The following is a 72,089-nucleotide window of genomic DNA, read 5'->3' on the forward strand; positions in this document are numbered from 1 at the left end:
AGCACCACTTTGAAAGGATACCACACGGTTTCGACCGGTAAACAACATATACGCACGAACTTCAGTCGTGTGTATAAGGAGTGAAATGGTCAAAACCGAGCTCGAGTGGTATACCCAACTTATAGGGGTTGTTTATCGCTATATTATATCAGTATATTGAAACTTGTGATGAAAATACAAACAATGTGAAAGAAACCCACTTTGGAGATAGGAATGGCAAACTTTACAGTATATCGTAAATACATGCACAGTCACGTGACCGTCTGGGCAAATCAGAGCTCACTATTAATAGTGTTACTTTTAATACCACACGGGAACACGAGAGAATCTTTTATCGCTGAAAACCAATCACCATTAATCCACAATATAGCTTCTCCATAATAAGATAATATGGATCGACAACACTTTACCTTCCTTACCAGAAAACAAGAGATCATAACCAATTTTTCGAAATTATTTTACAACGCAATACACTATATACTCCAATGAGGATTACATTTTCGACTGGGTACTAAAATTCAATAGCAAAGTAATTCTGGAACTAAAACCCGAAAAGCCAAATGTCACAGAACGCATTCAAATTACGCAACTAAATAGTAAACAGAAGGCGAACAAACACTCTCTACACCAAGCAATAAGAAGGCGAGACAAACATCAGAAATTGACTAAAAAGGCTTATATTCCCATTGACACCTCAATGTTTAAAATGCCTTGTGAGTGAATCTATCATTAGTTTCTTATCATGGATGACATTTAACCCAAAGTTAGACCATGACGTCTTTGAAGCAAAGACCCTACAAACGGACGTTTTAGGGTCAATGCTTGAAGATACCACTCCCACCAGCATGATCAAATCAGAGAGACTAGATTGATCTAACTTTCGAGCTAGATCAGCCACCAGCAGCTGAGAAAAAATAAGTCAACATAATCATCAGAGTCAAGCGAGCTAGACAACGGCTTCACACATTATACACCACAGAGAGGACATTCTTACACAATTCACAAAAAGCGTTCAAAAGCTTCGTTAAAGGCATTGTTCGCGATCCCAGGGACGGGCATGGCTGGTTGCGTGGCAAATGCAAAATGTTAGGCATGCTGAATCAAGGTGTAATCAAGTAATAGCTTATTTATAGATTGGGAAAATCCTAATCCTGATAGTAATGATGGAATATAAACCTTGTGAAAAGTTGAGAAAATTTGCCACTTCTTTGATTTGTATGTTTTACATTCCACGTTGTACTAGCCTGTACTGTACATGAACAGTCAATACATCCGGCAAGTATTCCGTGCTGTTCTTTTATAGTTAGGTCCCCGCAATCCGAGATAAGTCTTTCTATAGTGTGAACCATTCTCTTCGATTACTGTATCTACTCCAATAAATTCCCATTGAACTCATTTGTATGATTACAGGGAAGCCTAAGCCTATCTCTTACAATATAAGATTTGAGATATTTGACAGCAATATGTATGCCATTTTCATATTTTTCATAGGCCTAAATAACACAAAGAAGAAAGTCATACTCAATGTTTTATCCAATTAAAAGTCAAATTTTCACCGAAACAAGTAGAGGTGGCAGTCTGTAAGCCAAACGAGAATTAATATTAGCAAAGATGGACATTAATTAAGCCTTTCCAATTTCCGATCCCAGTTACTCATACAACGGGGTATAAGCGAAAGCCAAGAGTATCGAATGTGTTGAAACCTAAGTGGCCCCTATTTAGTACCACGTAGCCCACAGGTACACCTTAAAGAATACTTACCAGGCCAAATACCGAGTGTTGAATTCCTTCAAAAGTGGCAACACCTGGAAAGACACTGCGGCAACCAATATATCACCCTGATCTCTAAATATTTACCTCTATACCCAATAAAGCACCGGGACTCAAGACAGTTGTACATCACAAACTTAAGAGAGCAATCAAGACACTCGCTACACAGAACGCAGGATGGAAGGCTGCAAAGACGATTCTTCAAATAGGCAAAAAAGAGGCTAAAAACAACACAAACATTCACAGCAACGACGACAGGTCGGGTTTTCTTCCTATACTACGGTACAAAAACAAACCAAAGGGTCTTTCAAAGGCCACCGCACTTCCCTTAAAGCCCGGCTCGAAATGGACTGGGATCATGATTAGTGCCAAGTTTGGTTGGGCGTTTTGGGGCATGGCTCTGCATAATGAGTCTGTTGGTAACGGTTGCGATCGTTCGCATTATCTGCGGATCTGTTTGCTCTCAGATCACGCTCAGGCTCGGACTAATATAGATACGTACAGCCTTCGTTTCAAGGTTCGTTTCAGTCATGCCATGGTAAATACTCGAAATAAAAAAGAAAGGAAAACTATCAACTTAATCAAACAAGAGTTTGCTTGAATGAATTTACCGAAGTTTCAGGCCATATCAACGTTCGTTATGTGAATGATTCAGCTGCTGACCGCTATGTACATACGGAATATTGGCGCCATCTAAAGTCGAATAATTATCAAAAAAGTAAAAAGCTTATATCTGGGCTTTCTAAGAATGTATTGTTTATGGTACTTTTTTGTTTTTGTTTCCGACTAGCGGTAAATATGTTACCCCTAACCCATTCCTATTTTACTACCGAGGGCGTGACAGCCCTTCACAAACAAGTCGTTACACTCTCACACACCATCAGTTAAATGGGAAATAAGCAGATTATGACAGCTGAGAATACTAGCTAACAGAAAATCATAGTGGGTAAAATGCCTAAGAGGGGACGATTTCGATACCTGGCCAACGGACTAACTGTTTTGTGCATATTGTTCAAAAAATCACTTAAAATTGACACAACTGAAAGGCTTAAGCTTTGTAACTTTCAAATATGGACTTTTCCCAATAAAACTATACATGTTTGGAAAGGCCCATTTCAGAGCTTTCAAACAGTATAACATTTATATGGTTTCATAATTCATGGTTCAAGGCAGAACGGGAAACATTACCCCTACCCCTTGTATTAAAATTTTGTTGAAAAAAATCACTTAAAATTGACACAAACTGAAATGTTTAAGCTTTGTTACTTTCAAATATGGACTTTTCCAATAAACTATACATGTTTTGAAAGGCCCATTTCAGAGCTTTCAAACAGTATAACATTTATATGGTTTCACAATTCATGGTTCGAGGCAGAACGGGAAACATACCCCTACCACATATGTTGTAATTTCGTCCTTTCAAAAATCACTTAAAATTTACACAAACTGAAAGGCATAAGCTTTGTAACTTTAAAATATGGACTTTTCCCAATAAAACTATACATGTTTGGAAAGGCCCATTTCAGAGCTTTCAAACAGTATAACATTTATATGGTTTCGTAATTCATGGTTTGAGGCAGAAAGGGAAACATTACCCCTACCCCATATGTTGTAATTTCGTTCTTAAAAAATCACTTAAAATCGACACAAACCGAAAGGTTTAAGCTTTGTAACTTTTGAATATGCAACTTTTCCCCATAAATCTATATATTTTTAGAAAGGTCTGATGCAGCACTTTCAAAAAAATGTAACATTTTTATGGTTTCATCATTCATGATTCGAAACAGAAAGGGAAACATTACCCCTACCCCTTATGTTACACACGGATATGTGGCATACCGCGTAATAAGAAAACAAGCTCATGCACCCACTAAATCTCAAGACACATACTTTTAATCTTGTTTTTCTTGTTTATTGCACTGAGTTCTTTCAAAAAATATATAAATACCTTATGAAAAATTGTTTGGAGGAACGGGAACTTAATTATTGGGTGTGAAATTTAGCAAATTTTACGATTTACGGCCAATTGCCGATATAAAGTCTCATCGACGTTCGAATATTAATTAATCCCTATTAAGTTATATATCAATGAAAAGGCCATGATCTTGGCTTTCTAAAAATGTAACGTTTATAGTATTTTATTGTTTCTGTTTCCGTCGAGCGGTAGATACGTGACCCCTACCCCATCGTTGAAATCCAAGATGGTGGCCAAGATGGCGGTAAAGATGGCGCCAAATGAACCCCATGGGACACGATTTGATTTTGGGAACATCAAAATTCATTAAATATAGACCTTAAGGATTACAAAAATGTAGGTTAAAAAAATACATCCATGGGGTGCATGGAACCCTACCTTCCGACCCGACTATTTAGACTTCTAAACTTTACCTTTTTGAGAATCGTTTATGTAAATTTCTTTTCACAGATGTATCCATACGCAGTGTTACAGTTCTGATCATACCACTGGCCATTGCTGTACCTATGTAGTACTGCGCAGTCGTTAGTATTGCTACTGCTCGTGGACGGTCGTCCTTGCGCCCAATTGAAAAATGTCACCTGAAAAGGAATAGCTGGTCGGTTAAGTTTAACTGAAGATCGAACTTGTTTAAATTCGGCTAAATTTCATATTCTTGATTTGCCTAACAGACAAGGAATGAGTGATATCAATTTATCTTTTACCTTCAAATGCATATCGATTGCAAACTAATGTCTGTCTGAAAATAAGGTCATGAACACTAATATCCTGCATGTATATCAGTATAAGAACATACTGACAGAGTGTTTACCGAATCTTGAAGCTGACTAACTAAGCAATCGAAATCCAATATTTATTTTTGAAATATTCAAATTTATGCTACCCTGGGTTTACCAATGGAAGCAAAGTGATGTAAGAAATGTTGTACGTTCCAAGCGAGTCAATATGTTTTTTTTTCCTTTAGGTATATCAAACAACAGTTTTCATTGCACTGCTAATGTAAACTGGTCATACAAGGCGAAACAAAATGTTTAAAAAACAGTAAACGAGAATGCCGTTTAAACTGTTACATACCTGTGAGCCATCGTCCCATCTCCAGTATCCCTCAGTTGTGATGTCATTGAAACCGATCCACATGTATCCTTCAAGTCTGGCAATCTCTGAAAAAAGGACATGTTTATTTCAATTATTACTCAAAATTTAACTCTTAACAGTAATACTGTCCGAAGAAGGCCAAGGTCCAAATTTAGAGAGATAAAATTATGTCGTTTTTATTATCGCTTGGAGATGTATGAAGATGTCTTGGCGAGATTAAACAGAAAGCACATTATTGTACTTGGGCCTCAGCCCAAGTACATTTGTTTTCATTCCGTGGAAAAAACTCTGTAAGGTATAACCATTTCTGACTGAGCCCAGGGAGGGCAAAATGTCTTGGCTTCATCTTTCTTGGCATAATAATTGGCGTAATGATGTTAACTGAATGGAAGTGCTGCTCTCAGCCAGTCTTGAATAAGTGAGATGTGAATATTAATGCTTCTCTTTCTGAGTTTTTGCCACAAAATCTTCTGAATATAATCAAAATGTGCATCGAAATGCAACAATTAATGCACCCTCCGTTTCCTAGGCGATGGCACGACCCTTGCTACACCCACTGGACGAGCCAAAGTGGGAGGGGTAATTTTAGTTTGGTCGAACAAGAGGGCTCGAGACCAGAATTTAACATTTAAACTTGAAACATGTTTAATCGCTGACAAGATGTGGACTAGTGTTAATCAAAGTAAAAGTGTGAGAAGGAAAGGTTTTATATCCCGGACACAATGAAAAACATTACGACTGGAAACTGTACCCCCAGTTGAGAATAGTAATGCCCATAGCGATGGAGAACACTTATCCTTGAGCTGAGAAAACAAGACCTTCATTTCGAAATAGAGCTGCAGATTCGAGAAGCTCGTTCAAAATAGCTAGGTACACCCCATAAAGGGGTGGTTTCGAGTTTTGAGGGCAAATTTCGCCTCCTTCATATAGAAATCGTACGTTTGTTTTTCCAGGAGAACACACCATTTGACACAAAATTTGCATGTAAAGGGGTCGCCAGTAAGCACATGGTCAAATCTGACATAGAAACAATATGAAATGTTGGGTAAAGCCAGTCCAAAATAAACTGATTTGAACTTTTGTGTTTTGTACTTTATACCACTGCAGTAACATTACCTTTTTTGACAACACCACACAATGTAATACGTTTTGAGACTGAATACTCCGACGTATTCTGTGTCTCCTTTGCTAAAAAATACGGTATGCCAATTACCATGTAAGGAGATGATGACGTCAAGACAGATTTGTAGTGCGTTTGGTCCTGGATGGTACACGAAGTTTTGTCAATGTAGCTTGTGTATTTATTTCCTAAATGGGAGAGATTAGGGTCGATCTAAACAAAGGCCGAAGAATGTTATGATGCTCTAAGCGAGCTGAACTCTAACGCGAATGGTTGGATAATTTGGAGGATGTCTAGAATGATTTCGTCTCATTAAGATTATTTGGCGGTCAGTATTGAATTTCAACTGCGTCACAAGTTTGCGAAATGAGTATTCTGTCGAACGGTCAACGAACGATATTTTAGAAATCTGGAGACATGGCCCATCGCATTTTTAGCTCACGTGTGTAAACACGTGGGCTATTGTCATAGCAATGTCTGTCCGTCTGTCCGTGTGTGTGTGTGTGTGTGTGTGTGTGTGTGTGTGTGTGTGTGTGTGTCTGTCTGTCTGTCTGTCTGTCTGCTGTTTACACGATAACTCAAAACGCCTGAACAGATTCAAGTCAGATTTGGTACACAGGTACAATGTGCTACTTGCAAGAACTGATTAGATTGTGTTTAGTGTGGCTTGCATATTAATGAAGTTATGCAATATCGTTTTTTTCCATACAATGGTTTCCCTATGGAGACGGTAATGACAGTGTAGACATATATCAAGAAGTACTGCTCAAAATTCAATTCTTGTAAATAACCGTCGATGTCGGCAACTCTCTCGCTAGCCCTGCGTACGATGCTGTGTGTTAGCTGTAGCACATAGCATCGTACGCAGGGCTAGGGGTCAACATGGGTCACAGCCGTGTTGCCTCAAAACTTATTTTTCTGTCTGCACTCAAAACTCAAAAATGTCGGATATGAACCTGAAGAATCGATGCAATTTTGTCAAACTTCGGCGAATTTCAGCCTATAGACAAAATTTCATCCAGGTAAGGTAAATTTACTGAAATTTGATCGACAAATAATCCTGAGCTTGAACGTGACAGCTCGCCTTCTCCGGGAAGTCAAGCATCCAGCTGCCCAATACACAGTTGCCCATATTGCCAGGTTTATGAGATTGTTTTCAAGCGACGGCGGCAGACCGTACGGGGCTCTGGATATGAACCTACCGCCGGTGTAGCTGTAATAACTGTTGCGTTGTTTTTAGTGCCCACGGACGAAGTCCTGGGGGAGTTATCAGTCTGTCCGTCCGTCCGTTCACTCAGATATCTCAGACATGCCCTGGTCAATTTCTTTCAAACTTTGCACAAGAATAGTACCCAACCCCATACAGATGCACGTCGATTTGTTTCACAATGCGATCGAATTTGGCCGTGTTAGAGGACTTTTTAGTTTACACCTCCATAGACTCCCATGTATAAGGCAGTTCTCCATAGACTCCCATGTATAAGGCCAAGAAAAATAAAAATTTAGTTTCTCATCGTATTCATATTGCCTAAAGGATGCAGTGACACAGTTTTTTGTCCCCACGGATAAAGTCCAGGGGGCTTATAGATCGGGTCATATCCGTCCGTGAGTCCATCAGTGAGTCCATCGGTTCACGCAGATATCTCAGACATTTTGACAAAATATCATGTGACCTTGGTGACCTTTGACCTCAAATATACATTATTGTCCATAACTCAGTAACCACAAGTGCTAAACCTTTCATATTTGGTATGATGGGACACCTTATGACGCCACATATTGTACTGCATTAATTATGCGCATATACTGATTTTGAGTGAGCCAATAGAGCTAGAGGTCTGATTTTTGGTATATAGGGATAAGTTAACAATATATTTTTTTTGACAAAACGTCACGTGACCTCAATGACCTTTGACCTCAAATATACATATTTGTCCACAACTCAGTAACCACAAGTGCTACACCCTTCATATTTGGTATGATAGGACACCTTATGACACCACATATTGTACCTCATTAATTATGCGCATATCTAATTTTGAGCGAGCCAATAGAGCTATAGGTCTGATTTTTGGTATATAGGAATAACTTAGCAATACAATTATTTTGACAAAATGTCACGTGACCTCAATGACCTTTGACCTCAAATATATATATTTGTCCGCAACTCAGTAACCACAAGTGCTACACCCTTCATATTTGGTATGATGGGACACCTTATGACACCACATATTGTACCTCATTAATTATGCGCATATCTAATTTTGAGCAAGCCAATAGAGCTGGATGTCCGATTTTTGGTATATAGGGATAACTATAGGGTAGAAATCTAAATATGCTCATCTAAATATTAGACATCTACCATCGAGAACAAAAGAAATTTGCTGTAATTTGAATATTTAAGGAGTTTAAGCAATTTCCACTATAAATAAAGAACCCCTGCCTCAAACTCAACAAAAGTTGCCAGACATATTTTGCCGTTGTCATGCCATTGCTTCGTTTAATAACCAGTTAATCAAATACCTAATTGACAGGAGGAAATTCAAGACCATATTTGAATAGTAGTATATATTGTCCTCAAAATTACTCTATCACGGCCCAAGTACTCATTGCCTTCAGCAATACTGCCTTGTTTCGATTAATTTCATTTTCGATTGCAATAAAGGTTTGCATAGTGTGAGTTAGGTACATATTGACCATGAGAGTACCATATCAAATAATATGCCCCTTTCAATCGTAAACAAAACCACGGAATGTCTCACTATTTCCAAGCCGTCTTATTTTACAAATTCCGTGTCAAATAGTTTCGTAAAAAGACAAAATATTCATCGAGTATACTACACTTATATACCTGTATGATTTTGCGAAGTGTTTATTTTCCTCGGTCCACTAAATCTCACAGGTTCGCATAATTTTTACATACATAGACGTTTGCTAACGTAATGCTGGTAATAGAGGTATGCCTGAGAATCACCAATTTGGTAGTATTGCATCTCTGCTTTGTCCTTGCGCAACTCTAGGTGACCTCTCACCTCTAATGAAAGCATCCTCAAATTGTCGTTGATAGTAACCCGTTTGGCGCCTTTCAAAGCACACTTCTGTTTGGCCGATGACCAGGAGTAGTGTTGACCCGAGTACACAAAGTAACAACTTTTACCGGGAACACATCGCCAACCGTGTGCTGTTCAGCGAAGGAAAACCAATGAATATGAAACACAATGTACAAAAAATTAAACAGCTTACGGCACACTAGTCCGAGAACTAATGCTGAAGTTAACATCGTGTCCATTTTTTGATATTATCCCTCGCACAATAGAATTTTCGGGAAGCCTCCCTTTCGCAACAAAATTGTCATGAGTTGTTAGTGTTTGTGATAATGGCCAACATACAGTTAACAAAATAGGTAGACAGAAATCTTTTTAGTTGTTGATATAACTTGATGATTACTTGTTGCAGGGAAATAACTCATAAGACGTTAGTAAGAACCAGTGCAGAAGATCGACTGTACAAACAAACTGAGAAGAGATATTATAACTTACGATTGTACGCTGACAAACTAACGCTGACTGTTAATCTATCCGATTTCGCTGCTTCAACATTGGCTGTGGCAGCATCAAGACATACTAGGAACAGCAAGAAGACAACACAGGTAGATTGTATTTCCACATCATGTCTTCGAGTTAGATGTGCTCGCAACACTAGTTCAGGCTTTAATCACTTGCCTTCTATGACTTTCAACCACGTAGACAAGGGGAACCAAGGAAAAAAGTATTTGTACGCTTGGCTGCTTCAGAAAAATCGCAAGTTTACATAACTGTGAGAAAAATATTTGAAAATGAAAATAAAAAATATATGGCGCTACCTTGTTGAATTAACAGCAGGTATTTTGAGCTTTCCATGCTCTGTTGTTTAAATTATAATGTATTTTTAACTTTAAACCGACCTATCCCACTGATTTCGACGAAGGACACAAGCAAGCAATTCACAGTTGTTAACTTTCCTCTTGGATACCGTACTCAAAATTTAATATGTCTAGTGTTGCGTGTTACCCCCACGTCGTTAAGACAACATCAGCGGTTCTCTAAACGCGTTCTACCTGATGTAAATCCCATTTTTTACAAAGAAACGTGCGTGTACCAATCGAGCGTCAAAAATGAATCGTTTGGCTCCTATTGCGAACATGGATGTGGGCTGGAGATAAACAGTCAGACCCACAGACAGACAGACGAACAGACATACAGGGACAGACGAATAGACAAATAGGGACAGACAAAGTTAGATCATTTTGATAGACATGTATGAGACAGCCGTTTTGCCCTCCTAAAGTCCTGTCGATTTCGCCACTACTAGATGTACATCATTGTATAACATTCTACTTTTTAGTATTTTTTGGCGACTTTTTTTTTAAATTTCTTCCTCGACTGAACAGACTGAGACAGACAAAAGTAGATGGGTCAATATACGAGACACTAATGAGACAGGTAGTTCACTCCGTCAAGTCCTGTTCATTTCTAGATGCATACTATTGTATGAAATGCCATTTGAAGAGCTCAGCGACTTTATTTTTCTTCGATTGCAGTATGAACGTACAGAAAACCCAACCATTTCACAGGTCATGATATTTTCTCAAAATTCATATTTCACTGATCGAGATGAATAAAGGAGAGATGGCGGATAGTGGTTATTTAGTACCCGTAGCTAATTAGGCACACAAAGCGGAAACCGTAAAGTGTTGTAAAGTCACACTAGTGTCAAGAAGAGGATCAATTTTCGCTACCATTAAGGAAGTAAGTCAATGTCTAGACGATAGACAATTCTTAACGTTTGAGACACTGGTTCATAAGTAATCGGACCATTAACCTTGTAAATTTAATCCAAGCCAAACGCTTAAGACGCCATTATTATGCTAAACGTGACCAGTAAGTTCTGATTGGCCTGATGAATTATATTACTCTGTTGAAGGTTCTCAGCCTGTGACGATGCAGACTTATTAATACCTTGATTCGGCTTCTTTCCGATCATCCGTTTTGTCCCTAAACAACGAATGTCTGGCATTGTGACGTTATATTTTGTACATCTGGCATAGACCGGTCCAAACTTACAGATGGTTTACAGTGTATTTCTCTATTGTAGCAAATCTATCTTATGTCTGCAGGCTTAACCTTTGTCACAGTGGTGTTTTCAACAAGTCAAAACGTAAACCGACAGTAAAACCGATAAAAGCGACACTAGTTAATATCAAAATTATTTTCTCAGTAAACTTCATAGTGCAATTTCATTTGCAATCGATAGTGAAGACGATTGTAAATTCCTTCAAATACCCTAGACATTGTCAGTTCCCATACTAGCAAGTATACTTGCTGACTTTGAATTTGAGTTGTTAAACAGCAACTTATTGCAGCTCTAATCTTCACCAATTAATCCATCGAGACACAAGGCTTCTATGTTGTTAAGAATGCTAAATAACACATATGCGACGACATTTTGGTGAGAAAATTTCCCAGTGTACAAAATTAATTCAAAATATATAGCCCATGTGTTGTTTGAAAAAGATTTGCATAATGAAATATCTTTCCATATATCGACAACAGTAAATTCGGAGCTTTATAGGAGAAAAGACTGAAAATGTCCATAGAGTAGCCTATTTAAGGTGTATGATTTTGAATGTTCGTTTAATTACAAATGATATATCATATTGTGTTTTGGCAAGACAAGCTTAGTAACTTCAGTATGCTGTTGATTTTTTTAAAAATAGCCGAACAGTTCAATCATGGCAGTCAATCAAATTTCCAACATAGTTTTGTGGGAGTGAGCGATATTGCATCACCCTCATCACAGCATGGTTTTCCGCTAGAAATCATAAAAGGCGCAGAAACGACACGAGGGAAGCAGTAGCATATCTACGTACCGACCTGCTGCTAACATGTTCCGTCAAGTTTCATCAAGCAAGATGACTTTATTGATATTAGTTGTATTTTGTGTCGGCATTCACTCTGCCGTGTTTCAAGAGACCGATGAAATCCAAGATGGCGGCCTTGCTGCCAGAGCTGACGTCACCGTTGACGATGCCGGAGATTCTGAAACAGCAGAATCGGATGATGTGAGCGCCTTGAAGTGTGAGTATCTGTTCATATTATACCACGATGTCACCGAAATCTGAACTAACAAGTTGAAATGGTAAAGAGGGAAACGTGCTACATTTGAAAACCTAATTCCTTGTTATGTACAATAATATCGCAAGGATCGGTAAATGCATAAAATTTGTAAATATTCAACAATTTCCGAGTTCTATTTGACATTTTATTTCAGATTAGAATAATACATATAAAATCCTGAGAGTCAGGTATATATTATAAAGGGCATACAATTAAGTAATATTTTCAATTTCCTTTCTAGTTGGTCGAGGCTGGAGATGTTTCCCCGGTAAGAGTTGCTATTTTATACATCCCGAGCAACGTTTCAGTTGGGCTTCAGCAAAGACTGAGTGCTCATCAAGAGGCGGGAAGCTTGCAACAATTGATGATGCATTTGAGGACGCATATCTGAGAGGTAGGATGATAAACTGTTTGATATTATTATTTCACTTTATTTCGGACTGAATCAGTCCATATAATTCTTATTTCACATGTAAGAAAAAGTTTCTTAGAGCATTACAAAAAATATGTTTCTTTTGTATAATATTGTGTTGATAGAGAAAGACAAAATCAAAGGTACAGGGAATCGATCCACAATTTACAAATATCGGAAATGAAATAAAGACGATCATGTACAAGCCTGACGATCATATTTTCACTTCTCGATAAGCGTGTAATAAAACCGTACATTTGTTTTCTACGAAGTGCATCGAAGTTGTACAAATTATTGGTAACAAACATTTCACTAGCACTACTCCGTTTGTCAAATCCTAGAAATATCCGAGCCGCATTGTTGTAGGCGACCCTAAGCTTTCTCAGGGCACTGGCAGTATGGTTGATATGTATAAACTCTATCTTTTGTTTGCGATTTGGCACATGCATGGAGTTTAATTCTTCCTTCGTTAGTAAATAGAATTTCTCTTAAAAAGACACATCATGGTGTTTGGTTGACAAGATAACAAATGTCACACAAATTTGTTTGAAAAGGTTTCTACGAAAGGGAAACGAGCATTTATGCCAAAATTTATCGCAGCTGAGTTATATATTCGCCCGCATTTAAGAAATATTATAGAATAACCATATCGGTAACGTGATATGACTTTACTGATACACAATCTGGATGTTAGTGGTGGTTAGTACATAATAGCATTTGGATCGATGAAATACACAGACAATTTACATAAACGTTCTTTTGCCGAACTTCACAGAATTTGCTCGCCTTGAGGGAGACCTTTGGATTGGCTTCAATGACCAGCTTACACTAAATTTCTGGAGGTGGGATAATGGATCAAGCGTGAGTCTTTCACAATATCATTACTTGGCACCTGAAGTAACCGTTCTTAGCTAAAGTGCAAAGAATGAGAAACAGCCACGTTAATTCTCGTGCACAAAACGAGTCATATCTGAAAAGTGTTCTGTGTGTGTCTATTTAAGCATTTGCGTGTACGCATAAGATTATTAAATATGTGCGAAAATGTATGTCCAGCTACAACGTGATACATCTGTTACAGTAGTTACAGTATGCTATCATGAAAAAATGCAATGAAAATGAATATATCATGCACAGGTGAATTACTTTAACTGGTATCCCGGACGTCCATCAACCAGCTCTTCGACAAGATGCGCCTATATGCGACGGGTATACAACGGTCAGTGGTATGACTCAAGTTGCACAAACCTACGCGGATATATCTGCGAGAAGAGATATTAACATTCTCCTACGTACGGGCTAAACGGTAGGATGTTTATACATGTATGTCTATATATATGTGTACGTATGTACGCGTGCGTGCATGATGAATACACATTACGTACATTTTTAGCGTCATGCCTTGCTTTGTTCACTTACACTGTCCACTGATCCAATTGTACTTGCTTATTGATACATAATATTTCTAAAGCCCTCCTGTGTATTCGGTGAAATGCTTGAAGAAAATAGACTGCCTTTACCTAACGTCGAGACTGCTAGTTATATGACCAAACTAAAACAGTTTTACGGTATTTAATTTCAGCCTGCGTTTTCAACAATCAAGAACACCTGCTGACATGTTCACAATTTTCAGTTTCATCGTAGCAAGATATTGCGTTAATAATGATTTCTCAAAGAAATAAACGTGCTTTATTCAATTCAACTCTCATGTCGTGTCGTTTCATTTCTTATGGCATAAAAGATTGTATTTTATCTTCTTATTCAGTGTGGGTTTAGCCTAGCTGAGTGTAGCAATACAGTCTCTCTCTCTCTCTCTCTCTCTCTCTCTCTCTCTCTCTCTCTCTCATATTTTATCCATCTTATTTTTATCTATCTATTTTTATCTTATCTTACATCTATCTTATCTATCAATCTATCAATCTATCTATCTATCTATCTATCTATCTATCTATCTATCTCCATCCATCTATCTATTTATCTATCTATTCTATCTTATCCATCTCATCTATCTATCTATCTATCTATCTATCTATCTATCTAACTATCTATCTATCTATCTATCTATCTTATCCATCTTATCTTATCTATTTTATCTATCTATCTATCATTCTATCTATCTATCTATCAAATTATCTGTCTGTCTGTCTGTCTGTCTGTCTATCTATCTACCTATTCGTCCATCCATCAATCCATCTCATTTATATCCATCGGTTTTTTTCACTTGCGATAACTTTCTCAAGTAATCGGGCTTGAAAGTTTTGGAAAGGGAAATAGTCTCTTGGTGCGCGATGAAGCTGTGAAATTAGAAACTATAGAACACTTTTGAAAATAATCCATCCATGATGCCAGTGACACAGAATTCATATCATATTCAAAAAATCCGACGAGGGTGAGATTCCGACGATTGTTCTTGTACTTGACAACCAAACGACACATCCTCGCTTTGGCAGAACTTGGTAAATATGTGATCGACGATAATGAGGACAGGAGCCACGAAGTAGAGGGTCGTAACACAGTGGGCTGCCCTAATATCCGTCCCTAGGGTGTGGATAGAGGTATTTTGTTGTAGTGCTAATAAAATCTGAAGAGTTTACTAACATGTCCGTTTCCCGGCGTGCTGATGCGTTTGTTCGCCTAATGCGCCAAAGCAAGCAAGGGTAAATTACTAATCTGTGGACACTGTCACCAGATTATCACCGGATTAACTTTGACAAAGTCAACAACGAACGCACCAGCAAGGTAAAAAGAAGATCTTCTGTTATACCTTGCTGGCGCGTTCGTTGTTGACTTTGTCAAAGTTAATCCAGTTATAATGTGGTGATAGCGTCTACAGATTAATAATTTAACCTTGCTTGCTTTGGCGCAATAGGCAATTAAACTCTTCAGATAATAGACGCAGCATGGTGATAAAACGTTTACGCAAGATTGTCAAGGGAAGTGCTAAGATAAGACCAAAACACCAAAGGTTGTTAGAATAAATCTTTTTCAGCAATACAACAAAACCCCACTACCAAACCTCGGGGACGGACATGAAGGCAGCCCCTATGGTCCTAATTAGTTGGACCGTCACGAAGGAGATCATTTACAGTGGTCGTAGCGCTATTACATATTGGTTTACACAAACACTTACCCGAAATACACAATATTACTCGGAGACATTAGGATTTGTACTACAGTTTAGGGGAGAACCATTTGATGTCTGGTCTTGGGGGTATGGAGGATTTTGAGAAAAAAAAAATTGTCACCAGGTGAGATAGAAGGAAAAAAATGATCCTGTCATGGCCTGAGAGAAAAAAAATTGTCATAATAGACAGAAGTGAAAAAAATTGTCACAATGCACCAGAAATTAGCAAAATTTGGAAACCTTATTCTCATGTATTCTTTACTGGCGCGCCGTCATAGGCGGCGCAAATGTTTTTACCACAAGCAATTCTTGTGGTTTTTTCCCCCAGCACTTATGATATAAGCATGCACTACATAGGTCTACTTTACACCTCAGTACACTCAATGTTTTCCTTCCCTTTTCTGAGCCAAGAAATCATATTTCAGGATTTCCGTTGCAATATCTCAATTGCATAGGCACTATCTAAAGGGGCTTCTGTAAATTGTGAAAATTTAAAACACAAGACAGGAGTCAATAAACTAGTGTTAAAACCAATACATTATTCTCTCAATAAATATGTTAGAAAGATGTAAAAGTTGACAATGAAAAATTGAGGAACAACAAATATAATGAAATACAATGTGTGAGCCTTGTTTCTCTGACCACAAAAGATAACATCTTCCATGGGAAACTTATATCGATGCTTGGTCACGTTAAATACAAAATGATACCACATACCGGATCGCTCACTATATAGTCCGTCAATAGTGGCGAACTCTCTCAATAACTAGTCTGGCTTCTCCTCTTTGAGGACGAAGATGACTTGATAATCACACAACCAAGCGGAGGGGATACAAAATAAGAGAGCGACTGATGAAGGAACCCCATTTTTGGTTCCTAAACACCGTTAAGACGAATCACTCAATCAACAAACCGGTTTACCGGGGACTGACATCACATGATCAGGGTCAAAGCACTATCGATTCACCGGTGTCTCGCCATGTATTCGGAGGAATGTGAAGAGGGGGTCACTAAAAAAATTGAAAACTTCAGGGGGCGTTACTCAAAATGTGGAGAGGAAGAGGGGACGGGGTTACTCAATTTTTTTGTGCGAAATAAATTGAAACATCTCAGATTGCACCATTGCACACATCCATTTCTCAAAATTTTAAATGCGAGAGAGGGGCATCCCCCCTCTCGTGCTTCCCCCGGGTCTTCTTAAAGTTTTACTGGTAAAAGAATAATTGAAAATACCTCTCGGATTGCACTACACTACACCGTGCGCACATCAATTTCTCAAAATTTTCACAGGATCTAGGACAAAACTGAACTGTTGTGAATTCATCCTTTATTATCACAGAAACGTGTCTTAATTTACCTCAGTTCAATGACCATTTTGACAGTTCAACATATCATGTTTAGGCTTTTCATTAGAAGCTGGCAGCTGGATAAATGACACAAGAAGGTCACAGATTTTCCGTTCCTGTATATTAATTTGTCTTCAGTCTCTGGCAAACAGAACGGTTTTTCATAAATTTATTGTTCTTGTTTGGTTGTTGAATATTGGGACTCAAACACTGATCATGCAAAAAATGTAAAAAATATAAGTGTTCAATGTCATTTTCAAACAGTTTTACCGAGTGCAATATAAACTAAAGCTCCTCTCAGATTGCGACATTAAACACATCAATTTCTCAAAATTTCCAATACCAGAGGGGAACCCCTCTCGTGCTCCCCCCTTGGGGTATTCTAACAGTTTCACTCAAAAAAAAAATCAAAAACACCTCTCAGAATGCACCAGACTGCACCATTGCACACATCAATATCTTAAAAATTTCCATGCAAGATAGGGGAAAGCCCCTGTGACACTTTCCCCCAAAGCCTCTCACGTGTTTTCCCCCTGTACTTTCAAATTCTGCCCGGTCAGATATCCTAGTGAAAACCCTATCATAATAACCAATCCAGATTAAACAATATACTATATGGTTAGATACTTCGTGAGCTTTTATATCTTTATTTTACTGTGATTCTGAATTTCATTCTGATGGGTTCACCTGTTTTGAACCATCATGAGATAACTGATGATAGTCTAGCAGGGTACATCAGGATTTGAAAGGTCTTTACTGTTTCTGTATTTTGTAAATTTTACAATTACATGTATTGGTATTTAACTTTTCTAGGTGGGGGATCAGTCAAAATTTAAGAGGTAGAGAGGGAGGTTACTCAATTTCATCAATGTTGGCGGGGGGGGGGGGTGTCACTCGAAATTTCGGAGTTTAAGGCCGTAAATAATGACGATTCCCATATATACAACGCATTACAAACTTGATGAACAATAAAAAAAATTGCACTGATCCTCCATTTGAAAAAAAAATATGATGCAAGTCTGACAGTAGAAAATAAATTGCTGTCACTCTGACAGGAAAAAAAATTGCTCCCATACCCACTTCCTCCATACCCCCCCAGAAATCAAATGGTTCTCCCCTTACTCTCGAAGGTCCCATTACACTCCAAAAGTATCACATGAGTGAACACTCAATGTTGAAATAAGAAGTCGCCTATCTCGACTTGTATCCAGGGAATTTTTCAAACGATAGCAACATGGTACTACTCTATTCGTTTTCTCGCCGCTGGTTTCCGCCATCTGGTATTCGTCTGTTTCTCCAGGTCAGACGAGTGATGTGTTCTCCGCTCTCTAGGCGAAGATCGGCTATTTTGAAATATACAGAACAGAATCATTCTCGGCATTCCGACCATCGTTTTCGTGTCGATATCGGTATGTCCAAACGCATCCCAAGTATTAAAGCCATTCAAGGAAGCTCTAACATGTATAAAGGCATCAGTGTGATTGCTTAACTGTTGGCGTCAGTTTCGTTTGTTTAGAATGTTTCTATTTATACAATAAGCTAGACACATTCATGATGAATGGAGCACCCACTGAGCTATAAAACAATAGATGAATGCACCTACATACATGTACATCCTTTTGCAGCATATGGAAGATGAGGACATGCTCTTGAAATGTGAAGCGGTTTCTCATTTCGTCTTAAGCCAGAAATGCATTAATTTATAGAAGCAATCTTACTTTGCGATTGCAATGCATATTTATCATTTGCGTTTTACTACAATACACCGAGTTTATGAAGCCGTGCTAGTAAGTAATTTTACGATTAGAAACTAAATATTGTCTTGATACTATGTGGCTTTAAGATGTGAAGATTTTAATGGCGATGACATTTAAGTTGTCGTCCCATTGTCTTGAGTCAATGAGAACAATTTTCAATGCCTCATCTATTGAACCATGGACCTCGACCCTGCGAAAGTATTGTCGATTTGTTTCTATTTGGTTTGAAAGTCTTAAATTAATGAAATTGTTAGAATCCCAGAAAATGTGCAACACAATTGCATGGTGTGGTAAATGAAGGGTAGTGCTGTGACATAAGCGAGCATTTGAAGGAAGACACGATTGAAAAAATGGACGAGATTAAAAATTGCGGGATAGGGCGAGAAAAATGTGAAGATATCTTGAGTACAAATCTGTGTGATTGTATTAAAATTACATGTAAGATAAGCCTTGATCGAAAAGTGGTCAGTTTATGTTGTCGCAAAGTAAAGTGATAACTATAATTCGGGATTTATTACCGATTATTTTTTGCTGTATGTGCACATCTGTGAGACAGGTTTGCACGTTAGATCGAATTGACATCTAATTACTAAAACACTATAAAATCTATTTAAGAAAAAAAAGAAGAAAGTCATCATCACAATCACAGAACTCTTTGAATGTTCAAGAATGTCAGCCTGTAAGTGCTGATGGGTAATCATTACTTTCCGAATTTTTCCATATGCCTATAATATTAAGTAATGTACAGAATTTTGCTAACAACAACTTTTAATGTCTCCTTTGGTAGAAACTTTTAATGTCTCCTTTGGTATTTGCTGCAGAACTTGATGGATGAGTGTTATACACTGACGGTGTGTACTCTCGTGACAAACAAGTTGCATAATCACTTATTGCAGAATTAAATTTGCAAGGACATCTCATGATTTTCGATATGGCAAGGGTGACATTAACACTGCATGCGAAGACAACTTGTTTTTATCAATTTACCAAAAGAAAAATATAATTTCACAAACTCGGAAAATTCTAATCATAAGGAAAGAAAAACGTTGGTTATTTCGCCTCGAAATTTATAATTTCGATCTTAATTTAAAGTGATATTTGGATCGATGATATGTCAGACCAAAAAAGTCATTACAATATTCATATTTTACTTCATTTATTGGGTCAGTTTCTCAGTAAATGCTTCTACGCGTGCCTGGTGGCTTAAACATGCTAAATCGTAATTATTGCAACCTAAAATGAACTTTGACGCTTCAGCGTTGCCCAAATGTACGGGTCGATCGACTGCAGCGAATGTTAACAAGTAAGAGAGAGGAAACTAGAGGAAATAAATTGGATGTAATATTGAGGATTATACAAATTGAAAAGTCTTTTTCGCCGTGATTAAAATGCAGAGAATGGACTTCCTATATCTGTGGCTTTCAAATATCTCTCCGCCTATAGGTTCACGGCACAGCATGCGCTATTCTTATACACACAATTGTTTACAAAACAATATATCTGCCTTGATTTACACTTAACGTCCATGGATATTAATTGATTGTTTAAATAAGTAGTATTTTATGGATGAGGTTTCACGTTTGCACCTGTAAGAATGTAAACATGATTAAAAATCCAAGACGGATACCTAAATATATACTAGATTTTTATCCGTAAGACACGTTAAGATCCCGGTGCATTTGAGAACCTTAAAGCCTGCTACAGTGCAATGTGGCTAACTGCAGCCAGAATTAAGCTTGATATCTATCGGTTTCCTAAAGCTGCACACTAACAGCACATTGCAGTCTTAAGCAGACATTTCAGAAGTCAATGGATGAGAGAGACAAAAACACAGACACGTAATAGTTATCTCATGCTATTGCAACGATGGATGGTATATTTCAACATGTTTTAAAAAGTCAAACAACACTGAGTACTTTTCAAGTCAAAGCAAAACGATGAAAAAAATGCTAAAAGAGAGCTATTTTGTCCCTTTAACATTTCAATCACAACGTCAAAATGCTTTCAGCTTGTCAACTCAGTTTAAGTATGAATATTCAGGAGTACTCAACTTGTAGCTGGATTGAAATGCAATTGCTAGCAATATAAGTGTACAAAACGTACACGAAGGCTGTATGTAAAGCGGAATACTGAAGTTGTCAACATTTAGCCATATAATAGTTGAGTACTTGAACATGTTTGAGGGGTGGGATTTCAAAATTATTGAGGGTATGGGGAGGGGACAGCCTAACTATTGGCACGTCGATTTCAAACGTAAGCAAGGTTAAATAGAACTGGAATAAGGTACCTCAAACCCAATTGAGAAGACATCACGTACGGTTGCATGCGGACGACAGTGGAGATATCCGGTTCGGGTGATTTCTCAACTAGCACTACAACGTAAAGGCATGCTATGACCAACGCGAACAGAATGTAAATTACATTTTAATTCGCAATTTTCGCTTGTTTTCGGCCATGAGGTACATTAGTTCTGATGGACTATTTTCGTAGTCTTCACAGAAAATAATGCAATGTTATCGTTGTAATAATGATTGTTTACTGGTTTCATCGGAATTTAATGGCAGTCAATTGTGACTTTTTGCTTCGTTTTGCCGGTGAAATAAAAGGCATACACTTGTCTAATTGTAACTTGGATCTAACAAGAACTGATCGATTACGGTATGTTGTGCATCGAATATGACAGTTGAGGCTTTGATCAATTGCCCTCTTGTGATTTTAAATCACGTAGACAAGGCGGAACTAAAAGAAATATATTTGAAACATTGCGGATCTAAAAATATCACGAGTTGACTAATGTGTGGGCAATTTAATTTGAAAATGACAAGTATAATATACAACACAATTCTAACGACGACTTAATAGCGGACTCTCAGAGCCGACCAAACAGTTTTATTTTTTATATTACACATTATGTCAACTCAAAGTGTGTTAGTCCTGCTGATTTGCGGTAATTTCGAGTAAATACATTGATGTTTACGCTTTCCAAGTGTGCGACACTATTAATTCACGATGTTTACTATTTCGAGTTTTCCTATATCGCGTATGCAACATTTTGTTGAGGCCATGTTTGCTTTACGTCAATTCCACTTTCAATAATGGATAACCTAGGTCTTTACTGTTGTAACTTGGCGAAGCTGGTCTCGACAAGTTTTAGTAACCAATGTATGAGAGAGAGAGAGAGAGAGAGAGAGAGAGAGAGAGAGAGAGAGAGAGAGAGAGAGAGAGAGAGAGAGAGAGAGAGAGAGAGAGAGAGAGAGAGAGAGACAGACAGACAGACAGACAGACAGACAGACAGACAGAGGAACAGACGGACTTGAAGTAGTAGGAGAATTAGGAGATAGTGAATCAGAGGCACGGAATGTAAATATTAATAGTACTTGCCTGAAAATATAAATGATGAATATCTCCATAAAAACCTGCACCGTTTGATTTTAATATATCACTAAGAAAGTGGTACCCAGCGGGTACCCAGCAATAACCCCAACAGCTTTATCTTTCTACATATCCTATTTAATATGCCATACAAAATTGTAACTTTGAACAGTGTCAGTTTATGTGATCAAGAATTACTCTGAATGATTATGAAGTATAATGATTGTCGGTATAAAAGGCATAAATTATTAACTTCATGGCCGCCAATTTTCAAATTTGGCAGTATATTTAAAGCAATCCATCAGCCGTCCCACAGAGTTTTTAGGTAGTGAGGGATATCGTTGTAAAGTCGTATCAGCTGGTTGGACGACTAGAAATCATTGAAAGGTAGCAACTGTACGAGTAGAACCATTAGTGTTCTTACACCTGAATGAACGCTGAGTTTCTGGTACTATGCTTTGTCAAGTCTTGTCCAGGAAGACGGCTGTGTTGCTGTTAGTTGTTCTCTGTGTTGGGATCCACTCTGCTGTTGTTGAAGACACAGATGGATGGCAAGATGGCGACTTTGCCATCACAGCCGACCACGCTATTAAACGATAACGAAGACGTTGAAATTGTAGAACTTATGACTCTAGCGCTTTAAAATGTGAGTATCTGAGCTCATAAATCAGCTAAATATGCTACCAAACTCTTGATCTTACAAATGTTAATATATTTGACAATATTTCCATTTTACTTTTCAGTTGGACGAGGATGGAGATGTTTCCCCAGGAAAAGTTGTTACTTCGTATACCCGGACTAACATTTCACGTGGGCCAGTGCTAAAACTCAGTGCATCATTCGAAGCTCAAAATCGGCAACAATCGATTACGCTTTCGAGAATGCATACCTCAGAGGTGAGCTGGAATAAATCTTGCATTTATTTGATATTATATGGCATAATTTGAATATTCTGATTAGGCAATCAAGTCTACTTGAACAATATTGTAATAATGGCTTGAAGATGTTGTCATTTTTACTGTCAATAGGCAGACGTCTGTCGCTGATACTTGAACAAAAATATCATTTGGTCGACAAGTAAGTGCAGTGAGACCCGTTCTGTTTGAGCAAGAAAATTCATGTTGCACATTGTAGCGCCGTCACATGAATATCACAGCCCCTCAGAAAGGCAAAAAATAATAGATCTGTTTCTCATCCTCGGTCTCATATAAAACTGATACGGCGACAATGCAATTGTCCTTTCTTTTTTAAGCTACGAAGATCCAACTAAAAACAACCATCAAGAGTAATTTTGATATCAGACATGATGACGATAATAAACGTGCTTTTCAGAACGGTATATTGTGAGCATGTGATCCCACAGATAATAAATGTTACGTTTTCTTCCATGCGTAACAACTGTCATTTTTAGCTCACGTGTGTAAACACGTGGGCTAATGTCATAGCGATGTCTGTCTGTCTGTCCGTGTGTGTGTGTGTGTGTGTCTGTCTGTCTGTCTGTTTACACGATAACTCAAAAACGCCTGAACGGATTCAAGTCAGATTTGGTAGACAGGTACCATATGCTACTTGCAAGAACTGATTAGATTTTGGTTAGTGTGGCTTGCATATTAATGAAGTTATGCAATATCGTTTTTTCCGTACAATGGTTTCCCTATGGAAACGGTAATGACAGTGTAGACATATATCAAGAAACACTGCACAAAATTTCATGAAACTTTTCACAGATGACAATTTCAGAACATTATCATGATACTGTGAGTGTCATGTCAATTATCTGCTCATTTGCATATTTAATGAACTTATGTTATTAGTGAGATAACACTAAAATTCCTGCTCCAAACTTGATGATACTTGCATCAAATATTGATGTGATATATATCTAATTATAATTAGAAGCATTGGGCAGTGTCAAGTTAATAAATAGCTCATTTGCATATTTTATGAAGTTTTGTAATTAGTCATATAACTCCGATATAACTGCACCAAATGTGATGAAATCTGCTGCAGATACTAATCCGACTGATATCTAACTGTGGTGTAAAGCATTTAGTAGTGTGAAGTTAATTATGGGTTCATTTGCATATTTAATGAACTTTGTAATTAGTGACATTTCTCTTAAATTGCAGCATTAAATTAAATGAAACGTGCTACAAATGTTGATCTGATGGATATCTAATTGTCCCATGAAGCATTGAGCAGTGTCAACTTAATTAACAGCTCATTTGCATATTAAAGAAAGTTTTTAATTAGTGATTAAACTCTGAGAGTACTTTGCGAAGTTGATAAAAAACCTGCTACATATAGTGATATAACATATGTTTTATTGTTCTGTGAAGCGTAATACTATTAATGAACCTGTTGTAAAACACTTGAGCATATTCAGATCATATCTGGTTACATATTTTTGTAGAGTAACTAGAAGTGCACGGACAAAAGATTTATCACAATTGAAAACAATGGACACCATAGACACTATATATCAACAAAGTAGCTGCAGATAGCTCTTTCTGGAGCGATATTAAATTTGTTTGGTCCCTATTTATTGCATGTTACTCAGACCTTTACCGATGTAGACAATCTACATTCTATTTGCAGAATTTGCTCGACTTGAAGCTAGTATGTGGATTGGTTACAATGACGTCTCAACAGCAGGGCACTGGTAACGGGACCACGGTTCCAATGTGAGTATTTTAAGCAAGTTGCACTTCATCGTCATTTGACTCTAAAACCGACGGTGTACTCGTGCATTTAGAAGTGATTTCGCCTCTGTTTTCAGAAGTGTGTTCACTGTACAGTAGAGTTGAAGATTTTATTGTTTTACACCCAGTGGTTGTTACAAGAAAGAATATAACCGCCACAATCCACCCTCTCTCTATTTGTCTCTGCCTCTGCCTCTGCCTGTCTCTCTCTGCCCGTCTGTCTGTTTGTCTGTCTGTCTGTCTGTCTGTCTGTCTGTCTGTCTGTCTGTCTCCATAATCACCATTAATTTGAGCAGAGTATACATGAGGAATATTTCTTGATGACGTCATGTAAGTTAAAATCAGGGACGCATCTCTTCGATCGGTGTTGTTTTCCGCCCGTTTTGGTCAGATAGGTTACGAAATCTTGGCCCCAGACATACGAAAATTTCATGGGTCGAAACGTACGTTTACCAGGACGAATACTAAGTACCACTTTCCGACGAGCTCTATGAATGCAACGTTGTCAAACTTGGTATTTGCTGACATATTTGTACACAAATCAACCTTACCAGTAAAGTTTTTCTATTGGTAATCCATTTTCACTAAACCAATAAAAGTTCTGATAATTTAAGTTTCATCTTCGTGATGTAGTACAAGTTTCAGGCAGTACTTTTTATCTGCAAAGCAAACTAAACGTTTCCATTAATGGTCACTCGATATGGATTTAAAACATTGAAAGCTATGATGGGATGTATACCCCAGTTTTCCTCAGGACTAAACGTAATGACAGCACAATATCCCTCACGCGCATCACTCAACGGTGTAAAAATCACAGTACCATTGGAGGACACACTCTGGTTATTTACAGTGTTTACTCGACTTCTTTCACACGAGCTTGCTTCAGAACTTTACATGAAAACTGTAGTTTGTTATACCGCAAGAAAACAACTATTTGTCGAAAACGATTGATGTTGCATAATGTCAACAGCTTATTCGGCGTAATATACATGTACAAGGGATACAGATGAAAGTTTGGCTCTTCTGATTACCCAAAAACCTATGATATTACACAATATGATGTAAAGAGTGATATCTCATTAGCAAGACTAACCTATTGTAGGTAACCCTCAGACTTCCCCATAAAATGACCCAATATAGTATAGTTTTACTCATTGTAAAAACCATATGTAACAGGTACTACCATGAGCATATGAATGGGTAACGGCGCATTCGGCAGCTTCGAAAATAATTGCAGTCGGATTTCTATTACAGATATATTATTTTAATTAATACAGTGGACGACGGCTAGTAACTTCGTTTGTAAGTTCTAATGACTGTGTATACATGCACACATTTTATAACGGTCAATGGTATGACTCAAGCTGTGATTTTCACATGGATATATTTTTGAGAAAAGATATTAATGATCGCATTGATTCCATATGGTAAGTCACATGTTTGTTGTTGTAATTAATTGTCAACGATAATTCATTAGCCGGTTAATTGATCAGCAGGGAACAAAGTAACAATTCTTAAATTAATTTGTTTCAAAATACCCCCTCAACATGAACAACAATCCATTGCACTATGTGGACCAGATATCTCACTTAAGATGCTAACTTGAACAGCTATGTGCAGTGGTCTGGATTAATGCCGATTTTCAAGATTTCAAAAGCATCTGTCCTCTTTGCTACTACACATAACTTAATTCATCCATGTGTTGTGTTTACTTATTAGTGTTCTCGCATGAATATTTGATCACAGAAATAAGAGTAAACTTTTAAGACAGACAATGACATAAGGACAGACGTGATTGTGGGTGTGAATAATCAGCTTTGCAAACTTTGTTAGTAAGAAAACCTGTAAACAGTTGACGTTTCTGGAGGTAAACCCTCTAGCACCGTAGCCTACGGAGGCAACTGTTGACCTTAAAATTTTAGGAAAAAGGAAAACAACCCGTCTTGTTCCTGATAGTGAACAGCAGATCGCTTTCTAGAATATTTGCTTGCCCAGAAAGGGGCATTTGTGAGTGATCACAATATAACTCTGAATCGTGAGCAACTTCATGAGAGCTTAGAGTTTTCTGAAATTGTCAAAGTTTAGTGCCGGCAAAGTCACACTTTTCCGCGCATGCAAAGTCTATCTGCAGGCCTACATTTTAATCCTTCCGTTCAGAAATTAGCTATTCCATTTTAGTCAATCAGTGCTACCAAGCTCATTGTGCATAAGTCACTCAGTAAACCATCAAAAATGCCGTCAATAAGTGTAACTTTGCTACGTTTCCAGTGAGTCAGTCAGCCCTTCTGTCTCTGTCTCTTCCTTTCCTGTTCGCCTTTCTCGCCTTTTAACTCTCCCATGATCAAAAAACATACAAACAAACATAGCCTTGGCTATGTATAAGAGAAATACAGTAATGTAGTTGAACGTTACAAAGATAAACTGTAAAGAAACCTAAAGAAACAAAGAGTGAGAAGGAGTAGCCTGGATGAAATTCTTCATTGTCGACAAAAAGTATCGCACAGAATACCCAAAGAACGTAATACCGTTAGTTTAAACCCTAAAATGCAAGTATCGCTGGACAATGTTAGAAGTTTAGGTTTTCAAAGTGCTTTCATGTAGGATTTTTCCGACAAATTTCTTCGATGAGAAAAAGAACATTGAAATTTTAATTAATTTAATACTTAAATTTTGCGCATAGAAAATACAAGTATGACCATATGTTCCGCTATGTTTCGCCTTGCAGTACAACGATGTGCAGCACTATGGTGTATGGTGATGTAATTTTGTTATTACAGACGTAATCGTTATGACATCTAATTGCAGCTATCATTAACGCTGAATATGACACAATCCCCTCAGGTCTTGGAACAATATCACTTGATTCGAATATAACATACACCCGATTTATGACTATGAAGTATTATAGTGTCAGAAGAACATTATTATGACACATTACACAAACGGAAGGAATGATGGAAAAATCTGATCAGAAATAACGACAAAAACAAATTATCATTTTAAAGTTATTTTTTGTCTTTAATATGATTTCAAAACACGTTGACGATTCGACTTTCATGACATACATGTAAATTTGTCCAAGTAAATTACTGCATTGGAGTTACGTGTACCATTCATATCCGACCTGAAATAAAGCAACAGATATCTAATCAAATGATAGTTTCTCTTAATATTCGTATGAATATTTGAATTGAAAAGTTAGCTTTCCATTTACAACGTCATAATTGTCATACAGTCTATGTGAATAACAATGTTTATAGCATTGCTAACTTCAAAGGGAAAGATTAAGGACAGATGAGGTAGCAATGGTAATGCTCTTTCCCGTAATTGTTATTTAGACGTCTAAACATTACCTTTTTGAGAATCGTTCATGTGAATTTCTTTTCACAGATGTATCCATACGCAGTGTTACAGTTCATATCATACCACTGGCCATTGCTGTACCTGTGTAGTACTGCGCAGTCGTTAGTATTGCTACTGCTCGTGGACGGTCGTCCTTGTGCCCAATTGAAAAATGTTACCTGCAAAAAATAGCCAGTAGGTTATATTTATCTGAAGATCAAACTAACAGACAAGGAATGAGTGATATCAATTTATCTTTTACCTTGAAATTCCTATCGATAGCGAACTAATGTCTGTATGAAAATAATGTTATGTAAACAATATCGTGTAACTATTGCAGGATAAGAACATATCTTGAAGCTGACTAACTAAGCAACTGAAATACAATATTTGATTTTCGAAATCTTCAATTTTATGCATGCTAACTTTGGTTGACAATGGAGGCATGGAATGTTGTACGTTCCAAGCGAGTCAATGTGGTAAATAAATTTTTTACTATAACCCAAACGGGATTCGAACCCCCACACACTCACGGCAACATCGCCTAGCTACTAGGCCTCACACAAAACCAGTCGGCTACCGTTTCCAACCCAAAAGACTTGGTCACAGCAACCGACCTACATGTTACAATCCTGCTTTTTTCTTTAGGTATATCAAACAACTGTTTTCATTGCACTGCTAATGTAAACTCTGGTCATGTTACGCGAAACAAAATGTTTCAAAAACGATAAATCTCCTGATGCCGTTTACGTACCCGTGAGCCATCGTCCCATCTCCAGTAACCCTCAGTTGTGATGTCATTGAAACCGATCCACATGTATCCCTCAAGTCTGGCAATCTCTGAAAAAATGACATGTGTACTCAATTATTACTCAATATTTCCCTCTTAACAGTAACACTGTCCGAACAAGGCCAACGTCCAAATTTAGAGAGTGTTAATGTCATATTGCTAAAGGTAAAATTATGTATTGCACATGACTTACGAGCTATTTTGCCGCTTGTAGATGTATGAAGATGTCTCGGTGAGTTTAAATAGAAAGCACATTATTTCAATCGATTTAAATTTCCGATTGCATTAAAGGTCTGCAAGGTGTGAATTACACAGGTACATATGGAACAATAAGAGTACCATGTCAAATAACATGTCACTTCAAATTGTAAACAAAACCACGGAATGTCTTACTATTTCCAATCCGTCTTATTATAACAAAACTTTAGCAAAATATTTCGAAATAAGAGAGAATTGTTCATTGAGTATACTACACTTATATACATGTGATTTTGCTAAGTGTTTATTTTCCTCGGTCCTCTAAATCTCACAGGTTCGCATAACTCTTTACATGCCTCGACGTTTGCTCGTGTCTTATCTGCTGATATGCCTCACAAACACCAATTTGGTAATACTCTATCTCTGCTTTGTCCTTGCGTAACACTCGGTGACCTCTCACCTCTGATGAAAGCATCCTCAAAATTATCGTTGATGGTAACCAGTTTAGCGCCTTTCAAAGCACACTGCTGTTTGGCCGATGACCAGGAGTAGTGTTGACCCGAGTACACAAAGTAACAACTTTTACCCGGAACACATCGCCAACCGTGTGCTGTTCAATGAAGGAAAACCAAATGAATATGAAACACAATGTACAAAAAATTTAACAGCTTACGGCACACTGGTCCGATAACTAATACTGAAATAATCGTAATCATACCCATCCGTAATCCATAACACTAGGTCAAAATTCGTAATACACTGGTTATAAACATAGACACAAAACAGCACAGAACAGGCAGTAAAGACCATTACACACAACATAGTCAAATTCATGAAATAAAGATATATGGACCTCTGGCCAAAAGGCCAAGAAGTGATGTTACCATCGTGTCTATTTTTTGATATCATCCCTCGCACAGTAGAATTTTCTGGAAGCCTCCGTCTCGCAACAAAATTGTCATGAGTTGATGAGTGTTTGTGATAATCGCCAACATAAAGCAACAACCATACGAAAATGGGCAAACAGAAATCTTTATAGTTGTTGATATAACTTGATGATTACTTGTTACAGGGGAATAACTCATGAGACGTTAGTATGAAACCAGTGCAGAAGATCAATTATAACACCTCACTCATACAGCGTGCACTGCCATTGGTTAAACACGACTCACGTGACATGTAAAAGAACGTGATGATGCCCTTTGCGAACTTGATGATGCCCTCTGCATTTGATATTACATGGATGACGTCATTTTACTTACTGCGCATCCTTTCTGCGCGTAACAAATTGTCGTTCGCTTGTACTTGCAGAACACCAGTTCGCGAGATAAGGAGACGTGGCGTTTTCATCGCTGTAACGATGTCGCCCGGCCGACATCGTTGCAACACTTCAAACAGTGGCGGCGCTCTCACTTCCGTTTCACTTCTGCTCTTGTCAGTCTCTTGCTACATAAGCCTGAATATGAACGTATCCATATAATGTTAAAGGGACAAAGTCGGCCATTTCTCCATAAAGTTTGTTTAATGCAAGATACTACTTATATTGATTGACATGTTGAAAGATGCTGAATGAATGGGTGACCATGCATATAGGCCTATTAGACCCCGGTTTTAGACACGATACATGAAACCATGGTGACAATGAATTAATGGTCATGGCAATTAAATTATTTTTGCCATGGCTTCATTACAAATTAGTAAAATCACTGTTTAAATGTAAAATGAAGGCCCTATACTCAACGGTTTATATCACTTTGAATGTTAATCAAACGTAGTTTATCTTTTAGGTAAAATTCGTATTAAAATTACTGGACAAGCCCACTACTGAAAAACTCATCCATGCATTCGTTACCTCCCGGCAGACTGGACTATTGTATCACTCTGTTCTATGGTATTTCAAATGACCAACTAAATCGTCTGCAGTCTCTTCATAATGCAGCAGCCCGTCTAGTCACAGGTACACGTAAATATGACCACATCACTCCTGTTTTAATTGATTTACACTGGTTACCTGTGAAAGCGCGTATTAGTTAATAACTACTTTTAAGATTGTTAGTGGCGATCACCGCTTTATTTGAAATATTTAATTGACCTGTATGTAACGACAAGAAATCTACGATCTTCAAAGAAATTGCGTGTAACTCCTCCTCGCGGCTATTCTAATAAGCCTTACGGTCATAGAGCTTTTTCGGTACGTACTCCTTTTCTGTGGAATGCACTGCCTTCAGAAATTCGTTGCACCAGAAATGTTACATCTTTTAACAACAACAACTTTATTGTCTTCAGGCCTTCAGCCCAGATCAACACAGATAAAAGAATTACATAAACATTATAAACAGATTGCACCATTACGTAAATAATACCAAGGCTTCTTTCCCTAATTCAAAAGCTTGATAAGTATAAACTTTGCTAATATGACATATATTGTTACTCATGAAGAGTTTCGTTAATTTCGTAGACCTGGGTTTCTAATTTGCCAAATTCGGCAGAAACTGAATCCGTAGATTGTCAGTGGTAAAGATTACATTCGAACAGAAAATGAAATTCATCATCAATAGAAAGAGTATCACAGATTTCACACGAACGTTCTGATCGCTCTAAGTATTTACTACAACAAGTTTCAATCAATAGTTTGTGACTGGAACAACGTAACAGGGACTATGACAGTGCCTTTCGATATCTATTGATTTTAAATATAAAGTAAATAATTCTTAAATGATGGGTTGTGTTTGATTTGACAAAATAAGTGTAAACGACGTATTCGAGACATCCTCCCACCATTCATGTTGCCAGTTGTCCTTGACTCTGTTCAAAAAGGTGATAAAATTGTTTTGTTTATTACCAACACCTTGGCTGACTCACGCATGACCGAAGCCATACCTGAAGAGTGTATTTTGTAAATATGTCACAATGCTTAGCAATTCTACTATTCCGGCATAGACAGAAGTTTCACCCTCCATTCGATGCATCTAACATAGGTAAAAATAAATAGAGGGGTTCCTAATTCTCCAAGTACGGCAACAGTGGGAATGTTACGTTTTACACCAAGGAAACGTTTACAATAATTAGTGTACGGTCTCAATACATGTATACATTTGATATCCCCATAACTACAGTAGATACTCAAAGGCATGTTATAACATGCTAAAGAGCTTAGACGATGCAGGCCGAGAAACTTGGGCAACTCAGATCAGACATTTACTTTTTAGATATGGTTTTGGTATCGCCTGGATTGAGCAACAAATTGGCAATCCAGAATACTTTTTAAATATATTCACACTTAGAATTAAAGATTGTTACCGACAGGAATGGCATCAACAAATCACAGAGTCATCTAGATTAACATTGTATTGTGAATTTAAATCGCTACTAGAACCGGAAAGATATTTAAATATTTTAAGCCAGAAGTACAAATTTGTGTTATCAAATTTTCGCTGTTCTTGCCATAAACTAAATGTCGAGATCGGGCGTCATTTAAAGCTTCCATAACAGGAAAGAATGTGTGTTTATTGTAAAAATGCAAAAGATATAAGAGTTATTGAGACAGAGTTTCATTTTGTATTTATTTGTCCATTGTATGCAGACATTAGAGACGAATATATACCAATGTCACTGAGAATAAATCAATCACAGGACAAGCTGATTAGAATTTTATCTTCCCAAAATCCACAAGTTATTTGTCAATTTTCTAAGTATTTGTGGAATGCCTTTAAACGTCGTGATGAAATAGTTTCAGATTTGACAATTTAGCAGATATCTGTTATGACTCATTGAATATACTGAATTGTTGTTGTATCTTTATTGTCTACTGGATTATAACCATTCTTCCTTTTCCTCTCTCTGTCTGATTTTGTATATTTATACATTTTTTTTGTGTCCGGCTAGAAATTCACTGACCATCGATCATATTTAATGTATTTTGTAAATATTCTGTACGATGGGCCGAGGCCCTGTATTGAAATAAACTGAACTGAACTGATATCCCCATAACTCAGCATCATACAGCAAAATCGGAAGTATCATTATATCAAAACCTTAAAAATAAAGATTACAAGGGAGTTCTCTGAACTTTTTGGTAAAGCGATAATAAATACGGATTTCTTTGTTTGGTCTGCTAGAGTTTGGGGGGGGGGGGTCAATCATTACGTCTAGAAAATACAATGCCAAGATATTTATAATACGATACAACATAAACCTTTTCCCCTTTATAAAACCATTGTTCTGTCTTTTCAATATCCAACCATTTCTGAAGACAATGATTTTTGTTTGTGCAAGATTTACTTGTTTCATATTACTTTGATTTCCATTTATCAGCAAACAAATTGGGTAAAATTAGAAGTCTTTGTAGGCCTACTACTGTATCAGCAAACAGAGTTATATCATCCGCATATCCATATAGCAGATGAAAAATATCTTTCAACTCGTGTTATCTGAATGTCCATGTGACCCGCGTTTTCAACAATACTTTGTAGTTCATTTATGAAAACAGCGAACAAAAAAGGGGCTAAGGATACATCTCTGTCTTACTCCCATTGGACAATCAAAGTTTTCTGTGATATGCTGACCTGTCTACTAACATCATTATATATACTATTAAAAGCATTTACCTTGTACACCATTTGTAGGAGTAACGTAAATAACAGCGTATGGTTTACGGTATCAAATGCTTTAACAAAGTCAACAAAAATACAATAAAATCTTCCTCCTTTCCTGCAAAGATATTTCTTGACTATGGAATATAAAGTAAAAGTATTACATAAGGTTGAATATCCTCTTTTGAAACCTGTTTGGCACTCTGACAGTTTTCCTTCTGCCTCGGCCCATTCGTTAATATTTCATTCAAAATAATGGTAAATAATTTACTAAAGTTGCTTAAAGGCACTATTGGCGATCCCTGGGATCGTCTTTGTTCTAGTCTGTAGGAGGATTATGGAGGTTTGATAGCCCTTTGTTTTCTTTTGAAATTGTAATCTGGTGTGTAAATTTTCTGATGAGACAATCTGGTGCCAACAAAGGCCTTTAAAAGCGTGATACCTCTATAATTATTTACATTTAAGTGTGCCCTGAATTATAAAGTGGATCGATAACACCCGTAGTCCACTCCTCTGAAAAACTACCGGAATTAAAGATTAAATGAAAAAGTCTAACAAGGTATGATAGGAGGACATCCTCAGTAGCTTTGAAAAATTCAGCCGGCATTCCATCAAAACCCGGTGTTTTCCTGGTTTCTGAATAGCTTTGTGAATTTTGTCTGCTGTAATAATACTATCTAATATTGAATTATATTCACTATAGGTGTCGTCCATAGATAAATCAGGAGCTATAGTGTCATCCGACAAAGATGAAATACTTTTTTAAATACTCAAACCACTCATTTGCCGAGATTTCAGGGCTTAAACACTTTGTACTCAATGATTTAAACTTATCACTATAGGAAATATTGCGAGAAAGTGACGCTTGACCAGTGAGCTGCGAGAATGCACTCTTTGGTGAGAATAAAGTATGATAACAGATTCTCACCAGTGAGACTGTAAATTCTCACCGAGTACGGTGAGAATGGTAATTTTCACGGTGAGAATGTATAATACTTATTTGCTGGTGAGAATCAAGCAGACTCGCTGTTTACCGGTGAGAATTAATCAGACTCGCCGTTCATCGGTGAGAATCAACCAGACTCGCTGTTCACTTTATAAGTGAACAGCGAGTCACTGATAAAGTGAACAGCGAGTCTGGCTGATTCTCACCAGTGAACAGCGAGTCTACTTGATTCTCACCAGTGAATGGTGAGTCTGGTTGATTCTCACCGAGGGACGGTGAGTCTGGTTGATTCTCACTAGTGAATGATGAGTATGATACATTCTCACCACGCATGCCTGGTGAGAATTTCCAGTCTCACCGGTGAGAATCTGTTATCATACTTTATTCTCACCACGGAGTGTATTTCTCGCAGCTCAAGTTCTCACTGACTGCGGTGAGAATAACAAGAGATTCTCACCAATTGCGAGAAAGCGTCATTTTCTCTCTCCAGTCTCGCAATGTTTTCCTATAGTGTATCCGACAATGTTTTGCTATATCTATCACCTTCCTTCAGTAATGATAATTTAATGTTATCGTGATACTCTTGTTTCTTTTGCATACACAAAGCTTTGAATTTCGAAGTTACGAAGATTTTTTGTTTTTCACAGACTTCAGCTGTTGGTCAAACCGGCCATGGGGCATGTGTACTGATGAATATTGGTGAATTTCGTTTCATTTCTTCAGCAGCACATTCAAAAATATCACATATATACGTATACAGCTAGAAATATCAGAAATATCAAATGCAAAACGTACATTATCCCACATTTCTGAGGCACTCATGCGCTCAATAAAAATATATCTTTCAGTTAATTTTCATTTAAATTTGACAGCCTTTCGTGTACCCTCATATTCATTTACAGAGGGCTTTTGAAGACTAGGAATACACATATTCACTTCAATGTTTGATACAATCGGTAAAATGATCGGACAGATCAATATCAATAACTGAAAAATATGTTACAGGTCTAAATAAATCAGTAGAGATGATTAAATAATCAACAGTGCTGCACCCATTATTTGAGATACATGTACACTCTCCAGGAATGTCTGGTTCGAAACTTCCGTTGACGATATGAATATCAAATATTTTACAAAGTGATAAAAAAGACTTACCAAAGTTATTGATGACTTAATTTGTCTTTTGTTTGCGTGGAAAGGTAAACGTATCACAGGAATATGATTCCAATGGTAAATAATCAATAGAATCATCTAAAATATTGCAATCCTCAGAAGAGGTTCTTGCATTAAATCTCCTGTTAAAATTTCATTTACATCTGGATAATCAGACAATATATCTGACATTCACTCTTCGAGGAGCACTATTCCGTTTACGTCAAGTAAACTATGGTATATAGTCGAGTATTCTGGTGCAGTGTAAACACAAAGTAAACAATATATCTGTAGATGATTTAAAATGAAAGAAATCATTGTAAAACAGTAGTACAATACATCTTGCAAATTGCATTTCAATTGAGTGACCCGTCTACAATATTATTACTAACATAGACAGCAACTCCCCCGCCCTGCGCCCTCGTTTACAACGTTTTACTCTGGCATATTAAAACCAACGTAACCAGGAATACATATATGGCATTTCATCAGATCCACTAAGCCAGGTCTCTACAAATCCAAGGATATTGTGATTTGCAATTGTTGATTGAAACTCATCTGTGAAAACCTTAGCCCTCGTATTTTAAGTGTCAGTGTCTTCAAAACATTAGTCGAAATATCAACAGCAGTATTAGAATGGTTTTCACAGATACAAGATTTAAAGTAGACTTCCTTATCATTTTTTATTTTATTACACTTTAGACCTTGGCCTAGACCCTATTTTGATCTACCTTTTGGTTTGATATCATCGTTAACATTGTATCATGTACAAACACTCTACCTTCGATAATAATTCTATCATATAAAGAAAGCCTACATCGTTGGTTGTTTGCCGGGCTTGTCTAACAAATTTCGATGTTCTTTCTAATGTTACGAACACGGATAGAGAAATCTTCAGCAACAGGGTATTGTGTTTCAGAGTCTTTGCATTTCCGTGCAGCTGTTAACACCTGTTCCTTCTGCTTAAAATTGTACACTTGGCAATGATTGGTCGCGGAAGGGAAGGGGTATTAAGCCGATGAGGACGTTCAAATTCAATTCAATTCAATTCAATTCATTTTATTACCTTTTTTTAAATCTTGACAAGTTCATTATTACAAAACTGAAAATAGGCAAAAGGCAAATATGGATACAGAAAAATAGCTGGGGCTTTCACTTTCTCCTCACTATCATCCCAGCTTTCTTTACCGTTTGCCGGCTCAGGAACTCCATAAATAATGAAATCATTGCGTTTTAATTGCGATGTAGTACAGTCGGCTTCAGATTCGAGTTTAAACATCGTGTTCGTAGTTGTTCAGTTTCATTCCTGAGTAATTTAACATGTTCACATTCCCGCTGTAGCTCTGACCTGACCTCTCTCATTTCAGCTTCAATTTGTCCTATTTTGTTATTTATTTCATGAGAAAGGATTCTATTTGACCGGAGATAGTCAATTTCATAGTACCAAGTTCATCCATAATATCTTTTATTGTATCATCATTTTCTCCGGTTTTGCCGCTGTCAGTGTTCAATTCTTCAAGCGATATCGAGCGACCGCACAGTACTCGCACCCTGGTAGACATTGTCTCTGTAATTTTAGGCTGTTTTGGCTTAGTTGACTATGGCCCGGGATTAGATTCTATATCGCCACTTAAATTAGTAATTATCGGAGACACACATATAAGGCACACGTGAGGGCGTCAGGCAGTGGCTCAGTTCACGTTTGAAATGACCAGACAAGCCGTCACTCATATCAAACTATATTCTGACCGCAACAAAGCTTCAAACGCCAGTTTGTCTTGTAACGCTCTTGCTAGGCCAGAACATTTGATTTTGATTTGATTTATTTAAAAATAATAACCACACAATACAAACAAGGAAAAGGACAAAGAAGAAAGTTTTGGGATAACACAGAAAAGTTAAAAACTTATTTCCACTGTGGTCCCACGAAAAGCAAATTCACAAGCAATTGCAAATCGGCAAGACAACAATTAATAAAAACAAAATCATTTGCTCACGTTGAGTCATTGCTTCATAAAAATACTTCTTTAACTTTATTTTAAAGAGAGAATTTGAAGTAATACTCAGTATATTTTTTGGAAATTTGTTCCATTCAACACTATAGCTGTATATACAAAACTATTCTGATAAACACCGAGCCCCTCCTTGAATAATAATAAATAGGGTCCGGATCTTGTACTATGGATATGACTGTTAAAAAAAATTATCTGACAAATATACATGGTACATAAAAAGGCAAACTGAGAAAATTATTAACCGTACCGTCTGAAAGAGCAGCACCAATGACGAGCAGGGTCGAGACAACTATCGTTGTACAGGCAAATCGATAGCCCAATTCCATTGTTGCAGATCACTGGACCATAGGGTTATACGCAGACGGTAGAGTTACCAGTTTCCATGATGAGCTTATTGGTTGAGAAAATCAACCGATACGGTAACGCCAGGCAGTTAGCGTATTCCAATCCTATGTAATTTCCTTTTCCTTAGACACAAACTTGAGGCAATTTTGTTCAGAAAGAGGGGAGGCCTGTACTTCTCAAGAGTTATGGAATTCAGTCAACACGATGCACACCCTTTGAAGGCTCGACGTGCAATCTTTACATCTTTTAAACTGTTGTTGAAGACACATGTTTTTATTAAATTTTATTCGTAATTATAGTTTTAGCTGTCATGTTTCTGAATCCTTTAAAAAGTTGTATTCAGCGCACTGAGACGTTTGTGGAGTGTTTTAAGAATATCATCATCATTATCATTATTATTATTATTATTATTATTATTATTATTATTATTATTTACCTTCTGAAATTTAATGTCTATACATCAATATATATATATATATATATATAATATATATATATATATATATATATATATATATATATATATATATATATATATATATATATATATATATACACACACATGTATACTTGAGATGTACAGATAGCTCCCAGTGTTGTTCGTAGCGTGGTTTGGTAAGAGCGGATGAATAAAATTGCACACATCTACTGATCTGCATCTTCAACCTGATGAAGTCCTACTTTTAGGACGAAACGTTATCAAAATTACCAACAGAATAAACAGAAAATATACAAGTAGATCAGTAGACGTGTGCAATTTTATTCATCCGCTATATATATATTATATAATATATATATATATATATATATATATAGAGAGAGAGAGAGAGAGAGAGAGAGAGAGAGAGAGAGAGAGAGAGAGAGAGAGAGAGTTTTATTGTATTTAATGATGACGATTTTACTCACGATCACTGCATAAAAACAAATCTTTGATTCATTGAGATATTTAACAGATAAATGTGACTTGCGAACAAACTTAACAATTTACAATTGTTCTTTTTCGGAACCCATTCGAAAGTAATTTCGCCTACTATACAGTCAGGTAAAATATTTTCAATTTTAGCGTCCGCTAGAAAACCAGCAGGATTCTGAGATCGGGAAAATGACACTTGAATTTACGCTCGTTAACCATGTATACATTATATGGGTCAAAGTTGTGTGATCGTGGGTCAAAGATGGTGCTAGAGTAAAAAACGGGGAGTGTGTGAATATTTATCCGAGTACGTGTGATGAGATGAAAGGGGATGTAAAAAAGTTGCAGTTGAATACTTTTTCTACAGGAGGCGACTTAAGGGGTGCGGGGGATTAAACATTTTCGCTTTTTTGGGCAGCGCACATCACGTACTCAAATTTCTTTCTACAGACTACCCTTCCTCTGTCCTGTGATGTAATAAAATAAATTTTGGGACAATATTTCTTGTTTCGTGAGGGAGGATGGGATTTCAAAAGTAATGCAAAATGGGAACTTTTATATGTTGTTTTAGTTTTGTCAAGCAATATTAAAACAGTCAGAGACTTTCATAGTTAATAAACTGTCATGAATATATCACGCAACTTCAATAATGATACTTTCCTATAGTTTTATCTACATAGCACAAGTTTTCCAGTAGTCTTAAACATAAATTAACCCTTTAACATATCAGTAAGACTGTGACCTTAATTTAGTCAGTCATTGCGACTAAACGTATTGAAAAATGCATGTCCTGGTCTATCACTCAGTATTTATACCTAAATTTTTTACTTTAAAAAGGGCAGGGAGAAGCATAGCCTTGATAGTTGTATAGCTGCTGCAATGAAAATATGCAACTTTCTTCAATTTTGTTATAAGTGCCAATTACCTGAAAACACCATTCAATTTGTATCCACATCTCAAAAACACTGAACCAGATGTGATTTCAGTATGCTTGATTTTACTCCCACTTTCATGCATGTCACTGCCTACAGAGTATCCAATGAGTTTCAGATAGTATTAAGTCTACAACCTTCACACCCACTATTCAGACTTAAATTTTTAAAATAAGATTGCATGTTATACATATACATGTTTTGTTGGTGAGCTTAAATACTATGCATTTCAACATGCTTTTGGTTATATTCATGAATACTGCAGGGATCGAGGCTAGAGGCATGCATTCAGGGGAGGGGGAATCTGAAAATTTCAGTTCAGAAGAGCTGGAATGGGGACATGAAGGGTTTACTCTGAGTCTAAGGGAGGGGCTACTTAAAGTACTTTTTTACATACTTTTTTGTATAGTTTGGTACGCAGGTAATTAAATAAGAACATTTTTACATACTCTTCCCATTCTAATGTCAGTAAAAAGTAAGCACAATATAAAACCATTGCATCTCATTTCATGACTTTTTATTTAAAACAATCTCCTAATCTCATGATGCCATTGAATTTTCACAAGCAAAACAACAAGTAGACCTCGTCACAGGACACCAAGCTGCAACTGATGACATTTTTTAAATATTTGCATACGATATATCAAATACTGTTTCTTGCTGTCATGTTCAAACACACAACATTCAGTTTGTTAACAAAGCCTGTATATTTAAAATATAGGTGATAATTAAACTGGAGTCAACAATGAAAGTCATTTGTAAATGATGCAAATCTATACACATTCACAGGTTGTGTTTGCAAGCTTAATACTGGAGTGTTCAACATGCAGTAGAATAGGAACGCACTTTATTAACTTAACAATGGTATTGTTCACATTTTCAAAGTTAATATTTCTACTGCCTATGGGTAGTGACAGAGATAGCTCTGACTTTTAAGAGTTGAAGAACTCCCAATGTGGGTCATGTGACTGACGCTCATGACATTGACTGCTTTCATACAAAATATCAGGCCAGAGATTAACACATGGAAGATTGTTTTATAAATAATGCCATTTAAAACATGCCATTTAAAACATAATGAATACACTGCATTTGACTTTCGGGCTATAAAAAAAGTCTTAACTTCGTCGATTAGCTGGCCAATCCTGGTAAACTTAAGGTTCATCAATTATTACACATTCATCTGATCATATCATATAAAAATACCGTCAATGACAGTGTGCTCATATTTGGTCCGTCAAGATATATTTTAACCAGAAAAAACAGTAATGACAAAAGTAAATAAGTCTGAAACTTTAGGTACTGGAGGTCAACTTTAGGAACAGGCTTAGCAGAGGAATGTTTTAACACAGTCCTTCATGCTTTCAGCAGGTCTGTCAATATGTATCAGTTCGTGAACAATGACAGGAAATGACTTGAGGTCAGTGGAGTAGGCTGTTTAAGTCACTGCCACGACTCCTACACATAATAAGTACACTGGATACAAATAGGTTAAAGGTTATAGAAGCTCTGACTGAGATGTGTAGGCTGGTTAAGTTAATACCACTACTCCTGAACATTTGCAAGATTTCCCCTTTTTCTAACCTCATTTGCATATTTTTGACACTGACATGTTCATTTAAACAACAGAACATCTAAACCCTGGGTCTACCCGTACACCAAATACTAAGATGGTAGGTCAGCAGTTTGGGAGCTTTTGCATCGGACTTTTGAAACAAATTACAAAGCTATCAGACAAGCAATTTTGAGAACACGTTTTCTTGACCAAAACTGACAAGTGACCCCATAAAGCATACCAAGAGGATAGTAGTAATGTTCTTAATCTGCATCACCAGACTCCTGACAGAGAAACCATACTTTGTTATTTATTTTAAGGCACTTAATTTTTCTGTCTGTCGGCAGAGCATGTCTGCATCTTTCAATGAGATTCTTTATTTTTTGCTCATGTGTTTACACACGTGAGCATATGTCGCAGCGATGTCTGTGTGTCTGTGTGTCTGTCTGTCTGTCTGTTGGTCCGATATCTCAAAAATGGCTCATAAGATCAGAATCAAATCTGGTACATATATTCAGTTAGTAAATGGCAAGAACTGATTAGTTTTTGGTGGGTGTGGCTTGCATACTTTTTGCTCATTTGCATAATTAATGATTTTAGAAAAAAACGGATATACATTAAAACGACTACACACAATTTTATGAGATTTGCTACAAATGTTGATCACACCAAGATATATCAGCAGTGGGAACCATTAAGGGGTGACATGAAAGATAAATGCTAATTTGCATATTTAATGAACTTTCCTAACTAGGGATATATGTCTGATTTGACTTGATCAAAATTAACCAAACTTGGTATGTATATTAAAGATACTATGATTTAACATTATTGAAAGTCATTAAGCGTTTTAACTTCAGCCAATTCCTAATTTGCATATTTCATGAACTTTGTTAATTAGGGATATATATTTGAAATGACTGGACCAAAGTTGATGAAACTTGCTACATGTATTGAAGCCACTATGATACAACACTTTTGAAAGTCATTAAGCATTTTACGTCAGCCAATTCCGGAATTTGCATATTTAATGAACTTTCCCAATTAGGGATTATTGATAACTGAATGATATTGAATTCTTTGTAGTTGTTGAAACTTGCTATATACATCAAAGATACTGTGATATAACATTATTGAAAGTCAAAAGACATTTTTACTTCAGCCAAAACCTAATTGAATATTAAATGAATTTTCATAATCAGGGATAGTTATCTGAATTGACGCGATCAAAATTGATGAAACTTGCTATGTACATTAAAGACACTATAATACAACATTATTGAAAGTCATTAAGCATTTTCTCTTCAGCCAATTCCTAATTTGCATATTTAATGATCTTTCCTAATTAGAGATATATATCAGAATTGACTCGACCAAAGTTGACAAAGTTTGCTACACATATTACAGATACCATGATACAGCATTATTGACAATCATTAAGCATTTTTACTTAAGCTAATTCCTAATTTACATATTTAATTAACTTTGCTTATTAGGGATATATACGGGATTTACTTGATCAAAGTTGGCAAAACATGCTATGTACATTGATGATTATACCAGGTACTAGGTTAAAACAATATCGAAAGTCATTTCACATTTTCATGTCAGCTAATTTATAATTTGCATATCTAATGAGCTTTCACAGCTTGGCATATATGGCTTGAAGGACTTGGCCAACAGTAATTACACTTGCTATATAAAGTGGTGATACAATAAGAGCAGTCAAATAACTTTAATATTTTTATTTCAGCTAATTACATATTTGTATACTTCAAGACCTTTTAGAATTAATCGGCGGTGATTATTGTTCATTATGTTGATCATAATAATTTCAATGAAGTTGCAAACATGTGGCAACGGTTCAAATTTACACATAACTGCAATATATAATGAAACACGTGAGCATTTACAGTTCATATCTGGTTTGATACAAGAAATGTAATGGCTTCTTTATATAGGATTTCCGTCATGTACTGTGGAACAAATCTGTAAAAAATCAGAAAATTTACAGGATGTATCATTAATGTGTTCGTTTGAGGATTGGTGAAAAATATCAATCAATCATTACATCAAAGCCGCACATTTTTACATGGTTTTACGACTTATCCGGACACCCAAGTTTCTATATCATCAGCGAAGTTGCTGGGTAATTAGCAAGTTTGGTGTCCGGATAAGTTGTAAAACCACAGTTCAAGATGCATGAGAAACCACACACAACCTGTTTCGAAATGTGAGAAAAATGTTCAGGGACTGCAGCTCTTTCTTGTGTTGGTCATGTTACTAGGGTACACATTTGTTTCGCCTTTGCTTAACTCTGAATTAACACATTCTTGCCTGCCAGAGCATATTTGTGTGATGCTACTCAGCATTCACTCTTACTTTACTCAGATACATTAACAATGAGTTCATTGTCATTAACCAGTGGTTGTAAGTGACTGTTTACAACTTGTGACATGTACTACATAGAATGAGCCACAATCTTCAGTTGATATTGTATGTGACTTTAGTTCTATTCCCTGATCTGAGTCAGTGTAATTATTCAACTTTCAAGAAAGCAAAATCACAGTCGCCTTTTACTATATCTAAATATGCAACATTGTCACAAAGATCAAATATTTGCCTTTTCACCATCCTGAGATGACAGAAAAATTTTTTTAAACCTTTTTAAACAATTTTTACGCCAGGAAAACTTACAGAGCGGTGAATTTAACCCTGGTTGATATCTTTAAATTGTGCTCAACTAAAAACTAAGTAAGATATAAAAAATCTGAGACACAATTTGGAAGAGCGTTGTGACAGCTTGCATTCCAGCAAGTTTGAGTCAGATATTTTTAAGTATTGAGACAAAACATGGGTAAAACCGATTTTTGAAAGGTTATGCAAATTACCTGCCATGTGATAGTTATGTAAACAATGGTACATGGGACACTGTGGTTACCAAAATCTTACCCTATATCTTGGCCTTCAGAAAATGTATAATTTAAAGGGGTTCTGAGCTTATTAACTATCAGAGAATTGTTAGATTAACTAGGTCAATTTCTTGTCTTGGAACCTTAATGCTCTCTCTCGAGTTCAAAAGGTGTATATGGCCAAGCATACAGCATTGTAACAAGATGGCTAACGTGAGTGCTGTCATACTTTCATACTGCCTGTTGCTGTCAACAACTTTTTTGTAATTCACTTTCAGTGATTTTATCTTGCTCTGGAACTGAGTGTTTGAAGTAAGAATATATTGAATAAACTCCAAAAAGAACACTTTAATTTGAAAAGAGACAGGGGCATGGCTTTTGCAACTATAATGCCCATTCTCTCAAAAACAATAAAATCAGTCTCCGAAGCCAACCTTTGTGTACATTCCAGTCATATATATTCTAGATAAGTTCAATAGAGTGTTTGAAGTAAGAATATATATAAGAAAATCCAAAACCAACACTCTAATTTGAAAGGAGACAGGGGCTTGGCTTTTGCAACTATAATGCCCATTCTCTCAAAAACAATAAAATCCGTCTCCGAAGCCAACCTTTGTGTACATTCCAGTCATATATATTCTAGATAAGTTCAATAGAGTGTTTGAAGTAGAATATTTGAAGTAAGAATATATTGAAGCAAACTCCAAACAGAACACTCTATTTTCAAAGGAGACAGGGGCATGGCTTTTGCAACTATAATGCCCATTCTCTCATAAACAATAAAATCAGTCTCCGAAGCCAACCTTTGTGTACATTCCAGTCATATATATTCTAGATAAGTTCAATAGAGTGTTTGAAGTATGAATATATTGAAGCAAACTCCAAACAGAACACTCTATTTTCAAAGGAGACAGGGGCATGGCTTTTGCAACTATAATGCCCATTCTCTCAAAAACAATAAAATCAGTCTCCGAAGCCAACCTTTGTGTACATTCCAGTCATATATATTCTAGATAAGTTCAATAGAGTGTTTGAAGTAAGAATATATATAAGAAAATCCAAAACCAACACTCTAATTTGAAAGGAGACAGGGGCAATGCTTTTGCAACTATAATGCCCATTCTCTCAAAAACAATAAAATCAGTCTCCGAAGCCCACCTTTGTGTACATTCCAGTCATATATATTCTAGATAAGTTCAATAGAGTGTTTGAAGTAAGAATATATTGAATAAACTCCAAAACCAACACTCTAATTTGAAAGGAGACAGGGGCAATGCTTTTGCAACTATAATGCCCATTCTCTCAAAAACAATAAAATCCGTCACCGAAGCAAACCTTTGTGTACATTCCAGTCATATATATTCTAGATAAGTTCAATAGAGTGTTTGAAGTAAGAATATATATAAGAAAATCCAAAACCAACACTCTAATTTGAAAGGAGACAGGGGCATGGCTTTTGCAACTATAATGCCCATTCTCTCAAAAACAATAAAATCCGATCTCCGAAGCCAACCTTTGTGTACATTCCAGTCATATATATTCTAGATAAGTTAAATAGAGTGTTTGAAGTAAGAATATATTGAAACAAACACCAAACAGAACACTCTATTTTCAAAGGAGACAGGGGCATGGCTTTTGCAACTATAATGCCCATTCTCTCAAAAACAATAAAATCCGTCTCCGAAGCCAACCTTTGTGTACATTCCAGTCATATATATTCTAGATAAGTTCAATAGAGTGTTTGAAGTAAGAATATATTGAATAAACTCCAAGAACAACACTCTAATTTTGAAAGGAGACAGGGGCATGGCTTTTGCAACTATAATGCCCATTCTCTCATAAACAATAAAATCCGTCTCCGAAGCCAACCTTTGTGTACATTCCAGTCATATATATTCTAGATAAGTTCAATAGAGTGTTTGAAGTAAGAATATATTGAATAAACTCCAAAAAGAACACTTTAATTTGAAAAGAGACAGGGGCATGGCTTTTGCAACTATAATGCCCATTCTCTCATAAACAATAAAATCCGTCTCCGAAGCCAACCTTTGTGTACATTCCAGTCATATATATTCTAGATAAGTTCAATAGAGTGTTTGAAGTAAGAATATATTGAATAAACTCCAAAAAGAACACTTTAACTTGAAAAGAGACGGGGGCATGGCTTTTGCAACTATAATGCCCATTCTCTCATAAACAATAAAATCAGTCTCCGAAGCCAACCTTTGTGTACATTCCAGTCATATATATTCCAGATAAATTCAATAGAGTGTTTGAAGTAAGAATATATTGAAGCAAACTCCAAACAGAACACTCTATTTTCAAAGGAGACAGGGGCATGGCTTTTGCAACTATAATGCCCATTCTCTCAAAAACAATAAAATCCGTCTCCCAAGCCAACCTTTGTGTACATTCCAGTCATATATATTCTAGATTAGTTCAATAGAGTGTTTGAAGTAAGAATATATATAAGAAAATCCAAAACCAATACTCTAATTTGAAAGGAGACAGGGGCATGGCTTTTGCAACTATAATGACCCATTCTCTCAAAAACAATAAAATCAGTCTCCGAAGCCAACCTTTGTGTACATTCCAGTCATATATATTCTAGATAAGTTCAATAGAGTGTTTGAAGTAAGAATACATATAAGAAAATCCAAAAAGAATAGTCTATTTTCAAAGGAGACAGGGGCATGGCTTTTGCAACTATAATGACCCATTCTCTCAAAAAACAATGAAATCAGTCTCCGAAGCCAACCTTTGTGTACATTCCAGTCATATAAAATCTAGATAAGTTCAATAGAGTGTTTGAAGTAAGAATATATTGAATAAACTCCAAAAAGAATAGTCTATTTTGAAAGGAGACAGGGGCATGGCTTTTGCAACTATAATGACCCATTCTCTCATAAACAATAAAATCAGTCTCCGAAGCCAACCTTTGTGTACATTCCAGTCATATATATTCTAGATAAGTTCAATAGAGTGTTTGAAGTATGATTATATTGAAGCAAACTCCAAACAGAACACTCTATTTTCAAAGGAGACAGGGGCATGGCTTTTGCAACTATAATGCCCATTCTCTCAAAAACAATAAAATCCGTCTCCCAAGCCAACCTTTGTGTACATTCCAGTCATATATATTCTAGATTAGTTCAATAGAGTGTTTGAAGTAAGAATATATATAAGAAAATCAAAAACCAATACTCTAATTTGAAAGGAGACAGGGGCTTGGCTTTTGCAACTATAATGACCCATTCTCTCAAAACCAATAAAATCAGTCTCCGAAGCCAACCTTTGCGTACATTCCAGTCATATATATTCTAGATAGGTTTAATAGAGTGTTTGAAGTAAGAATATATTGAATAAACTCCAAAAACAACACTCTAATTTGAAAGGAGACAGGGGCATGGCTTTTGCAACTATAATGCCCATTCTCTCAAAAACAATAAAATCAGTCTCCGAAGCCAACTTTGTGTACATTCCAGTCATATATATTCTAGATAAGTTCAATAGAGTGTTTGAAGTAAGAATATATTGAATAAACTCCAAACAGAACACTCTATTTTCAAAGGAGACAGGGGCATGGCTTTTGCAACTATAATGCCCATTCTCTCAAAAACAATAAAATCAGTCTCCGAAGCCAACCTTTGTGTACATTCCAGTCATATATATTCTAGATAAGTTCAATTGAGTGTTTGAAGTTAGAATATATTGAAAAAATTCCAAAAACTAGAGATGTTTACCAGAATGTTTGAAGTAAGAATATATAAGAAAATCTAAAAACAACACTCTAATTAGAAAAGAGACAGGGGTATGGCTCTTGCAACTTATAGTGGCCCATTCTCTCAAAAACAATAAAATCTGTCTCCCAAGCCAACCTTTGTCCATATTCCTATCATTTGTATACTAGAGATGTTTACCAGAATGTTTGAAGTAAGAATATGTAAGAAAATCTAAAACAACACATTAATTAGTAAAGGGTATGGCTCTTGCAACTTATAGTGGCCCATTCTCTCAAAAACAATAAAATCTGTCTCCCAAGCCCATTATTGTTTACATTCCTGTCATTTGTATCCTGGATAAGTTCAATTGAGTGTTTGAAGTTAGAATATATTGAAAAAATTCCAAAAACAACACTTTATTTTGAAAAGAGAAAGAGGTATGGCTCTAGCAACTATAATGGCCCAGTCTCTCAAAAACAACAGAATATGTCTCCGAAGCCCACTTTTGTCAACATTCCTCTTATTTGTATCGTATAGACAAGTTTAATAGAGAGGTTAAAGTAAGAATATAGTGAAGAAAATCCAAGAGACAACTTCAATTTGAAAAGAGACAGGGGTATGGCTCTTGCAACTATAATGGCCCATTCTCTAACACACAATACAATCAGTCTCCGAAGTAATGTCAACATTCCTCTAATTTTTATCCTAGTTAAGTTCTAGAGTGTTTCAAGTATGAATATATAGAAGATAATAAAAAAAACAACACTCTTATTGGAAAAGAGACAGGAGCATGGCTCTTGCAAGTTTAACCCTTTTCATGCCAGACAGTATCACTTCCCCATCAGCCAAGTCAGTTAAAAGCCGTATAGAGCCAAAATATGATGTATTTTCACCCACTTGGCTTGGCCTGTTATAGCATCTTTAGTAAAAAATCAAGTATACAGTATTTATGTTTTGAACAGCTTTCAAATGTACAGTATTATGTTAAAATACACCATATGGAATATGTTGTGTTTCATTAATTTTAACCATCTTGACCTGGTGGTGAAATATGGACTTTGCAGGAAAAGGGATAATGACCCATTCTCTCAAAAACAGTAAAATTAGTCTCGGAAGCACATAATTGACGTTAATCAGAAAACTTAATCAGAATTTGAAAGCACACAGGGGTTCAGCATTGGTCACTCTGGTCTGACAGATGGCACATTCCAAAGGCAACATATGCTGAAATTTGTGTAATACATTTCCTAGACAAGTTCAACTAAATGGATATGAACGGATAAATCATCACTATGTCCCTTTGAGAACACACGGACAGATGCTCAGGAGAGATGCTGGTGCTAGCTTGATAACTAACCTAAAACTTGAAACTTCATTGTGTAGGAGTAAAGACTGTAACATGTGATGTCCTGGATACTTAACCTTTTCACCACAATGGTTTTACCCAAACCCATTGTTATCAGAATGGTGATCTTGGACCTGTTTCCAGGGAACCAGGCTAATCTCTAGAATGTGAATGTCAAAGTCTGTATATTGACTCAAGGATGTTTACTCAAGACTGAAGTGAGCAGATATGATATAATGCCCAGGGTCGTCTCAAATGTGAGAAACTAAATTATGAAATATGTTATTTTTTATCGCTTTTGATGCCCATAAGAGCATGGAAATCTCTGATCCTTCCATTCCATGTTTCTAGCATTCATCTAACAGTACACAAATTTCTGTTCCATAACTCATAAACAGTCCAAAGTGCAGTATTGGTGTACCTTCCAAAATACACATATGCAAGGCCCCTAAAATAAATTAGTTGAAAAGAGGGTCAACAATTTCTCATATCTATCTAACCGCTGATTCGTTTGGCACCATTTTGAGGAATCAGAACCTTGAACATGGTCTAAACATCTGTACCAAATATCAACACAGTCTGTTCTGCAGTGTTGACTTCTTGTCGTTTACGGACAATTTTCACTGTCCGACATCCACTCAACCCCATCATTATGTTAAAAATTATCAAATGTTACCGCATCTCTCCCTACCGCACAGAACAGCACTCTGAGAATCGATGTACTACAACGTTATAGCTAGGTCCCATGGCATTTGAGGAGGGACCCTGGTTATACCTCAGGTACGTGGAGTTGCCGTGTAGTAGTTTCTCTATCACGGTCCCTCCACACGGCAACTCCACTTACCTGTGGGTTTTGCTAGCTTACATTACACTTGCGGTCCACTGTTAAAGATCGTATACAGTTTTTCGATTTCATGAGGTGCAGCTGCTGGGTAACACTTCGTACACAGAAAAATTGTAACATACCGTGATATTCGGCAGGATTCCTGAAGAATCAATCAAACGCAGGGAGCGTGGGCCTACATGTACGTCCTCTCAAAACGCAAGGCGGCATGGCGATAATCTGCGCATGCGCTCTGCAACGATTTCGACCTGGGCGTTATCATTGCGACCAATGAAAACGCCCTGTCTCCTTATCTCGGGAACTGCCTCTATCTGTACTTGCAGTCGGCAACCATGGCTGCGAAACGTCATGCAGAGCTGTCACCGGCACAGTTAGACGATATTTTGATGCAAGTGACAAGCAAACGGACGAAAATGGCAACAAGGAATACAATTTATGTGTTCAGCGACTATGCAAGCAACAAATTTGGATACGCCACCGAGGAGATAGGCAAACTTTCAGCGGCAACCCCAGACTTGGCACGGACAACATTTTACGCTGAGGTCCGGACTCATAGAGGCGAACTGTACTCGAAAAAGTCTTTGTGTTTTTGTGTCTTTGCATGTTTGCTTGTTCGGTGTAATAAAAATAATAACACATGAGAGCTAGGGCAATATCACAGCTCGGGCATCATCAATATTTCGATCATGACCACCATCTCTTGGGCAGGCAAAAATCGTGATAATTGCCCTCTCTCTCATGTGTTATTATTTAACTATATAAACAAATTGAGAAGAGATATGTAACTTACGATTGCACGCTGACGAACTAACGCTGACTGTCGATCTATCAGATTTCGCTGCTTCCATATTGGCTGTGGAATCATCAAGACATGCTAGGAACAGCAAGAAGACAGCGCAGGTAGTCTTGTATTTCAACATCATGTCTTCGAGTTGAATGTGCTCGCAACACTATAGTTCAGGCTTTAATCACTTGCCTTTTATGACTTTCCACCACGGAGACGAGGGGGAACTAAAGAAAAATTATTTGTACGCTTGGCTGCTTCAGGAAAATCGCAAGTTTACATAACTGTGAGAAAAATAATTTGAAAATGAAATTAAGAAAATATATGACGCTACCTTGTTGAATGAACAGCAGGTATTTTGAGCTTTCCATGCACTCTTGTTTAAATCATAATGTATTTTTAACTTTAAACCGACCTATCCCACTGATTTCGAGGAAGGACACAAGCAAGCAATTCACAGTTGTTAACCTTTCCTCTTGGTTACCGTACTCAAAATTTAACATGTCCAGTGTTGCGTGTCCCCTCCCCCCACGTTGTTAAGACAACATCAGCGGTTCTCTAAACGCGTTCTACCTGATGTAAATTCCATTTTTGCAAGGAAACGTGGGTGTACCAATTGAGCGTGAAAAATAAATCGTTTGGCTCAACACGGAAGTGGGCTGGAGATAAACAGTCAGACCCACAGACAGACGAACAGACACACAGAGACAGACGAACAGACAAACAGGGACAGACAAAATTAGAAAGATCAATTTAAGAGACATATGAGACAGCCGTTTTGCCATTCTAAAGTCCAGTCGATTTCGCCGCTGCTAGATATACATCATAATAATGAAATTCTATTTTTTAGTATTTTTGTCGACTTTGTCTTACTCTACTGAACAGACTGAGACGGACAAAAGTAAATGGGTCAATATACGAGACAGTAATGAGACAGGTAGTACACTCCGTAAAGTCCTGTTCATTTCTAGAGGCATACTATTGTATGAAATGCCATTGGAAGTACATGAAGTGTATTTTGCGACTTTAGTTTTCCTCGATTGCAATATGAACGTACAGAAATATCAACTAGGTCACAGGTCATAATATGTTCTCAAGTTTCATTTTTCACTGATCGAGATGAATAAAAGTGAAATGCTGGAGACTGGTTATTCAATACTCGTTGCTAATTAGGCAACCACAGCGCAAACCTTTGTTGTAACTTTATACAAGTGTCAAGCAGATTATCAATTTTTGGTATCGTCATGGATGTAAGTCAATGTTTTGACGATAGGCAATTCTTAACGTCTAAGCATAGACACCTGTTCATAATGTAATAGGAACATTAACCTTATCAATTAACTCCAAGCGAACGTGGCCCGTAAGTTCTGACCGGCCTGACACATAATATTTCTGTGGTGAAGGTTCATTTGCCTGTAACGATGCAGACTTGATAACACCTTGATTAGGCTTTCCTCCGATCAGCCGTTTTGCCCCTGGGATAATCTACCTCTAAACAACGAATGTCAGGAATTTTGATGTTATATTTTATAGACAGCTCCAAACCTAGCAGCAGTCTTTCTAATCATGGTTTACAGTGTATTTCTCTATCGCAGCAAATCTCTCTCGTGTCTGCAGGCTTTAACTTTGTCTGTCCAATAGTGTTTTCAACAAGTCAAAACGTAAGCAGAAAGTCAAACTCTGCCAATAACAGCAACACAGTCAATATCAAAAATATTGTTCCCTTTAAACTTACATTCGAAATCGATTGTGGTCACGATTTTAATTTCCTTCAATTATCCTAGACATTTTCAGTTTCCATACAACAAGTTTACTTTCTGATGTACAATATGAATCGTTAAAAAGCTGATATTGCTCTTTACTTCACAAAATAATCCATCGAGTCCCTAGAGATTTAGCAAGCTACCTTCTCTTTTGTTAAGAATGCTTAATAACAAATATTAGACCACATTTGCTTCGAAAATTTTTAAGTTTGCAAAATTAATTCAAATTATATGAGGAGGGAATTAGCCCATGTGTAAGCTGAGAATGATTTGCATTGCATATCTTCCCGTATATCGACAACAGTAAATTCAATGCTTTATAGGAGAAAAGACTTTAAATGTCCATAGAATAGCCGCTTTGAGGTGTATGATTTTGTGGTGTATGATTTTGAATGTTCGTTTAATTATAAATTATACATCATATTGTGTTGTGGCAAGACAAGCTTAGTAACTTCGACATGCTGTTGATTAAAAAAAACAGTTCAATCATGGCAGTCCATCAAATTTCCAACATCGTTTTGTGGGAGTGAGCAGTATTGCATCACCCTCGTCACAGCATGGTTTTCCGCTAGAAATCATAAAAGGCGCAGAAACGACACGAGGGAAGCAGTAGCATATCTACGTACCGACCTGCTGCTAACATGTCCCGTCAAGTTTCATCAAGCAAGATGACTTTATTGATATTAGCTGTATTTTGTGTCGGCATTCACTCTGCCGTGTTTCAAGAGACCGATGAAATTCAAGATGGCGGCCTTGCAGTCAGAGCTGACGACACCGTTGACGATGCCGGAGATTCTGAAACAGTAGCATCGGATGAAGTGAGCGCTTTGAAATGTGAGTATCGTTCAAATGATACTAAAATGTCACTGAAATTTGAACTAACGAGTTGAAAGGGTAAATAGGGAAACATGCTACATTTACAAACCGAATTCTTTGTAATTCAAATGTACAGTAATATCGTAAGAATCGGTAAACGGGCAAAATTTGCAAATATTCAACAATTTCCGGATTTTGTTTGATATTTTGTCAAAAGTACTTCCTCGTTTCTTAAATTTTACCAGATATCCGCGATTTCTTGTTCTTTTTTCGGCTTCATTTGCTATTTTAACGCTTTGTTCTGTTCATCATATTATAATGCTGTGTGTCTGTCTGTGCGTCTTCCCTCTAACGATGCAGGCCATCCATCAATTGAATGAATTTGTCATCTATGAAAACCTGGCTTTTTTGACCTTCAAATAATATACGCCTTTCTAGTTATTGTGGAAAAGGAGTGGATTCGGAAATACTTTGCGTATCAAAATACTTCAAAATTAATGCATTATCCGATTATTGGTGTACAGAAGCTAATCGAAGAAGTTGATACCTGTTACTTATAATGTTATCTCACAGGATCAATTTATACTAATTATTAAAGGTATGTATAGTTCATAGACCATAAACAACATTATCGATCGATGTATTTGTAGTCGGACGAGGGTGGAGATGTTTCCCCGGGAAAAGTTGTTACTTCATATATCCAGATCAGAAGTTCACGTGGTCGACGGCGAGAACTCAGTGTATTAGTCGAGGTGCGAGACTAGCAACGATTGACGACGCGTTCGAGGATGCATACCTTAGAGGTAGGAAATATTAACATTCATTTGTTGCATACATAACGTTGTGAATAAATTATACTTTACAGTATGTTGTGGCAAATATATTACAACTGTGTGACGTTCTCCCGTTATTCGAAATGTATTTGGATGAAAAATATCGCCAATTCATGAGGGTATGCACGCTTGTTTCAGTTTCCTTCTATTTTAGTTGGTGTGTTGTCGCATATGTTGGTCAACTATCGATACATAATATTTAATAAGACATTTCATGCACATATGACGCAACTTAAAAAAAACTAAACCAAACGGATTTCCTAATATCGACAGAATATGCTCGACTTGAAGGCAATATGTGGATTGGTTTCAACGATATGTCCACTGAGGGTTACTGGCGATGGGACAGCGGTACCACTGTGAGTATAATCATAGTAACATGCACTATTTTCACAAAAATGTTTTTTGAGAGTTTATAATGCTTTCCAAAAAGCATATGTTGTCATTATGTCGAATGCGATTAATTCTTAATGGCTAAATTATTCAATGACTGCTTTTGATTTTCTAAACGATCTAACCGTTGTTCAGGTACCCAACAAAAATAAGACACTGAATTTCACGAGGACGTAATATCCTTTAAATTAATTACGTGGAGGTATAACGCATTCTGCAAAGACGTCAATTTTAAGTTCTAATTGAAAACCAAACTATATCATTAGCATTGTAAGACCAGTATTTTTAAATTGTCCTCAGGTGAATTACTTGAACTGGCGTAGTGGGTATCCTCGCACATCACCATCGACCAATACATACGATTGTGCGTACATGCATAGAAGCTACAATGGTCAATGGTTTGACGCCACCTGCACTTCGTCGTATGGATATATCTGTGAGAAGAGATATTAATCAACTCGTGTATGATGTGAGTGCAGGGGTATTTAAGATCAGTATTAAGACAGTTCGCATGTTGTGTGCATCTAGAAAGTATAGTTTTAAGTTTTCGCACATAAAAAATAACCTTAAACTATTATCTTTAATTGTCAAGTTTTCTTTCACAATGAATCCAGTAGGATGCACAAAGTTGAAGGACGGGAAGGTTTAAAGAGTATAGAAATATGTCCCTCAGAGTATCCACCTTGTACATTCACTTTGTACATGAGTTTTTTCAATGATGAATTTAAAACAGTAAACAACTCTTAACTTGTTATTCTTGTGTTGTTTTCCATTTCAGATAAACTTTGAGATCCAGATCCGTAACGTCCTTCATGGTTACAACTTAAAATAAAGATATATAAAACTTACATCTCCTTCATGTATTAGTATCTTACCAATCGTTCCCTAAAGCCCTATTAAATGTCACAAAATAAAAATTAAATATTTAGAATTTCAAACATATATGCCCGCTTGTATGTACTGATGGATATATGGGTGTAGAGAGGTGTATCTTGACGGATAGACTGTCAAACCCTGAAGGATGGATGCCCAGGTGGATTCATGTTGACGTGAGCTTCCATTACAGCTATTGAATCATCTCTGTCATTCTTGTTTCTCTGTCCCAGTCCCTGTCTCTTTCCCTCTCTGTCTCTCTTATCTTATCCATCTTATTTCCATCTATCTATCTATCTATCTATCTATCTATCTATCTATCTATCTATCTATCTATCTATCTATCTATCTATCTATCTATCTATCTATCTATCTATCTATCTATCTATCTATCTATCTATCAATCCATCCATCCATCCATCTCACCCACCCATCCTTTTAATCAATCAATCCATCCCTCAATCAATCCATCCATCCATCCATCCATCCATCCACCCACCCTCATTCAATCCATCCATCCATCCATCAATCCATCCATCCATCCATCCATCCATCCATCTATCCATCTATCTATCTATCTATCTATCTATCTATCTATCTATCTATCTATCTATCTATCTATCTATCTATCTATCTATCTATCTATCTATCTACCTAAATGTCTATCTATCCATTTCTCTATCTATTATTTCTCTATCTATCTAGTATCTATCTATCTGTGACATCTGTGATAAGTATTTTTGGAGTAATCTGGTTTGTAAGTGTCGAAAAGAGACCTAGTTTCTCGACGATGAAGCTATGAAATTAGAGACTATTGGACAGTTTTGAAAATGATCCGTCGATGATGTTAGTGACACAGACATGGAGAAAAAGATATAGATGGGGAAGATGATGACTCACATCAGAAATCAGCAAACATGATTAGGAAGTTCATATCAAGTGTTATTTTACATGATTACTAAAGCGCACTTAAAATTAAACTTTTATCTGAAGAATTTATAATTAAATCATTGTTTGTGCACATCTAGCCTAGTTAAAATCTTATTGAAAACGACGAAGTTTACCTAGAGCAATCCAGGTCGAGGGCGCTTTAATAACCTGCTTCCCAAAAAAAACATTGAGACGCGTTTGGTATCACGTTCTCGCCAGCAGAACATCAAACGAGGGCGAGATTCTGAGGGTTGTTCTTGTAATTGGCAACCAAACGACACAGTCTCGCTTTGGCAGAACTTGGTACATATATGTGCTCGACGATGATGACGACAGGAGCCACGAAGTAGAGGGTCCTAATTAGTAGGACCTTCTCAAAGGAGATCACTTACCAGCAGTGGTAGCGCTTTATCTAAATAATCGTTTACACAAAAGAAAGCTTACCCAAAATACACAATATTACTTGGAGACAATGTGGTATTTTTACAATAATTTATTCTCGAAGATCTTCGGCGACACTCCAAAAATATCACATGACTGAACGTTCAACGCTGAAATAAGAAGTCACGTATCTCGACTTGTATCCAGGCACAGAGTAACATAGCAGAGTGGCAACACTTGCATGCCTTTTGTTCCATGGTCGTCTCGGTAGACTATTGGCTTTTCATATTAAAATGAGCTTCAAATGTGTTAAACTTTTTGGAGGCTTTGTTTGTGGTTGATAATTACACGAGATTATGCGAAACATACGACGAGATGGCATCGTACTGCCAGTCGCGTAGCAACCATAGTTACTTTGTGAGCTCTCAGGCCAGAAACACTGCTTCACGCCAATCAAAACATAACACGCCAGCAGTTTCATAAACATGTCCTTTCTTGACGCACGTGTAAAAGACGGTATGACTGACCGTAAACCATTGAGTAAAACCAGACAGTATCGATAAAAGACTTTCAAATTTGGTTCACACACACTCATTATATTCATAAAAATATGAGAGGAATTTTTAAAACGGTAAAACCCACTTTCCTGAAGCTCAAAACACTCCTGTTTTTGCCAGCACATCAATTCCGATCAGCACCACACGACAACAACAACAACACAAACTTTGTCGAACATACTTTCGCTTAACAATTTGTGAAAATCCGAAAATTACCGAAGGGTGCATGGTCGGCACTCTTCGGAAAAGAGAGCCAAGAGCTTCGTTAGGCGAGGCAAACATGGATTGCTTACGTAACCGCTTCACGCCTTAAACAATAGCTGTTGCCACTCTGTGTATGTTACTCTGTGATCCAGGGAAGTTTTCCAAACGACAGCAACATGGTACTACTATTGTTATTTTCGCGCCGCTGGTTTCTGCCATCTTGTTCTCGAATGCTCCTACGGATCAAAGCATTATTGTGTCCACCGGTCTCTAGACGAAGATCGTGTATTTCCGGAAATATACAGAACATAATCGAGCACGCTTGGCCTTTCAGCCAAAACGCAGCAAAAGTTTTAAGCCGTTCAATGAAGCTCCAATACATATCAAATAACGGCATTACGTGTGATTGCTTCACTGTTGGCATTTGTTTCCGTTGTTCAAATTGTTGCTGTTTACGCAGTTAGCTGGACACTTTCATTAGTGGAGCACCCACTGAGCTATTAAACAATAAAAATGTACACACTAACATAGATCCTTTAGCAGCAGATGAGAGATGAGGATATTATTCGATGTACTGTGCTCTTGGAATGTGAAGCGGTTTCCCCTTTCATCCAGAAAGTATTTTCGGTTTATTTCTGTTTGGTTTGAAAGTCTTAAATTCATGAAAGTGGTATAATCTCAGAAAATGTGCAATGCAAAGGAGATTGCATGGTGTTGTAAATGAAGGACTACGCTGTGACATTAGCGGGCATTAGACGGAAGACACGATTGAAAATAAAATGGACATGAATAAAAATTATGAGACAGGAACGAGGAAAATATGTGGACATTATGATTACAAATCAATGTGGTTGTATAAAAATTTGGACAAGCCTTGTTTATGTCGTCGCAAAGTAAAGGGATATCTATAGTTCTTGCAAACTTTGTTCATAAACTGTTACGCCGCATTCACACATACCAGGGGTCGCTTGATGAATTTGAGGCAGGGGGCTTGGAAGTTCTTGGTGCAGTTGAGGGGATTTGAAATTTTTGCACTTGATATTAGGGGGTGTGAAAATATTTTGTTTCCCAAAATCGTCATAGAACCGTCGTATTTCGAAAGTTATGTACATAAACATTTCCTACAGCTGTACATATACTATAAAAATTGAGAGTAACGATATCCAGGCCCTGCCACACGCCTATTGTACAGAGCACTTTATACAGCATGAATGTTCTCACAGCAGTGCATGCAGCTTTATTTAGTAATTATCGTGTACCCTCTTTGTTGACACAGACCTGTACGATACTTTAATTGTGTCAGAGCCTTCACAGGATCCATGACAAAGGTGATTTACTATGTTTTTTATGTTTTTTATACCATGTTTTTGGTATGTGTTAGCATTGCCTTGTATTGAAAAATCAATTCACCAGTAATGCATTGCGAAAAATGCCAATATTAGAAGTTGTGGCGGAAGTAAAGCAAGAAGTACAGTTTGACATTGATGGTTCCAAGACAAGAAATTGACCTTTTTAATACAAAAATTCTCTGGTTTTTAATAAGCTCAAAACCTCAATAAATTATACATTTTCTTAAAGCCTGGATATAGGGAAACGTTTTAGTAACAACAGTGTCACCATTGTTTATATAACTGTCACGTGAAAAGTAATTTGCATAACTTTTCAAAAATCGGTTTTCCCTATGTTTTGTCTCAATATCTGACCCAAACTTGCTGGAATGCAAGCTGTCACAACGCTCTTCCAAATTGTGTCTCAGATTTTTTATATCTTGCTTAGTTTATTTTCTGAGCACAATTTTAAAGAAATCAACAAGGGTTAAATCATAGACTTTAAAAACGTTTTTTTCTGGAAACTCCCGGCAAAGATCAAAGAAACTTGCGTGTTTACCCGTACGATCTGGGTAATAATCCTCTGCGCAGTTATGTAAACGCAAAACACGTCACGTGATGACAGCACCGGAGCTACACAGAAGACGCTATACCTATGCTGTCGAGTCAAGTCGCGTTCTGTTCCGGGGTCTAGTTCACGTTGTTTTCAAGGATTGCATTACCCATTGATTTTTACAGACAATTTTGCTACCATTTTCGACAGATGAGTCACTATTAGGTATATGTATTGTTGCTGTTTTTTGTAATTCCCGTCAATTCATGATCGAGTCGGCAAAGTAACTTTTGCAATCTAATCATTGTACACCCCTGATAACTCTTCCGTTTATTTCTGATTCATGTGTAATGCTGTAAACTTTCTTTTACTTCATTATGTACTTCTTGCACTTCGGCACTGTAGTATTTTTAAAAACTCGTGCGTCTTCAGCCCGATCGGCCATTGTTGTTTACGAAGCGACTTCCTGTTTCGACTGAAAATTTTTTACCCTGTCATATTTCTCTGCTGTAATGATAATGCATGTTAATGATAGTTAACGTTTCAACGTTAGGTATTTCGTCAACTGACTAGTATTTTGCGGGGCAAATCATGTTTACATTGTAAAACTTGTACCAAATTCACGTGCAGGCATCTCCAGCTCGATCGGCCATTGCTGTTGATGGACGATCTTTTTGTGCGTTTCAACTAAGTAATTTTTTTACCCTCTTATGCTTCTCTGTTGTAATAATAATGCATGACAGTGCTAATGTACGTTTCTTCGTGTCTTATTTCGTGGATTGAACTAGTATTTTTGAGAGGAAGTCATACGTACATTTGTAAAACTAGGACTAACTTCACGCGTCTCCTACTCAATCATAGACCCTAAAAACGGTCTATGACTTAATCGGCCATTGTTGTTTACAACACGACATTTTGTGCGTTTCCTCTGAGTAGTTTTTCTTACCCTCTCATGTTTCTCTGTTGTAATAATAATGCATGACAATGCTAATGTACGTTTCCGTTTTTAAAGTCTATGGTTAAATTCACCGTTCTGGAAGTTTTTGTGGCATAAAAATTGTGTTAGAAGGTTTAAAAAAATTCTGAGACACTTTTTGGAAGATTGTTAGGAAAGTTTGCACTTACATGAATTTCAGCCACATATCTCAAAGCATTGAAACAAAACATAAAGAAAACCCATTTTTGAAAGGTTATGCAAATTACGTGTCACATGATAGTTATGTAAACAATGGTGATACTGTGCTAACTAAATGTTACCCTATATCTAAGCTTTCCGAATATATATAATTTACGGGAGTTCTGCGCTTATTAACCACTAGAGAATTGTTAGCTTAAAAACCTCGATTTCTTGTCTTGGAACCTTAAGGAGACAGAATAAAAGTATTTTTATTGTGTTGGCCAATCACGGTGTACTGTTCCTACTTCCTAAGGCACGCAGCAGCACCAAATGTATGCACCTTGACAGCATACACAGAAAAATTTCTGCAATTGTTGACGGACGACTGAATTTCAAGACATATATTTCATATTTGTTTTGCGTATAAACAGAACTTTGTTTTTCTTCTAGTTCTAGAGAGAAAAACCTTCTAGGTCTAGAGAGAAAAACGAGAAATTTGGAAAACAAAAATATCATAAAATATTGTAGATGCTGTCGCGTTCGCATTTAACCAATTAAAATACGCATGTTATACAGGCTATTGTGAATACATGAGCATTTCAGCATGGTTTGTTAGTAGATTTTCGTTACAGACCGTAAAATGTATCATCGATTGTATAAATTAACCTGGCTGAAAGCAGAGTTGAGGTAATGCACGGTCAGGTTGATCAGTATTTCAGCATGTTACAAGATGTCGAACAACACTAAGTATTTCATGTCAAACAAAATTCATGAAAATATGGTGAGAGGGCGACTTTGCCCCTTTAACATTTAAAACAACACTGAATTCCTTTCAGCCTAATAACACAGTTTAAGCACAGTCACCTGTGATCTATTCCGCTGTGCGTCTATGGGCCCCACAAACGTGTGTACATATGCCTCTTCTCAGGCATATGTACACATGTCTATGGGGCGCATCGACACAGAGCGAAATAGACCACAGGTGACTGTGGTTAAGTATGAATATGCAGCAGTGTTATTATAATTTTGACATTCAACGTGTGGCTGGACTGAAATGCAATTGCCAGCAACATAAGTGTACAAAACGTACACGAAGACTATATTGAAAAGCTGAATACTGAATTTTCAACATCGAGTCATATAATAGTTGAGTACTTGAAAATGTTTGGACGAGGGGAACAGAAAGAAATATGTTTGACACATTGCAGATCTAGAAATATCACGAGTTGACTCCTGTGTGGGCAATATAATTTGAAAACGACAAGTAAAATAATATACAACACAATTTTAACGACTTAATTAGCGAACTCTCAGAGCCGACCAAGCAGTTTTATTTATATTACACATAATGTCAACTCAAAGTGTGTTAGCCCTGCTGCTTTTGCGGTAATTTCCATTAAAGATATATACGTTGTTGTTAACGCCACCATTAATTTCCGATGTTTACCATTTCGGTTTTCCTATATCGCGTATGCAACATTTCGAAGCCGTGTTTACTTTAAGTCAAACCCGCTTTAATTTCATTGTGGATATACCGGGTCTTGTAACTGTTGTCACTTTGCTTGGCATAGTTGGTATACAGCTTTCAGTAACCAATGTAGATGAGAGAGAGAGAGAGAGAGAGAGAGAGAGAGAGAGAGAGAGAGAGAGAGAGAGAGAGAGAGAGAGAGAGGAGAGAGAGAGAGAGAGAGAGAGAGAGAGAGAGAGAGAGAGAGAGAGCATAATGAAGCATTCGTATACCAGTGCATACTTACAGGTTCGATGTTTTCACAATATGTGCAGTGAAGCAGTCCATAAATTTTTGAAAACTTAGTTTAAAACTTTTGCAAAAGAAAAGAAGTATCAAAGCGAAATATATTGTTGATTCGGATTTAAAATAGAAATGATCGAGTTATCGGTTTTCGCTATAAGGAAAGTTTCATTTAAATTAAAGGCAACTGGTCGGTTAGTCACCACGTCAATAGAGCTGATCAGTTCATACCACAGAGCAAACAATGTCAATGTACATACGAGTTATTTCTGTAAAAACAAAAATTATCGGAGAATCCAAAGATGTATACTTTTTCATAATGCTACATTGTCAAAATATCAATGAGTTTATTTTAGCATTACTCCTGCATCAATTACATATTCATACTTACTGAATAGAAGGCTAGCCAAATAAACATTACGAAAAAAAATAAACATTACGAGTAGATCATACGTTCACTTAATTTCTCAATTGTTGACTTTTATTGACCATTATTTTGTATTTGTCCCGAAGATTAACCATTAGGGGGTCCACAAAATAAATTCACTTTCCGATGCATTCATCCGCCAGTGATGATGATTAAGTGTATGTTGTGCCACACAAGGTATTCCATTTGCCAATCAACATGAGTACGGGCGTATACCCAATATGCAATCGTTACAGGAAAATTATGTACGTTCTTGAGTGGACGGAGGAAAGAGGGTGGAAAATGAATGAATAAAATGAATAACTGACCTATAAACCAACAGACTAATAAATTAACTATATACTTTTCTGTCTACCGAGCTTATGAATGAATGAATGAATGAATGAATGAATGAATGAATGAATGAATGAATGAATGAATGAATGAATGAATGAATGAATGAATGAATAATTAATCAAATAAATAAATGATGCATAAAACTGCTTTTTTCTGACCCTGGAGTTGTTTTTGTACGATAACTTGTCCTCACTCGGAACATTAAGAGTACATTAAGAGTACATTTTCTCAATGGGTACGAAAATCCTGTCATTTACAAGTCCACACGAATTTATTTCTCGGCCTTAAGTTCTTCATATCGAAGCTTGATTACGGTATGGCGATTGCAAATCGGACGACTTTCTTATCGTTTTCTGGAGTAAATTCTTCCCGGTGAACAAAAGCAATCCTGCCGAACCATTTACACATCCCTTGCATTGACGGAATAACGTAACAGGTTTAGGGCGCCTCCAACGACCATAGGTAGATGACGTTTACAGCTATTCCAAGTCTCATGAATTTCATCATGAAAATCAAAGCATCTCGAACTTTCATTTGAGTACCAGGGTGGCTTCAAAGGTTCTCGTCTGTGAGGCAAAGTGGCTCGTCTTTAAATGATTTCATAATTCAAATTCAATTGAATCATAAATACAGAACTTTGAACATATTTACCTATTTCTTGATGTCTCAATATATTCAACCTTTTTTGAATGTGTACTGTTTGACGGATCAGTTCATCTTAGAGCCATGGACACAATCGTTGCTCGCAGCTTAGTTTGTATCATTAGTCTACACTAATGTAAAACCTTTCCCCATGTCCTACTTTTGATAGTTGAAACATGTTTGGAACTAAATTTAGATAATCGGATTGGCATAATTTCTCACGAATTTTAGAAATTTGTCTAATATTACACCATATTTGTTTACCATACAATTTTCCCGATTTAGTTCCAATCGTGTTTTTAGTTCTCTGTGAATAAATAATCGTTCATTTGAAGGATGTCGTTACCCGTTCTGGGTTATAATGAGAAATTATTCTTTTGATTTATTGTTGTCCCTAAATACGAGGCAAATGACTTTTGATCATGATTTTTGTTGTATACCGCTATCGTTGATTTTCTTTTCGGAATTTTCTATTCAGTGTTACTCCACGTCTCTACGCGCACATCTTTTGGATTCTCCGCCAAGTCAATAGGTCAACAATTACGTTTGAGTGGAACTTGAAGATAAAGGCTAACCCACGCGTTGCTTTACTCTCTGTCTTTGTGAGATTAGCAAATTCTCTTCTCTCGCCCGCGACTACGTGCTCGGGGACTTCAACTTGTGTTGCAAAGTGAAACCCTTCAGTTTCGAGAGTTTCCTTGCCTCGGGGCAAACACAGTGAAGTTCATCAAGAAAGACATGGCCCATGACGTAGGCAAAAAGTGACGTCATGCTTGGAGCTTCTGGAATAATGATTTCCTCGCGTTAACTAACTAGTGTTGTATGACCAAGCTGTTGGATCAGATCAATCGCAATATGTATCATGGAACGATGGGTCATTGGACTGCGTTTATCGAATAAACTACGATCCTAACCAGGGTATTTTAATCATAAAGATTTGCTAAATCAAGTTTATGTCTTGTTCCATGGTTAGAGCCACTGCTAGGATGTCATGTAAGAGGCGACTGCAAAGTTACGAGATAAACTTATATTGGTATACAGGAGAAGCTGTTAGGGGTGTCACCTTTAAAATCGGATCCAGGTCTATAGTACAACCCCATAACGCAATATGCACTTTTGCTGTATTCAAGTTTTAACAACCGTACGTCAGCGAGTTCATTTAGTGCCTTAACACATTAAAAATATTTTTTTTATTAATCCAATTCTTTTTTCACTTCACAAGTGCTCTGTCAGCAATTCCAATTCAGATGCCGTACGCTATGCGATTGGGAGGGCGCTGTTTTCAGGTGACCCAAACAAAAAGTGACCAGGTGAATCATGGATGTTGGCCAACCGGCTAGTATCGATCACCATGTGCACATCTAGAACCGTCAAAGATATCTTCTATTTCCATACATTCACGATCCCTCAGTTGTCCTTGTATTCCAATATTCAAACTTCAATCACTGAATGCCCGAGGTGGAGGGACTGTGGTCCAGCGAAATCTCTCAGAAGATGTAAGGGACATCGTTTTAAGGTAGCGAGAACGCTTCCAAAATATATAAAGTCAGCGAATTCACCCCGCAGTTTTAAACAAAGATCACACAGCAGGCCTGCAGATAACTTCAGAATTTTGACCTTCTGAAATTTTAAGGTATGTTTGCGTTTTCTACTTCAACATATTCGCTTAGGACGGGGCGAACCATTCTTCGGGAAGTATTTATCCAACACCATAACTACTGACGCATAAATATACACCTGTGCTATCCTAATATGCAAATAATCTTTGTTTAATTTGGGCAACGCATTCTCGCATATCGTGCGCCGAAGTGTACACCAGCACATATACACACAGTCTTTGCACTGCACTGTGTCGGGTATTTTATCATACAGCGAAGCATCATCGTCAGATGGTTTGTCGTGGTGATATTGGAAGGTAATTTTGTTTATGATATATTTTGTGTTCCACGTACAGTGCCCTAGCTTCAATGTACAGGGGAACGTCACCATAACGTGCACGGTGCTCCTGATCGGATTGAAATTGTGCCAAATTCTATCGGAGTTGTCCCAGTGCGCAGTTGTACTATGTATACATGCTTCCCTTTGATATTGATAAACATTGACAGTTAGCTCACTGAGTTGGTCTTTGAACTTTTGAAGTCACGTGTTCGAGCATGTTTGACATGAAAATCTTGACTCAGATTTTCGCAATCTGCAATATTGCATGTGGAACTTGTAGGTGTAAGCAGGACAAGGAGAATTAACCGTTATGGATACGAGCTTCTTTAAAGATCATATCGAAAACCATCCTGTAAGCCTCTACAACGTCGTTATAGAAACACAAACACAGAAACAAGCAGAAACCAAAAAAAAAACAAATAAATAAATAAATAAATAAATAAATAATAAAAAGAAACTGGTCACCTAGAATCCCACATTTTTACGTTTAACGCAAGGAAGTGTCAGTACATCCAAATATACGAATACAGTGAAAGTACGGCAGACAGAAGATTCCATTGCAGCCTTGAGTGGCGTCTGTTTCTATCATTCGTCAAGACTGCAAGTAATTTAGAGCGCGCATTGGCTTCTACGCATGTCACTTCGAATTAACAAAGTGCGAAGTGTGATTTAGAGGTTTCAGACACGGTGTTAGTTAACTTTTTATGTTCAATCCTATTAGTTCGAGGACGAAAACATTAGTGGCAGTCAGTGAATGCATTACGATGCACGCCAGTCTTTTGGTTAGAAGCAAATCTCTGCGTGATACCTTGCTTTTAAATGTACCTACGATACCTTGGAATCCATGGAGAGCTGTGTGGACGACAATCCAGCAAAGAAGAGTTCAATGAATTCAGTTTACTTTGGTGCCAGGCAAATCATGTTTCTTCCTCGAAAGAATCATTTCAGACTAATGAGAATAACAGACTATCTAGAAAACGAAGATAATCAATTTTGTGAAATCATCAGAGGGTCTCTGACTGATTCATTGAGAGTTTCGGTTTTTGGCAGAGCACTGTTTTATGCACGACGCCCTCTACGGGCATAAAGGGTAGACTGATATTGGAGAATAGTAAATATGGTGAAAAATGTATGTATGTATGTATTTATATATATATGTATGTATGTATGTATGTATGTAGGTATGTATATATGTATGAATAAATATAGCGAGTTAAAATGTTAATCACAATAAATTAAACAAGGAAATGAGAAATGCAGCCAACAAAATAACTTCAAATCTACGATGGTCGATACTCGATATTCAAACAACGAGAAATCTGACAGAAGTATTCCCGGGTCGTAAGGTTATGTAACAGACTTATGACGAGAAAAACATTCAGTCCTGTTTTGTGATCTGTTTTAAATACACCGAACCACCAGAAATGTATTCATTGCAATGCACGTGATCGTGCTATGATTGATCGTGGACGGCAGACGTTTCGTTCTCGTCAGGTGGTCGGGTTGGCAGTCGGGTCAAGGGTCAATTTAGCTCAATACTGTTCGGATCGTGTTCGCTCAAATGGATGGAATTTTGGAAAACAAATAAAGATTTACAATTCGACGGACACGGATGGGCGATTTCTGTGAGGATTTGAGGATGGAAGAGTAGACGTGACTGGAGATAACAGAACAGGAGTTGACGATGACAGAAGGCAGAAATGGATAGATAGATGAGTGTCAATTTGGCACGCTGTTTGAAAGTTTGAATCGTAAAAGAGAGGGCGCTGGGGTTTGCAACTAAGCGGACAGTCTTCATATTAATACTGTGATGCACGTATTTTAATGAGTGGGTATTACAAATAAATTGCGTCCATAGCTGAAAGCGAAAGAACGAATTCTGACGCCATGTAGGCTTTTCTTTGTATTCATGGTCTTGCTACTCTTGAAGACTAATCGTCTTCTGACTGACTTCGAGGCGAGAACTCATAAGTATTTCATCGACCGCTTTCAGTCGCAGGAATTAACGAAGCACCTACTTCTGTACTTCAGCCCGCAAAGCGACAGTCTCCTCACCAACTAAGTAGCTGCGCCTGTTTATGCCCTAGGCCTGTGGTTTAGTTGAATGCAAATCCATGTCATCAATTATAGACGACGTGCTCTGGCTGGTTAAACATTCTAGCAAGCTGTTATCGAGTTCGTGACTTCAGCACCTTCTTCCTACCTCGCACAAAGAAACTTGTTTACTTTGACAACGAGATTGCTTCAACGCACAGGATAAATATGTAAGGTCAAAAGCCGTTCATCGAACTGTAGTGCTAAGGAAAGGACATCGGGATAAAACAAAACAAACGGAACAGATAACATTTTAATTTGTTCGATTCAATAATTCTCTATTATCCATGATTCATTTTCTAAATTTATCAAAATTTATTACCTCAAGCACTGCTGAGAACGTCGTAGTAAAGATTAATGATTAAATATCGATAAACTGAGATTGCTTTGTGCTATATTTCATGGGGCCTACATTTCAAGATATCTGTAGACAGGACACCCATCATGTTCAAAAACGGAAGGATATGACATGTTCAGCCTTGTCACAGTATATGTCTACGAAGTTCCTGCAATTGTTAAATCAGTACTAATCTGCAAACCAAAGCTACTCAGTAGCCCCTGGAAAAATTTCGGTAATGGGCAGAAACACTATAGGAAGGGCTTACAGTATTTTACCCCATGGGCAGGTAAGATATTCATGCATTGGTTCGTGAGAAACGTCAACAGGAAATGAAAACCATTGAGCTTTAGAAAATGTTCCATACGTTCACACTGAAAAATTGCTCAAATTATTAACATTGCATAGCGGGAGTCACGTGAACGGTTGCTGAAAAACAAGCTAGATAGACTGAACAAGTACGCGTGCTGGTTTGCTAGGGACGTAAATTAAGTACACACACAGCATACGAACAAACAGGGAACCGAAGAGAGAACTTAAATGCCGACCGTATGTTCACACATGGTGGTTATAACCACTCAAACTCAATTTACTATAGATCATGGACCCGTCATGTTATTTAAAAGTGATCAAATTTTTTTCTAAATGGGTCTCATTCGCTGGGATTACCTTTTCCATTGTAATTCATGTCTGCATAAAGTCACACAGAATACACAGTAGTATTTTGAGGGACCTCAGCTAGCAATCGGGGGTGCCAACTCATCTAACGCAGAACCCTACACGCACCAGGCCTGCCCAATTAAAGTAAAGTCGGCTAAATAACCGCTGTGTGTAAATATTTGATCGCAAGGTTTCCCACATAGCGAGGTGTTGGACACGCACACACGTAAGATCACAAACGGCTATCGATCGTGAAAACTTTACTGGTGGAGATGACTATGCTGCCTTACCCCGCCAGAATACGAAATTCAGAGATGTACGGATGGCGGGCAGTGTGATACATAAATGCCAGACACGCAAAAAGTGCATGAACAGTGGCACTAAGCTCACAACAGTAACAAACAGTGCAAAGCCCAGGGGCCAGTGAAAATATTTGAGTGATCTCAAAATTGAATCGTTTGATGACTGCGTGACTGTACCACGGACTACTTTTTCTCAAAATTGCGTCGAATGCGGTGCTAGAGTTCGTACCACTCGATCGTATGTGAAGGAAAACATATACAGACATTTGTGAGGTTGAGATCGAACAAAGTTATATTGAATTGGATCCAATATGATTAATTCTAGCAAAGATGAAATAATGCAAATTATCCCTTAGTTTGCAAATCACTTCGCCAGCTGGGCACTGTACCGAGTCCATTCGGTGAATTAAATCAAACGTTTGCCCCTGAACTTCTTCACATCATTCTAACTATAAACGCCACACCGAACACAATCGAGATCTTGAAAATGAAACACCACAAACTCATTTATATGATACTTATCCACGTTATTCTAAAGTTATTGGAGGGACATGGACTCACAGTCAAACTCTGATAAACAAACTTAGAGGACTGTCAAACCTTGCAGTTTGATTTCAATTTCTCCAGGGAGACGGAATATCGACTTCGCTTCAGGAAAAATTGGATAAAAAAGTTGTAGCTGTTGTACCGTCAGCGACTATACCGTGATATAGTGAAAGTAAATTATAATGAAGTGCACGCTTCAAGCATTTTCCAGCCCATCCGCTTCTGTGTACACTGTACCGCTATTAAACTCTGCGGATAAGGCACATAATGAGTCAATTACGAACTGTGTGATTACAACATAATCTATACTCGATGAGAATATTTTATCTCTTCTGCTTTCGACGTCTAATTTTGTTGACGTCCAATTTAGATTTAGATAAGTTCAAATCGATTAGCCCCAAGCTCGGTGGTCTCGAAGACGTGTCTTGGATAAGAAATTCGATCTTCTCTTGGGAAGAATTGAATCCATTATCCTTCACAGACGGTTGACTGAGATACACGCTCATCAGTGGCCATCTGATAGTACACTCCTGGTACTCTCAATGTTTCATCAAGGGTGGAACTTCAAACCGGTATGCTGTCAGGGTTCACCGGTCAGTAGCGGGATTCCCTCTGTACATTTGTTAGGAGGTTGTTAAAATGTTTCCATGGTTCCAAACCTATTGAGGTAGTATGCATCTTGCATCAGAATGTTTTGAAATATTGCTCAGAGTCAGCTCTAAATAACGCCATATTAAAATCAATCGTTTTATAAATACCGAAGAAAATAATCAAGGGTCACCTCGCAAAGTTAAAGAACGGGTATTAAAACAAATTACCAAACCTTTTCCACAATTGATAATCAAAATTGCAGCTGAAGTGGGAAACGTAAACTGTCACAAATACAAGAGTCTTCATTTACATCAAAGGGTTCAAATGAGTCCACACTTACCGCAAACCAGCAAATCATTGTACAATTTTGAGAGACTAAATATGTGTCCCCGGAGTGCATTCTACCAAATTCGTATGTAAAATGGCGACAAATACTCACAAAATAGTACCTTGCTGAAGAAATGACTGAATAGTATTATATTAAATCTTACTATTTTGTTTTTGTTGTTGTGCTTGATTTGCATTGTGAACACTGCACGTGTCAATAGCTATGGCGCAGAGAGCTGTTTTTAAGTTCCACCACGCGACGAAAAAACATACAACTGCGCTTTTCCATAAGATATTTAAAACAAGCCTTTTGACCTTCAGATATTTTCATAAGGACTGGCTTTTCAGGAATTACTGCATTAAGTGATAAATACTATTAAGAATGACTTATTCATCCCTGCCTAAAAAGTCTCTTTTTCTTGAACACATGGAGAGTTTTAATAAAAATCAGAACCACTTAAGTAAAAAAACACGAACTGCAATTCTCTAGTCAATACAAGACACTCAAGTATAAACGGCATTATTCGACACCAGGAAGCTTTGGAAATTACTATCTAGCGATAGCGTAAATGTTATCAAAATCCATACTCAACAGATGGCTTGCATTAGCTCCGTGATCCCAGGATTTTCGTTTCTGAAGTAGACGGACGTTGATTGGTGTATTTCTTTGAAACATTCATTGTACGAGACAAAACTCTTCCAACTCCCTCGATGAAAAGGCTGGGTTTTCGATTCTTGAGTAGAAATGTAGTCAAGGACAGTTGTTTGGCCGAAAGGTAGAACAGCCAGCTTTAAATCTCACTGAACATGTAAGGAAAGCTCGGATCCATCCTGCTCATACGTTTTGACAAGAATGCAGTCTAGGCCAAGTATCTTTTCGTTTCGTGTGCACCATTGGCATATTTATATGCTTGGACGACGAATATCCAAAACTATCTTATTCTCGGCAGGTTTTCTTCCGTTGGTTGTGGCGGTGGCTGTATGATGAAAATGTGATTTCGGAAGCTTGTCGGCCACATATTGTTAAATATGAAGCGTCTTTCGATTGTTTATTAGTGAAATTTACGAAAAGGTAAATCTTAACTCAAGCAATATCCTCTCCTTTCATGAACTGTACTAATATCCTCTTCCTTCATTTATTTGACTCCAGCAAATGATCAACTGAAAGCTATTTATATG

At 37.1% G+C, this 72,089-nt stretch overlaps 3 protein-coding genes across 4 annotated transcripts; 2 read left to right on the forward strand and 1 right to left on the reverse strand.

Annotated features, from left to right (window-relative positions):
* Nucleotides 1-4,162: 4,162 nt before the first annotated feature.
* LOC139119889 (perlucin-like protein) lies at nucleotides 4,163-51,405 on the reverse strand. 2 transcript variants are annotated; one of them, XM_070683825.1, is made up of 5 exons: nucleotides 51,219-51,402; nucleotides 29,616-29,765; nucleotides 28,922-29,007; nucleotides 28,179-28,346; nucleotides 27,817-27,949 (listed from the first exon to the last, which is right to left on the reverse strand). In XM_070683825.1, the coding sequence occupies exons 1-4, from the start codon at nucleotides 51,349-51,351 to the stop codon at nucleotides 28,194-28,196; spliced, it is 522 nt and encodes a 173-aa protein (XP_070539926.1). In that variant the 5' UTR covers nucleotides 51,352-51,402; the 3' UTR covers nucleotides 27,817-27,949; nucleotides 28,179-28,193. The 2 variants fall into 2 exon arrangements, with proteins under 2 accessions (XP_070539927.1, XP_070539926.1); XM_070683826.1 differs by lacking the exons at nucleotides 27,817-27,949; nucleotides 28,179-28,346; nucleotides 28,922-29,007 and adding exons at nucleotides 4,163-4,326; nucleotides 4,820-4,905 and having other exon boundaries at nucleotides 51,219-51,405.
* Nucleotides 11,841-14,226, forward strand: LOC139119888 (galactose-specific lectin nattectin-like). The gene is made up of 4 exons (XM_070683824.1): nucleotides 11,841-12,076; nucleotides 12,357-12,509; nucleotides 13,303-13,388; nucleotides 13,662-14,226. The coding sequence occupies exons 1-4, from the start codon at nucleotides 11,884-11,886 to the stop codon at nucleotides 13,803-13,805; spliced, it is 576 nt and encodes a 191-aa protein (XP_070539925.1). The 5' UTR covers nucleotides 11,841-11,883; the 3' UTR covers nucleotides 13,806-14,226.
* Nucleotides 51,406-53,579: 2,174 nt separating the features above from the next.
* Nucleotides 53,580-55,955, forward strand: LOC139119890 (C-type lectin mannose-binding isoform-like). Its single transcript, XM_070683827.1, has 5 exons — nucleotides 53,580-53,809; nucleotides 54,442-54,594; nucleotides 54,898-54,983; nucleotides 55,318-55,486; nucleotides 55,796-55,955. The coding sequence occupies exons 1-4, from the start codon at nucleotides 53,617-53,619 to the stop codon at nucleotides 55,468-55,470; spliced, it is 585 nt and encodes a 194-aa protein (XP_070539928.1). The 5' UTR covers nucleotides 53,580-53,616; the 3' UTR covers nucleotides 55,471-55,486; nucleotides 55,796-55,955.
* The last annotated feature ends 16,134 nt before the right edge of the window (nucleotides 55,956-72,089 follow it).

This window comes from Ptychodera flava, chromosome 20 (genome assembly GCF_041260155.1).
Source record: "Ptychodera flava strain L36383 chromosome 20, AS_Pfla_20210202, whole genome shotgun sequence".
Taxonomy (NCBI): Eukaryota; Metazoa; Hemichordata; class Enteropneusta; family Ptychoderidae; genus Ptychodera; species Ptychodera flava.

Coding starts and splice junctions, on each gene's coding strand:
- LOC139119890 (XM_070683827.1), top strand. CDS start 53,617: ATGTCCCGTCAAGTTTCATCAAGCAAGATGACTTTATTGATATTAGCT. Junction 53,810..54,441: donor TGAAGTGAGCGCTTTGAAAT/GTGAGTATCGTT, acceptor ATGTATTTGTAG/TCGGACGAGGGTGGAGATGT. Junction 54,595..54,897: donor CGAGGATGCATACCTTAGAG/GTAGGAAATATT, acceptor TAATATCGACAG/AATATGCTCGACTTGAAGGC.
- LOC139119889 (XM_070683826.1), bottom strand. CDS start 51,351: ATGATGTTGAAATACAAGACTACCTGCGCTGTCTTCTTGCTGTTCCTA. Junction 29,766..51,218: donor TAGTTCGTCAGCGTGCAATC/GTAAGTTACATA, acceptor TTCATTGAACAG/CACACGGTTGGCGATGTGTT. Junction 4,906..29,615: donor TGAGGATGCTTTCATCAGAG/GTGAGAGGTCAC, acceptor TCCTTTTTTCAG/AGATTGCCAGACTTGAAGGA.
- LOC139119888 (XM_070683824.1), top strand. CDS start 11,884: ATGTTCCGTCAAGTTTCATCAAGCAAGATGACTTTATTGATATTAGTT. Junction 12,077..12,356: donor TGATGTGAGCGCCTTGAAGT/GTGAGTATCTGT, acceptor TTTCCTTTCTAG/TTGGTCGAGGCTGGAGATGT. Junction 13,389..13,661: donor GGTGGGATAATGGATCAAGC/GTGAGTCTTTCA, acceptor TATCATGCACAG/GTGAATTACTTTAACTGGTA.